The 60,948-nt window shown below is 48.7% G+C and overlaps 4 protein-coding genes and 1 long non-coding RNA gene across 15 annotated transcripts; 1 reads left to right on the top strand and 4 right to left on the bottom strand.

Moving 5' to 3' along the window:
* Positions 1 to 209: 209 nt before the first annotated feature.
* MDC1 (mediator of DNA damage checkpoint 1) lies at positions 210 to 13,887 on the bottom strand. Of its 10 annotated transcripts, XM_061399192.1 has the most exons (16): positions 13,191 to 13,887; positions 12,884 to 13,028; positions 11,218 to 11,359; positions 9,943 to 10,323; positions 9,788 to 9,857; positions 8,060 to 9,492; positions 7,213 to 7,278; positions 6,955 to 7,047; positions 5,676 to 6,473; positions 5,525 to 5,568; positions 2,984 to 5,029; positions 2,780 to 2,899; positions 2,477 to 2,659; positions 2,133 to 2,258; positions 1,929 to 2,039; positions 210 to 995 (listed from the first exon to the last, which is right to left on the bottom strand). In XM_061399192.1, the coding sequence occupies exons 3-16, from the start codon at positions 11,354 to 11,356 to the stop codon at positions 828 to 830; spliced, it is 5,778 nt and encodes a 1,925-aa protein (XP_061255176.1). In that variant the 5' UTR covers positions 11,357 to 11,359; positions 12,884 to 13,028; positions 13,191 to 13,887; the 3' UTR covers positions 210 to 827. The 10 variants fall into 10 exon arrangements, with proteins under 10 accessions (XP_061255176.1, XP_061255178.1, XP_061255177.1 ...); XM_061399194.1 differs by lacking the exon at positions 12,884 to 13,028 and having other exon boundaries at positions 6,955 to 7,044; XM_061399193.1 differs by lacking the exon at positions 12,884 to 13,028 and having other exon boundaries at positions 13,195 to 13,887.
* Positions 13,888 to 15,849: 1,962 nt separating this feature from the next.
* Positions 15,850 to 20,314, top strand: TUBB (tubulin beta class I). Its single transcript, XM_061399222.1, has 4 exons — positions 15,850 to 16,093; positions 17,473 to 17,581; positions 17,839 to 17,949; positions 18,231 to 20,314. Exons 1-4 carry the CDS (start codon positions 16,037 to 16,039, stop codon positions 19,286 to 19,288), a joined length of 1,335 nt encoding a protein of 444 aa, XP_061255206.1. The 5' UTR covers positions 15,850 to 16,036; the 3' UTR covers positions 19,289 to 20,314.
* Positions 20,315 to 21,074: 760 nt separating this feature from the next.
* On the bottom strand, positions 21,075 to 30,912 carry FLOT1 (flotillin 1). 2 transcript variants are annotated; one of them, XM_061399225.1, is made up of 13 exons: positions 30,825 to 30,912; positions 30,463 to 30,519; positions 30,088 to 30,163; positions 29,910 to 30,000; positions 29,546 to 29,689; positions 29,289 to 29,408; positions 29,101 to 29,196; positions 28,737 to 28,889; positions 23,458 to 23,639; positions 23,256 to 23,301; positions 23,022 to 23,159; positions 22,601 to 22,765; positions 21,075 to 21,425 (listed from the first exon to the last, which is right to left on the bottom strand). In XM_061399225.1, the coding sequence occupies exons 2-13, from the start codon at positions 30,503 to 30,505 to the stop codon at positions 21,396 to 21,398; spliced, it is 1,284 nt and encodes a 427-aa protein (XP_061255209.1). In that variant the 5' UTR covers positions 30,506 to 30,519; positions 30,825 to 30,912; the 3' UTR covers positions 21,075 to 21,395. The 2 variants fall into 2 exon arrangements, with proteins under 2 accessions (XP_061255209.1, XP_061255208.1); XM_061399224.1 differs by lacking the exon at positions 30,825 to 30,912 and having other exon boundaries at positions 30,463 to 30,554.
* Positions 30,913 to 31,454: 542 nt separating this feature from the next.
* Positions 31,455 to 32,750, bottom strand: IER3 (immediate early response 3). The gene is made up of 2 exons (XM_061399256.1): positions 32,483 to 32,750; positions 31,455 to 32,382 (listed from the first exon to the last, which is right to left on the bottom strand). Exons 1-2 carry the CDS (start codon positions 32,690 to 32,692, stop codon positions 32,122 to 32,124), a joined length of 471 nt encoding a protein of 156 aa, XP_061255240.1. The 5' UTR covers positions 32,693 to 32,750; the 3' UTR covers positions 31,455 to 32,121.
* Positions 32,751 to 46,259: 13,509 nt separating this feature from the next.
* On the bottom strand, positions 46,260 to 49,048 carry LOC133236953 (uncharacterized). Its single transcript, XR_009733081.1, has 2 exons — positions 48,339 to 49,048; positions 46,260 to 46,612 (listed from the first exon to the last, which is right to left on the bottom strand). It is a non-coding gene; the product is annotated as an uncharacterized LOC133236953 (long non-coding RNA).
* Between the last annotated feature and the right edge of the window lie 11,900 nt (positions 49,049 to 60,948).

Here is a 60,948-nt window from a genome sequence, read left to right as displayed (position 1 = left end):
TCTGTTTTAATTCTTTTGGCTGTGTATCTATGAGAATTGCTGGATCATATGGTAATTCTATATTTAACTTTTGAGAAACTGTCAAACTGCTTACCACAGTGGATGAATCACTTTACATTCCCATGAGCAATGCATATGGGTTCTAATTTCCTCAAATCCTTATAATCAACCAACTTTTAAGATTTACAAAATAAAACTGCACTACACCATAAGGCACAGAGTGAATATTTATTTATCACAGACATTAAGCCTAGGCTTTAAATTTATAAATACTAGAAAAGCAAGCCAAAAAAAAAAGAGATAAATTGCAGAGATTAGCTCAATGTCAAAGCTAAAGGATGCTTCTAACAAGATGGGGTAAGGAGAAAGGAAAATATTTTAGGGACGTTCCATAACTCCACCCTCAAACTTACTCACTCCAAGCATCTTTTCAAGTTCCTGACACTAAAATTGTTTTCACTATCTTGTACAGGATGAGTAAGAATCCCAGAAAGAAAAGATGAGGAGAAGTAAATGGCTTCCAAACAGGAGGCAGGACACTGTGTGTGCCACAAAGCAATCGGTACATCCGGCCAGCTAAATATGAGCAGTGACTTAAGATATCTGAGCCTGGGACTGGCCAATTTTAAATGGCCATTTAAGAAAACCCATGGCTCCCAATCTCCCTATCTTTGTTTACCAAAAGGCCTGTTTTGGCCCCACGGATGTTCCAAGACAAATCAGATCAGACACCCCAATCTTTTCTAAAGCCCTAAGTTCTTTCTTCTGAATATTTCTAACATTTTCTGTATTGGTCCGGGAGGGAAAAGGGTACCAGGGTGGGGTTTTCAGGTGGATGACATTTCCACAGTGGAGAAGGCAAAGGCCTCTGGCTTGACTTCCTGCTTCAGTACTCCCGTCAGCAGGAACTCGGGTGAGAGGACAGGCAGCCCAACCCGATATGGAACGGCACATCGAGGGAAGTCCTGGGAACATGTGATCACGACCCTCTGAGGCTGGAGAAAGACAAAGAGCGAAAAGAGAAAGTCAGGGGTGAAAAAGAATCCAAGAAATAGGTTCAGGACTCATTGATCACTCTGAGCATCACTAAGATAATACCTCCTGATGGGAAGTCACATGGCACACACTGTCTACGCAGAACTCTTGCCAGAAAGTTGAACCTGAATTTGTTCAAGCTTTTTAAATGAACTATGATTTATAGGAAATACAGAAGATAGAAAAACAAGGTAAATGATATAACAAGAGAGCAAACAGAAAAATCCAGACCATGAGACATCCTAAAGGAAAACTGACCTAGTTTCTGCCAGAAGTCAGTTGCAGAAAAAAGGCTGGGTGGGTTGGGGTGGATGCTCTAGACTAAAAGTGAATTAAGAGATACAGCAATTGTGGCAATACATGGACTTTGCTTGAATCCTTACTTGAACTGTAAAAAGACACTTTCAGATGACTGGAGAAATTTGATGAATGGACTATGAAAGTGACAGAAAACAACTTAATTTTGTTATTGACTAAAAGCGACATGTGATTGATTATACAGAAATGTGCCTATTTCTTACAAATGTATATTTTAAGTATGTAGGAAAAAATAATAATGATGTTTACAGATTCCCTTAACAACCTCAGCAAACAAAATGAAAAAAAAAGAAAAAAAGGGAATGACAGAGCAAATGCAGCAACATCTAAATTAGTCTGTTGAATCTGAGTGATTGGTATACGGAGGTTCGCTGCATTGTTCCCTTTGTGTACATTTGAAAAGACTGTAACTATAAAAAAAACCAGCAGACCTCTTCCCTCTTCTCCACCCGTTTCTTGTACCACAGGACTTCCCCAGCCTCTCACTGCTCCGTGCTGCCAGCTGCACCTCCATTTCTCCTCTCACCTGTACCCATTCTAGCCACCTCTCTAGACCCTCAGCACACCACCCCTACCTTGTAGGACCGAGGCATGCTGGGCAGGATGGCGCCTCCACAGCAGTTGATGATTTCTCCCATCTGAGGTGGCGGTGGCTGGACTCCGGGGGTCACGTGAATCTCATAGCCCTAGGAGGGAGGAAACAGTGGAGACAGTAGATTCTCTGAGAGGCTGTGGACGGCTGGGAAATGGCTGAACCGGGGGTCAGAAGACAGCCTCACCTCCAGCAGCCTTCGCTCCCGAGCTCGGCTCAGGGCCTCCCGAAGGCTGAAGCCGAAGTTCTTCTCCTGCTCAGGATCAGTCACCAAATATTCGTCCGGGGGCAAGAAGCAGCCTGCCTTGCGGGACTAAGGACGGTAAAGGTCAGCACCAAAGCTCAGCCCAGCCCTTCACCCAGCTCTTCTGTATAGAGTTTACAATAGGGAGCTCAGGGAATGAAGCCTTCTGCTTCACTAACCTCATCTTCCTGTAGCCACGCTCCTCCCACCACTTCTTAAAGCCTCACCTGAGCAGCCTTCTCCTGTCACTGTCTCTGCGAGTCTGTCACCATCTCCTGGCTTCTCACCTCATGCAGCCAGGCCAGGGAGAGGATGGGGATGCCCCGGCCCAGGGCACACAGAAACTTGACCGTACGGCGGATCCGATCAGTCACCAGGTGAGAAGCCTCAGCCACTGAGCTGGCCAGACTGCCCCCCAGGGCCAGCACCGTCCTCTCTCCGCGAGCATCCACCACGCCCGTGAAGAGCACCTGTGAAGGGGGTTAGCCTGAGCTGGTACAGCAACCAGCCCCTCCCTCAAATCCCCTGGGTCTCCTTCCGTCCTCCCACATCTCCACCTCCCATGAGGCCCCATGGCCCGTCTCCTCTACTTTGGGGGCCGTGGACTCCTGGACAGGTTTGGTCCGTCGCAGGCTACGGCTCGGTCTTCCCTGGGACTCTTCCTCTGTCTGCTCTCTCCTTCTCTTGCCTGGACCTGGAATCACTACACCCTGGGGGATTGAGAGAGAACTTGGTGGAAGTTTCCAAGCCCCCAGGCCCTTTCCTAACTTCGTGGCCCCAAGCCCTCTCCTTACCTCTTCCTTCCTCGGCCTTACTGCTGGATTTTCTTCTTCCTTAAGGGATGCTGCCTTCTGAGGGACTCTCCCTCTCTGGAGCCGTTTTTGAAGTGGAGGTGAATGTGCAGTAGCTGAAGGCCTCTTGCGGTTTTGAGAGGCCCTAGGCTGGGGCTCTGGGGTGAAGCCTGACCCATCAGCTGCCTCCTCCTTTGGCATCTGGGGAGTGTGAGGCGGTGCCTCAGGGAGCTGGGCAAAGGCAGGCTCAGAAATGGTGCTAAGGGGCTTGGCTGCCTTCATTGCCCCATGTGTTTGGTTCCTTGAGGAGCGAGAGTTAGGTTCAGGGGGTGTGGTGCAGGGCTCATGAACATGAGCTGTGGGAGACCCATGTTTCCTAGTGGCCCTCGGCCTCAGGCTGCAGTTGACTTCAGGGATGGGGTCAGGGGAAAGAGGCTGTTCTGAGCGGACTGGAGACTGGAATTCAGGGGTAGTAGGAACCAGCACAGCACTTGCTGTAGAAGCCCTTCGTGTCCTGCTTGGACCACCCTGAGCTATGACCTTGGGAGTGACAGGCTGGTCTGTGGGGGAGGAAGGTTTGAGGTCAGGGGCTGTGGGTTCAGTTGGCTGGGATGTCTTGACAGAAGACCTATGTGTTTGGCTCTGAGTGGCCTGAGATGTGGGTTCAGGAGCGACAGACTGGTCTTTAGAAGTAGAAGGCTGAGGTTCAGGGACTGTGGGGACAACTGGTTCCGGGGTCTTGACAGAAGACCTATGTCTTCTACACTGAGTGGCCCAAGGACCAACAGGCTGGTCTTCAGGGGCAGAAGGCTGGAGCTCAGAGGCTGTGGGAACAACTGGTTCAGGAGTCTTGGCAGACGACCTACGTGTCCTGCCTCGAGGGGCCCGAGATGGGCGTTTGGGGGTGACAAGCTGGTCTGTGGAGGTGGAAGGCTGGAGCTCAGGTGTTGTGGTGGTAACTGGATCAGGGGTTTTGACAGAGGATCTCTGTGCCCTGCCCCAAGTAGCCCTAGATGTGAGCTCAGGAGTGATAGGCTGGTCTGTGAGGGCAGAAGGCTGGAGCTCAGAGGCTGTGGAGACAACTGGTTCAGGAGTCTTGGTGGAAGACCTAGGTGTCCTGCCTCGAGAGGCCCGAGACGTGGGTTTGGGGGTGACAGGCTGGTCTGTGGAAGTGGAAGGCTGGGGCTTCGGGGCTGTGGACGTATCTGGTTTGGAAGTCTTGATAGAAGACCTCTGTGTCCTGCCCCGAGTGGCTCTAGATGTGAGCTCAGGAGCAACAGGCTGGTCTTTAGGGGCAGCAGGCTGGAGCTCAGAGGCTGTGGGGACAGCTGGTTCAGGAGTCTTGGCAGAAGACTTAGGTGTCCTGCCCCGAGGGGCCTGAGATGTGGGCTTGGGGGTGACAGGCTGGTCTGTGGAAGTGGAAGGCTGGGGCTTGGGTGTTGTGGAGTTATCTGGTTTGGGAGTCTTGACAGAAGACCTCTGTGCCCTGCCCCGAGTGGCCTTAGCTGTGAGCTCAGGGGCAATAGGCTGGTCTATGCGGACACTGGGTTCAGGGGTTTTGACAGAAGACCTCTGTGCCCTGCCCCGAGGGGCCCCAAGTGTGGGCTTAGGGGTGACAGGCTGGTCTGTGGAGGTGGATGGCTGCAGTGCAAGGACTGTGGGGACAACTGATGAGGCAGTTACATCAAAGGAACTATGTGTCCCGCTCCCAGAGACCCCAGATGTGGGTTCAAGGGCAATAGGCTGGCCTGTGGGGGTGGCAGGGTGGGGCTCAAGGGGTAGAGAAGAAACTGGAGAGGACCCCTGGGGCCTGACTTTGGGTTCTGGGTGGACAGAGTTCAGCTCTGAGGAGAAGGGAGTCTCTGGAGCTTCCTGACTCTCATTTCGTCTGGTCCTGGGAATAGGCAGTTCTAAAGGAGCTGGAGAGGGAAAAAGGAGGGACTGAGGTGCGGGATGTTTTTGCATCTGAGAGATGAGGGAGTTTGGGAGTGCGGCTGAGGCTTCAGGCGCTGCAGGAGGCAGACAAGCATCTGGGGATTCCTGATCACCCTGGGGAGAAAGAGAAGCCCGTGAGGAAGAGGCAGAGAGAAGGGAGAGAGGACTTGGATAGTGTTCTCAATACTTGTTCAGACAGTGTGCTCATGGCACTTCTCTTTCTGTCTGTTCCATTAGACTGGAATTAGAATTCGAATTTTATTAGTTCCATTAGAACTGGAATTTCCTCTTTCCCAAAGACCTAGCCCCAAAAGGCCATATATGGACAATAGTAATAAAGAGGATGGTTGGGAGAAAAAAGGGAGGGAAGGGACATGAAAAAAGGAACGTTCTGAGACGGGTAGAGGGAGACAGAACTTGGGAAATAGATATGGAAAATAACAGGTGTCAAGTTAGACAGACAGAAGCTAACTAAGGAGCAGTGAAAATGGAAGAAAAGTAAGAAGAAAAGGAAAGGAGTAGATGAAAGCAAGGTCAGGGGAAGGGGCCGTGCAGGCAATGTAGAGATGACCTGTGGAGTGGGGTGGGGGTAGAGACAGCAGTTCTCACCCTGGAAGCCTTCTCAGCAGGTGGCATCTCGAAATTCAAGTCACCTGGACAGAGGGAAAGACAAACAGCTGAGGTCTAAGCAGTGAGTCACCTAGGAGGCAATTATCATAGGGATGTGGACCACTTTGGGCTCCCCTCTACCTTCACTTACCTCTCTGCTGCCTCCTGGGGCTCCCTGGGGCTCCCCTTCCTCCACCTGCCTGGCTCCCAGAAGCTACTGGATCTGAAGTAAATCCCTGAAGGTCTCCTGCCCCTGCTCCAGGCTCTGATGGCGGACCAGAGGCTTGGCCTTTCTGGTCCTGGCCCCCCGCCTCTGTCTCCCTCATCTGTGGGCCTCTGTCCAGTAGCTCTTGGGGTCCCTTGACTTCTAACCCACCTACCTCACTCTCTCTCTCTGCTACCAGTTTCCCTGCTTCCCTCTCAAATATTTCCCCTGCGAGAGTCTGCTTTTCTCTCTCTTTCTCCTGTGTTTCCTTGGGTGTCTCAGTTTCTAACTTTACAATCTCCATTCCCCTTCCAGTACTTGCACTTTTCACTGTTTTGTCAGATTCTTGGCTCTGAGTATCTCTAGCTAACACCTGATTTTGTTCTCTACCCTGTATCCCCCCGATTAATTCTTCCTCTCCCGTCACATCTTCCCTCTCTCCTTCCGAGGGCAGTTTCTTGGTTTCATTCTGCGGTGGCCCTCCCTCAGGGATCACCCTCTCTGCTGTTTCTCTTTGGGTACCCATGTCTTTCTCCACAGTCTGCATCCCTCTGCCTTCCATCCCCAGTGCTTCTGCATGGACTGGGCTCTCTGGATGTTGCTCTTGCTGTGCTGTCCTAGATGGAGGGGGGCAAGATGCACGGGTGTCAAGGAGGGTGACAGCGGTTTGGGTCTCGGAGGCCTCATACTCTCTCGGACAGAATGGCTGTGTCGCCAAGACCTCCCATGCCTCATTCAGGGAACCTGGAAGCAGAGTCAGAGAGAGAGGGATGCAGGTTGAAGAGGTAACAGCTTGAGAAAAGATTAAGACAAATTCATGCATAATAAATTTAAGTGAGTTATTAAAGGAAAGCTGGGAATAAGGAAGAGAGCCATAACATTTCACTGGTGGTCCAGTGGCTAAGACTCTGAGCTCCCAATGTAGAAGGACCAGGTTTGATCCCTGGTCGGGGAACTAGATCCCACATGCCACAAGTAAAGAGTCCTCGTGCTGCAACTAAAGATCCTGTGTGCCGCCGCTAAGACCCAGTGCAACCAAATACATAAATTAAGATAAACTAGTTGCTAGAGTAGTTGCTCTCTGGGTCTGACTTAATGTAGCGTTCTTTTCTGACGAGATGGAGGAACATCAGCAAAAAAAAGTCAAAGGCTATAAAGACAGGTACAGAGAGGGGAAATACGGATGCCAAGTTGAGGGCACGGAAGAGGCGTGAGTTTCTCATACCTGTGGCCTGGGAGCTGCAACAGGAAGGGCCAGGCTCTTGGGGCAGAGTAAACAGGAAGGCCTGGGTGGGCTCATCCTCCATGCTGGGGGCTGCTGCACAAAAAAGCATGGCCTGAGCACTGCCTCTCCACAGAACTCTGAGGGCCCATTCCCAGTCTTCTACGCTGCCCATGCCAGCCTTGACATCCTTCAAGGACCACCAGTCTAATCTCCCAGCTCCTGCTTGTACCAGTATCCACACAACACAGATGGCCTCACCTTCCAGGCTCTGATTCTCTCTGTCTGCAAAGCACTGGGTAGCTGGTAGGTCCAGATCTTCAGAATCTGGTGGGGAGGAATGCAGGATAATTAAAAAACCGAGGTGATCCTAACTCCTTTTTTATAGTTCTCTCCACAGCCCCAATCCTATGCAATAGCTTGAATCTGTGTCTCCCCAAAAATTATGTTGAAACCTAATTTCCAATGTGAGGGCATTAGGAGGTGATTGGGAGGTGACTAGGTCATGAGGGCGCAGCCTGCAATGAATGGTATTAGTGCAGGCTCAGCCGGGGCTCAGTGATAAAGAATCTGCCTGCCAATGCAGAAGACACAGGTTCAAGCCCTGATCCAGGAAGATCCCACATACCCTGGAGCAACTAAGCCTGTGTGCCACAACTACTGAGCCTGAGCTCTAGAGCCCGTACTCAACAAGAGAAACCGCTGCAATGAGAAGTCAGTGTACTACAACTAGAGAGCAGCCTTGGCTCCACATAACTAGAGAAAAGCCAGCGCAGCAAAGAAGACCCAGAACAGCCAAAAATAAAGTCATTTAGAAAAAATGAGAGAAAGACTCCAGAAAGCTCCCTTGGGCCCTTTTGCCATGTGAAGACATAACGAGAAGACGGCTATCTGTAAGAAGGAAGCAGGGCCTCGTCAGACACTGAATCTGCTGGTGTCTTGATCTTAGACTTCCCAGCCTTTAGAACTGTGAAAAATAAACTTGTTGTTTATAAGCTACCCAGTCTATGGTCTTTTGTTATAGCAGCTCACATGAACTAAGATATGCTAGAAGCTAGAAGCATTCTTTATCGCAGGCCTCCAAGGAGGAAGAAAGGCCAGCACTTACCATGGAGGCTCTCTCCAGAGTCTGTGGCCCTATTCCCATGTGGTTCTTTCTCCCTTCCTGTGGTGGTCTGGGCCCCCTCTCTCTGTGGCTGGGGCTCCCGTGGAGTGCCTGTATCCACCACCAGATTTGCTAGGTTTTCCCTTGAGACCGGGAGAAGGTCCTGCTCCCCTGGTGCCATGGATGACCCACCCTGGGTCCTGGTGGCAAGTGTTCTGTCCTGTTCAGGAATGGCTGCGGCCCACGTGGTCCCAGCATCTTTTTCCGCCGGAAGCTGGCTCTTTCTGACACCAGCTGCTGCTGAGGATGTGTTCTCCACATCCAGCTCACAGTCCCCAGCTAGAGGAGGCCGGGCTTCCTCTAGACGCAGCACGGGGAGCTGTGCCGGGCCCCCTTCTGCCTCCGCATCGGTGTGATGTGTCCACACTATGCCTTGTACCTGATGTTTCTCCGGAAGTGCAACAGCTGGCCCCAGTGGGACCTCGTCCTCCACTTGTGCAGAGGCCTGGCTTCTCTCCAGGTGGACCCCCGGAGAGCTCTCATCTTTCTTCCCCTCTGTATCACTGTCCCTGGGAGGATGCTGGCTCTTTTTTGAATATTCCCTGTCCATGTGACCCTTGGGAACCATTCCCCTCCTTCCCACTGGGAGCCCCTCTTCCTCCACATCTGTGTCACTGTCTCCCCTAGCAGAGGCCTGGCTTCGCTCCAGAAGGGCCACTGGTTGGGCCCTGTCCTCTTCTGCATCTGGATCTCGGTTCCACTTACCAGCCTGGCTCTCTCTTAGACGTGCCAGTGTCAGTGCTGCCGAGACTTCTTCCTCATCGTCTGTATTGCTGTCGATCACCATGGAGGCTTGGCTTCTGTCCAGGGGGGCCTCTCCCTCCTCTATATCTGTATCACCATCAGCTGGGCTCTCCTGCCGACATGCCACACCAGGTGCCTGGGGGCTCTGTGTACCAGCTTCGTGGAAGATCTGCCTCTCCTTCATGGGAACCACTGCTGGGGCAGCAGGGATCCCCTTGTCCTCCCCATCAGTATCACTGTCTATGAAGTTACAAGACCAGGCCCTTTTCGGACGGACCCCAGCAAGCCTTCTTGGAGGCCCACTCTCATCACTCACATCTGTGTCACTGTCCTCCCCAGAAGGCTGGCTCCTCTCCAGAATCACTCCAGTCGGAACCACCCCATTCTTCACATCCCTCTCGATTTCTGTGTCCCTGTTCCTCTCCTTCACGGAACACTGATCCTTCTCAATCTGGATTTCGGCTGTGACAGGTTTAGGCTGTTCTGTCTCTGCAGCGGTACCTCTTCTGGGAGCTGAAGAGGCCTCCCCTGCTCCTGATTCCTGACTTTCTTCCTCATCTGTGTCGCTGTTCAAGTTGAAGGCAGAAGGTGGCCCGGGCCCATCTGGGGCAGGGGAAGGCCCTTCTTCATCACTGTGAAGGGAAGAGAAGAGAAGAAACCTATAGAATCGATTCCCCCAGAAGGGATATTCCATTCAAGTAGAAACTCCTTGAGAGCAGACTCAAGGTAGTACTTGCTGTTCTGTCTCTAGTAATTAGTTCTCTAGTTGGCACATGAGACGCTCAGTAAAAATTCAGTTAAGTGAAGGAGTATGTGTGGTTCCCCAGCCCAGACTTTGATGGTAATTAGCTCTCCCAGAGATGGCTCCTCCAGCCCCTGCTTCCTCATCCACTTGAAGACTCAGATGCCTGGCCCTTTGACACTCACCTCTCTGGAACGACTGTTGCCAAAGAGGAGGTCCTTGGTCCTTTCACCACACACTTGTCCAAAAGGGAATCTGTCATGAGTAGAAAGGAGTAAGTGGAGAGCTTTACACTCACCGTCCCTGTCTCCTCACCCACCTTCCTGATACACAAACTTACCTACTTCTTCCTCTGAGTCCTCAGCCAACAGAAGCCTGGGGGGTTGAGTTCCTCCCTGTACCCTGGGTGTCTCCTCTACAGTTAGAGGGCCCCGAGAGACAAAAGGCCGGGGGACATCCAAGCGATGGTACTGGCAGGGCAAGTCAGCAAAGAGAATCAACTCCCGGTCCCGCAAACGATGACTCATCCCAGGGCCCAGGACCTTAGGAGGCCGCAGGATTTGAGTGCCATTGAGGCTCCCGCAATCCCGGAGGACAGGCGCCTTGTCCCAGGCAGAGATTTCAATCACTGCATGTTGTTTGGAGATTGATGAAAAGGGCAGGGCCACAGAGCAATCAGGCATTCGGCCTATCATGTTCTTCCCCAGGTAGAGTGGGAAGTCTAAGAATTAGAAAGGTAGGTGAGTCCCAAAGCCATAATCCTAACTTGCTATTAAGAAAAAAGTTTCTGTAAAGTTCCCCACGACTCACTCAAGGTCTCCCCCATGCATTAGAGAAATAAAAGGCCCTAGAGTAACTAGCTAATAAAGAATATATGCAATGCATTATTCATAGTGAGCATTCCATCCATCTACAATGGATTGTTTCTATTGTGGTAAAATATACAGAAAATTTGGGCTTCCCAGGTAGCTCAACTGGTAAAGAATCTCCCTGCAATGCAAGAGATGCCGGTTTGATCCCTGGGTCAGGAAGCTCCCCTTGAGAAGGGATAGACAACCCACTCCAGTATTCTTGGGCTTCCCTGGTGGCTCAGACTAGAAACAATCTGCCTGCAATGTGGGAGACCTGGGTTCGATGCCTGGGTTGGGACGATCCCCTGGAAGAGGGCATGGCAACCCACTCCAGTATTCTTGCCTGGAGAATCCCATGGACAAGAGTCTGGTGGGCTACAGTCTATGACAAAGAGTCAGACACGACTGAGCGACTAAGCACAGCACAGCATACATAAATTTACCGTTCAGCCAATTTTTAAATGTATAGCACAGTGACATCAAGTACATTCACACTGTTGTGCAAAACATCACCACCTTCCATTTCCAGACCTCACTGGATTTTTATCTGAATTCCTTCATCTTCTCCTAACAAAGTAAAATCATCCCCATGGAGTCCAGGTCTCTTGCCTAGAGCAATCAGATAATCATCCCCGCTTTTCCATCCCCAGTAAGACATTTTTTTCAGACCTCACAGATGCATATCTAAGCTTGCAACCATCCCATTACCTCCCCACAGAAATAAGAGGCCTATACCAGCACTTTAGCACGAAATTACTCCTGACCTTTTTCTGGTCCGTAGGAACTACTGAAGATACGCAGCTGCCCTAGGGGCTCCAAGCTACACCTCAGAGATTCACTGGGTCTCTCTTCAACCTCCTCCTCTTCTTCAACTTCCCAGTTTAAAATCTGGGTGTCTTCCATGATCTGGGAAAAAAACACATTATCCCTTCCTTCAGTGGCTCACATACACAGCCTCAGGGAGGAGACTGGTTACTGCAGTCTCCTGGATAGCTATGGAGGCTGGTGCTTCTCTTTCTGCCAATCATTCTGTTGTTATTTTTCTGACGCATTTAAGAAATATCTTTGACCATGACACAGAATAAGAAAGACATTTTACAGAGTTCCAAGTACAGAAATATAAGGGTCTTCCCTGGTTGTCCAGTGGTTAAGACTCTGCACTTCCACTGCTGGGGGGGTGCAGGTTCCATCCCTGGTCAGGGAACTAAGATCCTGCATGGCCAAAAAACAAACAAAAAAAAACAACAACAACAAAATGAACAAACAAAAACTGAGTTGAGAGACTTCTCTGGTGGTCCAATGGCTAAGACTCTGTGCTCCCAATGCAGGGGGCCAGGGTGCAACGCCTGGTCAGGGAACTATATCCCACATGCCCCAACTAAGGCCACACAGCATGTGGGATCTTAGATCCCCAACCAGGGATTGATCCCCTGCCCTCTGTAGTGGAAGCACGGAGTCCTAACCACTGGACTGCCAGAAAATTCCTTATTTTACTTTCCATTTCTCAGATAAAGAAACTGCAACAGGGATGGATTAACAGATTTGTCTAATATCACTCAGATAATGGGCTTCCGTTGTGGCTCAGCTGGTAAAGAATCCGCCTGTAATACGGGAGACCTGGGTTCGACCCCTGGGTTGGGAAGATCCCCTGGAGAAGAGAAAGGCTACACACTCCAGTAATGTGGCCTGGAGAATTCCAGGGACTGTAGAGTCAGACAAGACTGAGTGACTTTCACTCAGATAATGTCTCTTCCTGTTTAATATTCTTTGATGGTTTTCCACATCCATAGGATAAAATAAATCTAAACTCCTTAGCAAGACCCTCAAAGATCAGAACCTCATCTCCTGAAATGTGTGTCCCACCGCCACCCCATCCAAGCCTGTGGTTCTTCAACATGGACCTTCTCCTTAATCTCTTAACACACTGTCCCTGTTGTCTCTCACATCTGCAGGCCTTAGCTAGCTCCTTAGGACGTTGCCCCTAGTGATCCAACTCCTATCCATCCTTTTAGCTCAAATGTCACTTTCGCAGCAAAGCCTTGCCTTTAGTCTTCTCTGTGTTCTGGTACTTTTCCCTATTACCCATGTATCCTAAGTGTTTCACGGTAGTGGGTGGACTTGTATTATCCCAATAGGTGTCACCATAGTGTAACTATTACATTCCATTTCTGCCTCACACATCCCCCTTGAGAACTGGACCAATTAGAACTGTCTTTTCCCCCAAGGGTCCATCATGTTAATTCAACGGTAGTTACTGTGTACCAGATACCACAAGAGGTATTCCGAATACATTCATGAGCCAAACGTAAAATTAACTCTGCTCTCCTGATGAAATAATAAAATGAAAAGTCAAACTAGTATGGGTGGGAACTAAATTTGAAAGATGCTACCCTAAAGGGAAAATGTTGACAAGTAAGGAAAGTGGGACACCTCCACGGAGAAAGTGTTAACATCGTTTCATGATGGCGAAGTCAGCTGGCGCCCATGACCTTCGGCTCCAATCCAATGGGCCTTCATCTTTGATCTCGATCCCAAGGGTTCCCTCAGAGCCCAACCTCTCCCAGTGTCTTCATACCTAAACTCAGGGAGGGCCGTCAAGTGAAGATGAGGGTTATAATCCGAGAAGCAAATTTCCAAGAATCCTCCGCCCAGTCGTACCCAAGGCACGCCCCTCCCGCCCTCCGGGAGAACCAAGATGGCATCCGGGGAGTCGTGGGCCAGGCCCCCCAGAACTCACCTACTTTGAGTCCCCGCGCGCGCCACCAGTAACGGCTGCGACAGGGGCGGTGCCAGTGCCTGAGCGGGGAAGGGGCCGATTAGCTGATTGGCTGAAGCCTTTGTCTTTCTCGGCCCTGCGGCAAGCAGACGGAGCAATCCAACGCGGAGGCAAAGCCGGAGCCCCACCCGACCCGACCCGCCCCCTTACGGCTCAAAGGGGCGGCTTCTCCGGGGAGACTGAGATCCGTTGGGCGAGGCGGTACTCGGAAGCCGCGGAGGCGCACTGAATGGCGCACTTCGATTGGGCAGCTCCAAAGGGACAACCCACTGCGGTTTCACCACCCACTTCCCGCGTATATTTCCAAGTTGCGACCACAGAGTCTGGATGCCAGCAGCGGATAGAGGGGCTTATCACAGTCGTCGACCTAAGCATGTAGTGCGGCCAGAGCGCCTTCTCGGTCCTCCCAGAAATGGTGTCCGCTGACTCATGAGAAATATAAGGGTTGCGGGCTGCAGTCGTGGCTGAAGACTTCAGTTTGGAGAATAGCCCGTAGGCGTGGCGCTTGAGGACTCACTACAATGGAAGTTCATTTCCTTTTGATTTAACTCATCTAGAAGTCATGTCATTTCCTCCCTGAGAATCCATTCCTGATGGACACTTTGAGGTCATTTTCCTAGAGTAAAGATATCTAGGCAAACGGAGAGAACTCTTTTGTTAACCATATTAAAGGCTGACCGAGGTCTTTGAAGGGCTACAGAATGATAATTTTTATTTTGCTAAATTTCATACTAAGACAAGACAATTTCACAGGAATAATTTAGGAGGACCTTTTGCATTCGTATTCTCACTTCATTCTGACCAGAAATAAGAGTTCTGCGGAGTTAGCTTGCCTAGGCTCCTACGGCTATTGTTAGAGACAAATTGAAACAGTTTAATCGTGAATTCTGAACTCTCTTCACTACCACAAAATACATAACTACTTTCACTGTGATTGTGCCTTCAAACATGAACGTTTTAACTGGGTGAAAGTGAAGTCGCACAGTCTTGTCCGACTCTTTGCAACCCGATGGACTGTAGACTATCAGGCTCCTTTGTCCATGGGATTTTCCAGGCAATAGTACTGGAGTGTATTGCCATTTCCTTCTCCAGGGGATCTTCCAAACCCAGGGATTGAACCCGGGTCTCCCGCATTGTAGACAGATGCTTTACCGGTCTGAGCCACCAGGCAAGTCCTTTACTGGGTAGACGAGTCTTAGAGAAATTTATGTTCTTTTATTTAGAAGACGAGAAATGTGTGTTGAAGCCAGTGTGAATTGACACCTTGCTATCATCTAACCAAGTGCCTCTTAAGTAAACAGCCCTCTTGCCAATTCAGGAGATGCAGGAGACACGGGTTCAATCTCTGGGCCGGAAAGATTCCGTGTAGAAGGAAATGGCAACCAGCTCCAGTATTCTTGACTGGAAACTCCCATGGACAGAGAAGCCAGGCAGGCTGCAGTCCATGGGGTCGCAAAGAGTCCTACATGACTGAGCACACACTCAGGGAGCCTGATATCCCATGTCCTTTATCATGGTGCTTACCACACTCTAGTGTTTGTTTATACACTTCTCACCAAATTGCAAGATCCTGGAGAACAGTGAGCTAATCCTTAATCATTTTTGTATTCCTAGCTCCTGGTTTGGTAGACATTTAATATCTCTCAAGTTGAATTAATCCCTGCGAAGAAACATGCCACTCAGATTTGAGCTCATCCAATTTTTTTCCCATCCCCCTCCCTACCCCTTTTATTTTAATCCCGAGGTTCTTGAAAGGTTGCAATAGTCAACCACCTCTCAGTGAAATCAGCGAATTGAAAAAACACTGACTTCATCAAAGTGCCTATCAGGTATCTCACCCCACAGTTCGCCTCTTAACAGTGTGTTAAATGCGGCTGTAAGGCGCAGATCCCCACATGGACGGAGACTTCCGGCATATCTGCTTCTCTATTCTTGAACATACCTTCCAGACAATTAGTTTTTATACTGAAAAGTCCTTGATGCAATTTTGTTTCTTTCTAAATATTATCATTAGAAAGCTCCCAAGGAAATAGCAGGAAGGCAATGCCCTCCTCCTTCCCGAAGTATCTGGGGGAGCCGCAGCTTACTGGAGTTCATGCCAGTTGGGTCACCAGGGACCAGCTGTTAGAGAGCAGATCAGGGTGCCGCATTTCTCCCCGTTTTCGCTGAGCTAAGCAGTCCTGTCTTCCCAAGAGCTACCGCAGCGGGGAGCTTTCAGGGCGTGCCCCCACTCCACCTTCCAAAGCCTGGCACACCAGGGTTCCCAATTCCTGTACCCTCGAAAACTACTCTCTTTTGATACCAGAAGAGTCTGGCATAGAGGAAGGAACCTTAGCGCCAGGCCGTTTTTCAGTCAAAACACCCAAACCAAAACCCCCAGACCCAGTACCCACCCATTCGTCCTTTCATTTTGCAGCGTGGACAACAATAGAGAACTACAACTCCCAGGCAGGACTGCGCTCGTCCAGCAGGGACCAATGGACGTGTGATACAGGACCGGCACGGACTAATCAGGGCCAGCCTAGTGAGGCTTTGTCTCTCCACCGCGGCGCGCGGCGAGTTCTCCCGCCTCCCGGCCCCCGCGCACGCGCGCCCCGCCCTGCCCGCCTTTCCTCCCGCGCCCTCCCCTCTCCTTTCTCCCTCTCAGAACCTTCCTGCCGCCGCGTTCGGACCTCGCTGCTTCAGCCTCCGGGTCCCGTTCCATCTTTCCACCCTGCGACTAGCAGCAGAGAAAAACTAATTTCATAATATTTTTTTGCCCCGTATACACTTTGAGGCGAGCAAAAAGATTAGAATAAATTTTAACAATGAGGGAAATCGTGCACATCCAGGCCGGTCAGTGTGGCAATCAGATCGGTGCCAAGGTAAGGATTTTTAACCTCTTTTGACTGTATTTATTTTTAAGGGAAAAAAAAAAAAAAACAGGTATATTATGACGGATGGTTGTAGAACGTTTGCATCTTCCATTCTTAGTCAAGATTTGCCCCTCAAAACTTTTCTATATAAATGCACCTTTGAACCTTAGGATTTGCTTTTGAAAAATGAGGAATTCTTTTTCTTGGCAGGTTCATTTTGGGGAAGCTGTAAAAAGCACCCTTCAGGGTTAGGGGGCGGGAAAACCGAGTTTCTGTAAAATTTTACTTAGAAAGGGGATCTCCTAACGGTCCGAGGACCGGGAAGCGAGGGAGATGCGGAAACGGCCCGAGACAAAAGCTAGATGAGGTTTTCCCCATGTGCATCCCCCTTGGCGGGGCTTCGTGGGGCTAAGCCAGAGGGGGAAGGGGCGAGGATGGCGGGCAGCTGCCGAGAGGTCAGATCCAAATGTGGGGGCGCGATGAGCCAGGTGGGCTGGGCGATATCCTTTACAAATGATCAGGAATCCCCGGGCGCCCGCGATCCCCAAGGGGCGGTCCCGCAGTTATTCGTGCATGGAAGGCTAATAATGTGCTGGACTAATTTGTTCCTTTTATTTCCCCTTAACAGACTCTTGAGGGCGTGGACAGATAGGGAGAAAGGGCGAGGGGGAAAGAGTCCATTCTTTGAAAGGGTTCCTCAGAACTAGAGAATAGGACAAAGGGAAAAAAAACCTCATTTAAAGCAAGGGGGTTAAAAGCTAGCAAAGAAATGAAATGTCGAGGCCAAGGGGGAGGGGTGTTTTTTTTTTTTCTTTTTGCGCGCGGTTACAGTGTAGCGGGGGAGGGGCAGGGAGGAAGTGCGGCTGCTACGTTGTAGCAGAAGGGCGGGACCCGGGCGCCCCTGGCGCGCTGGGACAATGCGGCCAGGCCGGCCGGCGGGGGGCGCGCGAGCCCGCGCCAAGCCCCGCCCCTGGCGCGCGGAATTCGCCCTTCGGCCCCGCCCTTGCGCGGCACCTCCCTTTGTCGGCCGCCTGGCGCGTGCGTGCGCCGCGGTCACGTGCAGGGCGGGGTGGGCTCCTGCTGCAGTGGCTCCTTTTCTCTGCCCCCCGTCTCTTTGTGACCAGGGTGACTGCCTCCATCTACCCAGCTCTGTGCCTGCGATCGCCGGGCCCTTTAAGCCACACAGCATCTCACGTCCCAGGCAGTGAAAGCTGCCGTTTTTCCGAAGGTGCATGTGGCTAGTGGAAGGGTGTGGCAGGCAGGCAGGCAGAAGAAATGCTAGATCCTTGGGGAGGGCCCGCCACAGGCGAATCTGGAGCTAAAATGGCAGTAGGGGAGCATAATTGGCTGGACCCTGAGATGTTGAAGACTTTGCTCTTCCCTGGCAGTTCTGGGAGGTGATCAGTGATGAACATGGCATCGACCCCACCGGCACCTATCATGGGGACAGCGACCTACAACTGGACCGCATCTCCGTGTACTACAATGAAGCCACAGGTGAGGGCAAGAGCTCGGGAAGCAGGGGTCCCATCACTCCCACTTCTCTGGGGTCTCTGCCTCCCCCGGACACCCTTTACCCCCTTAGAATGAATCCATCTACACTCATTGGAGACCTTTCTCGCTTTCCCAGTGGCTCTGCTGCCACCTGGTGGCAGTGTCTGAAATCACACATTTGGGTCCCCGGCTCTCTCTTGGCCCCAATTTATTTACCTTTATGTCTTCCAGTTTTCATTCTTTTACTTTATTTCTTCTAGGTGGCAAATATGTCCCTCGTGCTATCTTGGTTGATCTAGAACCCGGAACCATGGACTCTGTTCGCTCAGGTCCTTTTGGTCAGATCTTCAGACCAGACAACTTTGTTTTTGGTGAGTTAGGGAGATATCAATAGATACTGCTATTCGAGTTATTTGGGTGCAGCAAGAGTTAGAAATGATTGTACTGGAGTTTATACAGCCTTGTGTTTTTAAATCTAATGAAGAGTGGAGGTAGTAATTTAGATAGTAAATTATACAGGGGCAGATATATCATCGGGGAGTTAAGAAGGAAGATAAATCCACTGGCTGTAATCCAAAAGTTGAAAGGTAGAAATGGGGCTGTGTATCTTTCATACTTGACTGAACAAGCTTGCCTTATAACCTCATCGCAGGTCAGTCCGGGGCAGGCAACAACTGGGCCAAGGGCCACTATACAGAGGGAGCCGAGCTGGTTGACTCGGTCCTGGATGTGGTTCGGAAGGAGGCCGAGAGCTGTGACTGCCTGCAGGGCTTCCAGCTGACCCACTCGCTGGGTGGGGGCACTGGCTCCGGAATGGGCACCTTGCTCATCAGCAAGATCCGTGAAGAGTATCCCGACCGCATCATGAACACCTTCAGCGTGGTGCCCTCACCCAAAGTTTCCGACACTGTGGTTGAGCCCTACAACGCCACCCTCTCTGTCCATCAGCTGGTGGAGAACACTGATGAAACCTACTGCATTGACAACGAGGCCCTTTACGACATATGTTTCCGCACCCTCAAGCTGACCACACCAACCTATGGAGACCTGAACCACCTCGTCTCGGCCACCATGAGTGGAGTCACCACTTGCCTCCGCTTTCCTGGCCAGCTCAATGCTGACCTCCGCAAGCTGGCCGTCAACATGGTGCCCTTCCCACGCCTCCACTTCTTCATGCCTGGCTTTGCCCCTCTTACCAGCCGTGGCAGCCAGCAGTATCGGGCCCTCACTGTCCCTGAGCTCACCCAGCAGGTCTTCGATGCCAAGAACATGATGGCTGCCTGTGACCCCCGCCATGGCCGGTACCTCACCGTGGCTGCTGTGTTCCGTGGGCGGATGTCCATGAAGGAGGTAGATGAGCAGATGCTCAACGTGCAGAATAAGAACAGCAGCTACTTCGTGGAATGGATCCCCAACAACGTCAAGACAGCTGTTTGCGACATCCCACCCCGTGGTCTGAAGATGGCAGTCACCTTCATTGGCAACAGCACAGCCATCCAGGAGCTGTTCAAGCGCATCTCGGAGCAGTTCACGGCCATGTTCCGCCGGAAGGCCTTCCTCCACTGGTACACAGGTGAGGGCATGGACGAGATGGAGTTCACCGAGGCTGAGAGCAACATGAACGACCTCGTCTCCGAGTACCAGCAGTACCAGGATGCCACCGCAGAAGAGGAAGAGGATTTCGGTGAGGAGGCCGAAGAGGAGGCCTAAGGCCAAGTCCCTATCACCTTAGGCTTCTTAATCCCCTCAGCCTTCTTCCTCAACGACCCCTTTCCTCTCCCTCAGAATTTGCATTTTCTGCATCTATCTTGTTTTTCTTTTTTGGGGGGGATTCTAGAACAGTGCCTGGCACATAATAGGCGCTCAATAAATATTTGTTGTTTGTTGAATGTCTCTTCTCTCTTTCCACTTTTGGGGAGCCTAGATTTTCTGCATTCTGGGTAACCCTGTCAATTTTCTTTCTGGTGCCCACTCCTCCCATCTGTCCAGTTAACATTTCCCTCTCTGTTTTCGAGATAGCTCTCCAAGAGGCTGGGGTTCCTCAAATCTCATTTAGAACCGTGTGCTGAAAACCTGGATTGGTGACTGCCATCCTAGGCCGATGTGCTGGCCCAGGGGAAGGAAACTGAGCGAGTAGAAGTCCCTACCAGAAAGGGTTGGGTTTGGAGAGGGGCATCCAGGGTACTGAAGTCCTAGGTGCCAGGTATCTCCCCGCTCCTCTCAGCTTGTGCAGAGGTGTTGACAGTATTATCTTCATTTTCAGTCTCCTTCCAAGTTCTGTCCTAAGCTATTACCTTTGCAAGTTTCTGGCCCCCACCCTATCAAGTGGGAATCCCTTCCTCTTCCACTTTATCTCCTTCATAATAACGTTGAATTCCCTCCTTTCTCCTGTTTGAGAAAGGGGGTCAAGAGAAGCAAGAGATAGCCTTGGTCTCTTAAGTCTCCAGAAAGCCCCTCCCCACCCCATCTTATCAAAAAAAAATGATACGTATCAACCCCTTCTGTACTTATATGGAAAGGTATGTGCTGCCACCTAAACGTCATTCCCCAGACAGGGGACAGAACACCTTCCATCTTTTGGCAAACATCTCATCTCTCCTGCTACTGCTTCCCCACTTCTTGATTTTTGTCCTATTCTACACTTCAGATTTCTATTGTGTTGAACTTGCTGCTTTTTTTCATATTGAAAAGATGACATTGCCCCAAGAGCCAAAAATAAATGGGAACTGAAAAGAATCTCGCAGCACGTGTGCTCATTCAGGGAAAGATCGCTGGTGAAGGAGGCATGGGGCTCCAGGTCAGTTGTACAATATACTCTGCTCTCTATAAACAGGTGAGAATATCCTTACACCTTAATCCCTGGTACCCTGTCTTAGTAACTGGGATAGATGCTCAGATGTGAGGAGATCTAGGGATAGAAAGGAGAAATGAGGTGAATGTCATATAAGTGGTTGCCAGATAAGCATCCCCTTGAACTTGGAGAAATAGAGATTCTCCCACCTGCCCAGATGTACTGAACCAAAAGTGGGTTGGACCCCAGCAGTCTGTTTTTAACAGTGCTCCAGAAGAATCTTGGGAGATGCACAGACACTGTTTACCACTTGGAACACACAGTACCTCCTGGGTTCCTTTCAGTTATGGATATATGGGTTTTCTCAGCCTAAGGCAAAAATCACCTGGGGAGGGGTGGTGTCATATCATAGTCCCATTCTAAACTGACACTAGTGTTCCACCTAATAACTCCTGCTACAAAGAGCACAGTGTTAAGTCTCAAATATCCCTTTATTATCAGTAATTCTAGGGACTAACATAATTACTGATACTGCTGCTACTTAAGGATGCTCTTCTGACTATAATGAATTTCAGGGTAGAGTGGGGGTATTCTACAACTCTTAACAGTACAAGTAATTACTGCTTCGCTCCCACTGTAAAAAGCACATTGAATGCAAGAGAGAAAGCTACACTCTAGCGTTCATTTTGAATTAGTTACACCGAATTAAGTATCAGTACTTACTGATTTATTTGACAAAGTTGAGACCTGCAGACCATCCCTTAAGATTTGGTCAGGGAAGAATTCTGGACAACAGGCTTAGTTTAAATAAGTTGGGGGTAGGTCATCAGAAGGCATGGGAGCCCTAGGGGATTGGCAGTCTTGGCAGTATGGGATTGGGAAAGGGAACAATTCCCTTCCAAGGCAAGGCACAGGCTATTTGGCAAGGAGAGGTGATGTGCTCACGGAGCCAGCTGAAGTGCGTGCAATAACGGGACCATTCAGGCAACTTGAGTTATGAGATGGGGCATCATGAAGGTCCAGGGTTCAGGCTGTTCGCAGAGGCTTGTGGTTCACCTGGCAAAAAAACAACAGTGGTGACTGTGTGAACCAGGTACCTGTTCTCCCAGGCTCCCATCTGGACGAATGGGCTGCAGGGAAGACATTCTTACAGAAGTATTCTAGTTTTTCCTAGTACCCTATCTCACTGCCTTTGCCAGGCAGTCATTCAGATTCTTGCATGAGTGAAGAAAGGGGTGAAGGGGGCCAGATCTCTGTACAGGCCCTCAGGGAGACTCCAAGGAACCCAGCTCAAAGGTCACTGATTCAGCTCAGTGCTTTTATTTACATAGGCATTTATTTAACACACTCTTCATATAGTACTATGTGCTAGGCACTAAACACTCCAGGTATTTACCCATTTAATCCCCTTAACAATTCAACAGGGTGGTTACTTTTTGACCTGGCTTTAAGGTGAGGAAACAAGTGCAGAGAAGATGAACTTGTCTAAGGTCAGCTGGCATGCACTTCAGCCAGGATTCACACAACAGTCTGGCTCCAGATCCCACTCCCTGATCTCTACCATAACCAACAGGTGACTAAACGGGCACCAAGGAAAGCAGTGATACACCTTGGAATTCAACGTCAACAGGCTGTCACCAGTTCCTTCTGCTAGTGGGTTAGTTCCCTAGTGACTCAGAAGATAGTCTGCCTGCAATGCAGGAGATCCAGGTTCGATCCCTGGGTCAAGAAGATACCCTGGAGAAGGGCATGGCAACTCCAGTATTCTTGCCTGAAGAATTCCATGGACAGAGAAGCCTGGTGGGCTACATACAGTTCATAGGGTTGGATCGAGTTGGACACAACTGAGCTACACACACACACAGCCACACATACACAGCCACAGCCACACACAGATACACACACACACACGTGTGTGTGTGACCAAGAAGAGCAGAGGCTCTAGAGACAGCAGGCCTGGGTTTGAAGCCCAGCTTCACCATGTATGAACGACATGGGCTAAACTGAAAGTTCAGTCACTTTGTAAAACCCTACACACCCCAAAGGAAGTTTTAAAAAGTTTTTTAAACCATTTGTGCAGGAGCTTAGCACTCTGTCTGGCACATGGAAAGCAATGACTAAATGTCAGCAGCCCCAGGCCTCCTGGGTGCTAGCCCCACGCTGGGCCCGCTGTGTCATGTGCCACAGGAACCTGGCAATTCGGCTCCCAGCCCCACCCTAGAAACCCTCACCTGGGAGATGCTGACGCCTGTGAGTCTCTCAACACTCTCTGGCAGGCGGCTCAGGATGTCCAGCACTTCCCCGGTCACTTTGGCTGCTCCCATGGCCCCACTTCCACTGGACACCAGTGTGATCTTATTGGCTGAGGTCAAGGGACCACTGATCTCCTCTGCCACCTGGTAGGTAAGATGTCCACTCAGCACCAGGGTCTTACCACACCCATCCTAAGACTCCTTACTCTGGGTTTTTAAGACCTGTGTTCTTCGCTTTTGTGAGCATCACCCTTCCTTGTTCTGGTCACTGGCTGGTAATTCCCGCCCCTAATTCATGGCCCCTAGCCTGGTTCTCCCCTGGCCCCTCGTTCCCTCCTGTCCCTCCACTGCTCTTGTCCATATGCCCTCCACCGCCCCCACCCCCATCCCTACCCCAGACCTGGGGCAGCTTCTCCAGCAGCATGTCCAGCTGAGCAGCCTCCTGGTACAGCTGGAATGCTTCTGCCTTCTTGGCCATCTGCTCAGCCTCGGCCCTGGCTCGGGCCCCTATAGCAAAGGCCTCGGCTTCTCCACGCATCTGAGGAGGGTACAAGACACGTGAGATACGGTAGGTAAGGATGAGAGACCCCAGCACCAGCAGCACCCCACTCCCTCCATCAGTTGGCTAACTCACCCGCACAGCCTCGGCTTCTGCCTCCGCCTGCATGATCAGCTGGGACCTGGGCAAAGGGGAGTGGAGGGGGTAGTTGAAGAATAGCCCTTGCTCTGGGAGAAAGATTCGGCAGGAGGAGGACAGGTAGAAAAGGCCTCAGCTTTTTGTCTGGGGGCGCCCAGGTGGTGAAAGAACCCTGAGGGGGGCAGGGAGGGGTGTTTACTTCTCTGCCTCCGCCAGGCGCTCCAGCTTGTAGCGCTCGGCTTCCGCCGGCTTGCGCACGCGGGCCTCCAGCTCCTTCTCCCGGCGGGCGATCTCCTGCTCCTGCACTGCCACCTGCTGGGCCCGCTCCACCACCTGCACCTGCACCCGCTGCTCCTCGATCTGCTGTTTCGTCTTGGCCACCTGCGTAGGAGGGATGCTCAGAGTCAGAGTTGCGGAGCAAGCGCCTGGGAAGCAGGGAGGGCCAAGGCTCCAGGGCAGGATATTAACATAGAGCACACCACGTGCAGCTGGTCTCCGTGGGCTCAGCCTGCCCAGTGCGGTCCATTTCTGGGACAGATCTGAGGTATGGCCTGGGGAGGGGTCTGGTCCTCCCCCAACAGGGCCAATATCCATGGTTAGGGCTGTTCCCCAGGCAGTCTTAGCTAGCTTCAGGGCTGGATAGGGCTGCAACCCAGCCCGTTTGCCCTCAGGCCAGGTGAAGCATCTCTCCGCTGAGCTCCCCATCACCCTATTTCTCCACCAAGTCTTCCTGTAGAGTATGAGCGCCTGGAGGGCACTGCACGCATGGTGACCATCCCTCACCTCCAAGTCCAGCCATTTCTCTCCATCAGTGTAGCGGTTATCTTAGTGGCAACTGGCAACTGGCTTCTGAATAGCCTCTCGCCAGCTTTTGGGGAGTAGGGGGACGGTGTGTGTGTGTTTATCTTTTGTAGGTCGTCCAAATTCAAAAGAAAAAAAGTAAAGCAAGATCTCTTCCCACCTATTTCTCAAGCCACCTGGTTGGTTGCCTTCCTCTCAAACCACCACTGTGACCAGCTTGTTGTGTATCCTTCCAGGGCTACTGTAAGCAACTACAAGGGTATGTATACATCATAGACTACTTCCTCTTACTTAGGCAGATTTCATTTTCTTGTTCCTTGGAGAGTACAGGGTCAGAAGGCTCTTGCCAACATGTCGGTGAGCAGAGGTCTGGAGGAAGAATATACTTCTTGCCTCATTGCTCTGGCTTAGCCATGCACCATCTTGCCTGTGATATATCCACATGAGAGATGGAGCCCCTGCCTTTAAAGGGCCCATGTGTTCATTCCAGAGGAAAGGGGCTTCTAGACGTGGTACCTTGTCCTCTTTGACCCTAAAATTTCAAACCTGTTCCAAACTGGACTAGTTAACGCTTGACCTCAGGGTGCAGCATCATGGTGCTCCTGTGTTAGAGCCCCCACTTCCACCCCCTTCTTTCTCTTCTTTAGACCCAGCCTCCAGCCATTCCCTCAGAAAGAGTACATGGGATATGTTTTTTGAGATCTTGCTTCTGTGGGTTTTTGATTTCGTTCTTTTATTTGAATGATGATTAAGTTGAGTACAGGTTGTGAAAGTGAAAGTGTTAGTCGCTAAGTCGCGCCTGACTCTTTGCAACCCCACGGACTGGTAGTCCACCAGGCTCCTCTGTCCATGAGATTCTCCGAGCAAGAATACTGGAGTGGGCTGCCATTCCCTTCTCCAGGGGATCTTCACAACACAAGAATCAAACCAGGGTCTCCTGCATTGCAGGTAGAGTCTTTACCGCCTGAGCCACCAGGGAAGCCCCCTGAGTTCAGTTTACTATGCTGTTATTAATTTTCCACCAGAATTTTGAAGGCATTGCTCCATGGTCCTCTAGCTTCTTGAGAAATCTGAAGTCATTCTGCTGCTTGACATCTCTTCATTCTCTCTGGAAGCTTTTAGTTCTTTCATCCTTGGTGTTCTGAAATTTCACAGTGATGTGCTTCAAGGCAGATGTTTTTCATCCACTATGTTAGGTACTTGGTGGATCATTCAATCTAGAAAGTCAGATAAACATGTCTGATTTTTTTCACTGATGATTTCCTTCCATTTTGTTCTGTTGCATCTCCTGGTCTGGCCTCTAATATTCTTTCCTAATTTTTCCATCTGTTTTGTTCTATTTTCCGACAAATTTATTAGAATTTCTCTTCCATTGTTTTTTTTTTTTTCCATTTCTGCCACCTTATTAATTTCTAAAAGCTCTTTGTTTTCTGTGTCCTGATTTGCTGGATATGAATTATTCTTTTATCTTACTGAGGATATTACTTTTTAAGCTTTCTTCTCTCTGCATAGCACATATCCTTCAAACTGCTTTGCTCTGCTTGTGCTTTTGGCCTGTCCTTGTTGCAGGATCCTTCATATGTCAGGGAGTCTGTGCTTGTCTGCTCACAGGGAGGAAGGTCAGAAACACTGAAGGGAAGCTCTGGGTATGTGGGTGAGGCTCGGAGGCTTTGAGCTTCACTCTAGGGTGACCCGGGTAGTTCATCTGCTGAGGAACCTCTGATTCAGGACCTTCAAGTCTTTCATATTGGGTTGGTCATGTTCCCCAGAGCAATCTTTTGATCTCTTCTTTGGAATATGCGGGTTCTGGGAGCCATGTGGAATAAGGGGCTGGGGAAGCGGTCGGTATTCAGCATTCAATAGGCAGTCTCTTCATGCCTGTTACTGGGAGAGGGAGCATCACTCAGAGGCAGACAGCTCTGAGAAGTCACTTTTCACCTGTTTCTCCTTATTTCAACCAACTTATCCCAGCTCCAGAGGCCCCTGGCGCTGACAACTTCTGTGCCTCAGGTCATTTCATTGTTTTCTCCCCTGCAGCTTTGTGCTCAGCTGTCTCGGACACTTCTTGAGTCGTCAGTTGCCCCGACTTTCCAGCTTCCACAGTGATGCCATGGTTTCTGTTCCTTCTGTTCCTATTCGCTCCACCTTTTTTTTTTCTCTCCCAATTACTCTATGTGAATTTAATGAGATTTTAAGAGGGAGTGCAATTAGCTGCATTTATGCCATTCACAGCTTTGACAAACCTAATTCATCTTCTTGCTTCCTCTGTTTTCTTTTGACAATCCATTCTCAATGCAGCAGCTGGACTAATCTTTGTAAAAATGTAAACTAGACCAGAGTACTTCCCTTCCTGAAGTTCTCCAATAGTTTCCCATCGTGCTTTGAATCTTCTTCTAAGTTTCCATCTGTTGTTGTGTGCTTAGTTGCTCAGTCATGTCCTACTCTTTGCAACCCCACGGACTGTAACCCACCAGGCTCCTTTGTCCACGGTGACTCTCCAGGCAAGAATACTGGCTCCCCAAACCCTAGGAGATCTGCTTCCCTCTGCCTCTCCTCACTCACAGCACACTAGTCATGCTGGATCAGAAACCTCCTTTGTGTTCCTGGGACACAACCCCTCTTTTTTACATCAAGATCTTTGCATGTGCTAGTCCCCTGCCTAGTCACTTGCCATATATATAAATTCTATTTGAACAGCACTGGACTAGAACGTTCTTAGCTCACAACTCTTTACATTGCTGGCTCTTTATCATCTTCAGGGTTATCTTATATATCATTTTCTCACAGAAGGTTTCTCTGATCATCCCCAACCTAACAGAGTACCCCCTCCAATAGAATACCACCAATTTATTTCCTTCATAGCAGTTGAACAACTTAATTAGAGCCAATGAAGATTATTTATTTGCTTATTAGTTGTCTCATATATTATAATGTAAAGCTCCATGAGGGCAGGAATTTTATTCTATCTCATTCATACTTATATACTCACCTCCAAAACAATGCCTGGCATATAGTAGGCATTTAATAGATCTCTGTTGAATAAATCCTTATTTTTCCAGCACCTAGCACAAAATCTGACACAAAACGAGGGACTAATAAAAGTTGAACAGAACCCAAACCAGGCTATCCTTTGATTAGCAGACAAGGAAAGCCATGTTGAGAAGATAAAGTCCCACCCAAGCTGGTGGTTTTCACTAAATCAATACTTCTCAAACTTCAATGTGTACATGAATCACCTAGAGATTTTGTTAAAATATAGATTCTGATTTGGTCTGTTGGGCTGGAGCCTTGGATTTTGTATTTATAACAAGCTCCCCAGGGATGTGCTGTTGCTGGGAGGCAGACCACACTTTGAGCAGCGAGTACTATGCCACACTCAGGCACCTATCAAGCCACCCAGGGATTTAATATCATAACTAAAGATGTGTTACACTTAATGCTTTCAGCCTACACCAACTCTTGGCAAAAATGAATTTCATAATATTGGGTAAAGGTCTCAAAGTACAGTTGATTCTCATTATTCATGGTAGTTCCGGTTTTCATAAAGTAGCCATGAACACTGAATTAACAAATACTTATTGTGGGATCTTAGTTCCCCAACCAGGGATCGACCCCTGCACTGCAAGCACAGAGTTTTAACCACTGGATTGTCAGGAAAGTCCTATGTATCTTTGTTTTATGCATTTCTGCGTAAAGACACCATATGTAATGTATTTGTTAATTCATTAGCAATGAACTCACATCCAACAGCACTATAACTCATGCCCGAAAGCAGCTTATCTAACACACGTATATTCTCCATCAAGCACATCAAGTCTTCTTGGACTTAGGAACGCTAGACGGCACTCAGCACCACACTTGGGGGCATTTTGAACTGTGAAATCACCAACACAGAGCACAAAAGTGCAAAATATGTAGCAGTGAACATACTGCGAAAATGACATTGTTTACAGTAGGAGCTAAAACAAGGAAAAAACATCTTGTTCAACTGAGAGGCACGTTATCAGGCAACTCAAATTTTTCTCCACTCTGTGCATGTCTGCAAATGGTCATCAAGACAAAGAGCACTAGGGAAACCATTGCTCTTTTAGCATTTAAACCAGTGCTCATTTAGCATTAGCTCTTTAAAATATTTTAGCATTGAGGCAAATTCTCAAATACAAGATCTGCAAATGATGAGTATCAACTACACTTTGCTGCCTTATCAAGGCCCCCACAGGTCACTTTGTGGGATTCAGAGCCCAAGTCCATGTTTCTCTTCCTCACACCCTCTGTGATCACCAGGGCTGCTGGGAGCCTTGGAGGACTGTCGTGCAAATGAGAAAAAGGCACCCGTTCCTCTGGGGAGATGCAGACCCATTCACGCACAGCTTGGGGAGTGGAGCACAGGCCGATCTGAGCTCTGGTTCACCCTTCATCCAGGTGCCCTTGCCCAGGACACAACCCGCCCCAAGCCCCTGATCAGCCCTATCTACACCCCCTTTCTAGGCCTTTTCTTTGCTTTTCAGCTGAAACATTTAGGTCTTTTAAATCTTCCTCATATGGAGGAGTTGGGTCAGAAACCGAGAGTCAAAATAAGGGGATCAAAGTCAGGATATGAGAGAGAGTGGTGGCCTGAGAAGAACAGGGAGGGAGTGAAATCCAGCCTGGCCACAGGGCCAGCATGGGGACTCTGACCTGAAGTTGGTAGGCCAGGTCAGCCTGTGCTCGGCGCGTGTTGACTTCGATGTCGTATGCAGCCTTCTTCAGCTCGTAGTCCCTCTGTGCCTTGGCCATCTCAATCTCACTCAGGTACTGAGCAGACACCTTTTCCTGCTTGGCTTTGGCCTCCTGTTCATGCAGAGATTGGGTAGGACATCAGAGTAGGCAGAAGAAGGCCCAAGGGAGAGAGCCTGCTCTCCGCCGAGCTCCTCCATCTTCGCCCTGGGCCCGGCCTCATCTACATCCTCTGCCAACCCTGCTCCACTGGCCTCACGCCACCCCCTCTCCCATCAGGTACACAAAAAGCCCTTGGAGACCAAGCAACCCCCAGCTCTCTCACCCGGATCCCGGCATCTCTTTTGGCCTCTGCTTCCCCAATCCGAGCATCTTTTTGGACCTGAGCTGTTCGAGCCTTCCCCAAGGAGTGCAAATAGTCCTGTGGGAGAGATGCAGATGTCACAATCCTCAGAAGGGAAGGTTTACCAGATGGGAGCAGGGAAGTAGGGAGGACCAACTGCTGAGGTTTACCTGATCGTCGTGAATGTCCTTCAGGGTATAGCTGACCACGCTGATGCCCATGTTGACCAGGTCTGAGGAGGCCACTTTGAAAACCTGCTCTGAGAATTTCTGCCTGTCCTTATAGATTTCCTGGGATAACAGGATGGAAAGAAGAAGGAAGGGACATGCTCAGATCCTCTGGCCACCATCTTCCTCAGACTAGTTGGGTTCTTAGGCCCCTTGCACTCTGGCATCCCTTCCTGATCTCTCCCTGCCCTCAGGCCCACCTCCACGGTCATGTGGGCCATGATAGCCCTCTGGTGGCCCTCCAGTGTCTCCAGCGCGATGTGGGCGATCTCTGCCTCCGTCTTCCCCAGGAACATCTGGCAGGCGGCGGCCAGCATCTCCTTGTTCTGGCCCTGGATCTTTACCTGTAGCCAGAACAGAGTTGGGGAGGGTGTGGGGAAGACCTCCTGAAACCAGAGTAGAGGCAGGTGCCTTGGGGATCCCTGGAGAAGTGGAGACTCACAGAGAAATTTCTCCACAGGCAGAGATAGGGAAAGCCAATGTGAGAAGATTCTTAATGTCTGGGGACACAGAAGATGCTGGGTGGGGGAGTGGGCTTTGGGGGAAAGGCTCTGAAAGCCTCACCTGGGCAATGCCAGTGACTGAGATGGGGACCCCATGGCGAGTGTAAACCTTTTCACTCTTGACATTGAGGGTCAGTGTGTTGAGTGAGATCCTAAGGGAAAGAGAAGGGATGGACAGCGTGAAAAGGAAGAAAGGGAGAAAACGGGGGTTCCCTTTCCCCAGTTTTCTTGCTACCTACCTCTGGATTTGCTGGATGCAAGGCAGGACAAAGACACGGCCTCCAGCCACCATGACTGGGGGGCTCCGGCAGAAACCTGCAAGGGGAGGGGGCAGTGAGCTGTGGTGGCCCGTGGCCGCGGTAGAGCTGTAACGTGGGGAGACAGAACTTGGGAAGGGAGCGCGAAGCAACCTCCACGAGGAAAGCTGGAAGCTGACAGGGGCCAGGGGCAGTCCAGGCCTTGGAAGGCTACGCAAGGAATAATCACAAGTGGGTGGCATGCAGCCATCGTGGGCGGGGTGGACAGAAGGCCTGGCTCTGGGGAACTGGTAGGGAGACAGGAAAGAGACCTCTGCAGGGGGGGGGCTCACTGGCTGAGCAGAAAACAATACTTACCGGAGACCACCATGGCCTCATTTGGGCCACAGGTGAAAAACATGGCTCAGGCTGGAGCTGGAGGAGGGGGAGAGAAAGCCTTTGCGGATGCGAAGGGGCGCCGCGCAGTCCACAGGAGCGAACTCTTTCCCTTTCCAGTCAGTCACGCCCAGCCTGCAGACGCCGAGGCCCAGGATCTTCCGCAACCCCGGATCCGCTAAGGCTTTTTCTGTGAAATTTCGCAGACAGCCAGCGATTCTCAGCCGCTCACCGCGCCCCACCTTCAGTGATATGAAGCTCTCTGGACCCGGAGAGGTCCCCAGACCCTTGCGTTACCCTCCCTGTTCCTCTGCAACCCACTCCATCTCCCCTCCCCCACCTACCTTCCCGGACTCCGGCGGCGGCCCGGCTGGGGTCCCGGGGAGGGCGGGGCTACGTAGGGGACCTGGGAGTCTAGCAGGTGCCACCCGTGTAGGGTCTCCCTGGGAGCTGGGCCCGCGCCCCCAACCCAGCCGCACCCTACTGCTGCTGCAGACGCGACCCCGCCCCCCGCGGAGGACCACCCCCTCCACCCTACCTCCGGCCTCCGGCGTCCGACCCGCCCCTTTCCCGGCAGGCCCAGCTCAGATCCGCAGCCCTCGAGAGCTGCAGAAGCGGCCCCGGAAAGGGGGAGGAGGCCCCACTTAGCCGCCCTTCCGGGGCCGGAAGTCCCGCCCAGGCCGCCCCACGCCCCGCCCCGCGCGACGTGACTTCCCTGAGTCCCGCACCCGGGGAGAGGGAGATTGACTCATGTCGGGTTTGCCCCTTGTCAACTAACTGAGAAAAACCGCAGATTGGGCAAAGACTGACAGCATCACACGGTCACAAGATGCTGAGTTCCGTGGCTCCGGGAGGAGGGACTCAGGGGCCCGGGGAGGAGCACCGGCTGGGGACTTGACCGCGGCTCCTCCTCCTCCTGGCGCTTTGAGGAGAATGGGGGACCGCCACTTGTAAAGAGACACTCACATGACTGCTGACAGTAAATCAAGTTTATTTGTGTTCATAGAACATACGGGGCGACCCCAGAGCAGCCTCCTGACAGCCCACCGACCCCGCAGCCACCCCCTTGGAGGCAACTTCAAGGAGAGTGTAGGCCAGGGACCTTATTCTCAACGGTTCCCCGAATCTTCACAGACTCGCGAGTTGAGATGTTGGAGGACTGAGAGTGTCACTGCGACCCACCACCATCCTTGACTCCCAGCCTGGGCGCCTTCTCGACCCGGGTTTCCTCCATCCCTTTTCCCGGCCTCGCTTAGTTCTGGGTGCTTGCCTCCACCAACCCCAAAGAGCCCAATAAATACCCAGAGACCTGCATTTGCAGCAAGGTGCACATCTCGCACTCCTGCATAAGTTAAAATAAATATTACATACACCCCTCCATCACCTAGGGGGACACACATAAATACACATAAATATTATTAGGAGCAATGAGAAATAAGTTAACGACGCACTCATTCCCCACCCGGCCTAGCCCCGGCGTGCCGGTGCCTGTCTCTCCCAGGCTCGGACTGGCGTCTCAGCCGTAGTGTTCTGTGTGCGAGTTGCCTCGCGAGTCCCAGTTTGGGATACGCTCTCGCGCACCAGGTACACCCAGTGTTTCTTGGTTTTTCAGGTTCTTTTAGGGGATGTGGGGAGTCCCGGTTAGAAGGCGGCCGGGTGTTGCTGGAGAAAAGTGCTGAGATCCAAAGCGTAGTCCGAGGGCTCCGAGGTCAGATTAAGGGGCTCGAAGACCGGGGTTGCAGCGGTGGGCGCGGGGGACGGCGCGCTGGAGATGTCCTCCGGGGCCAGGGGTGCAGACGCACTGTCTTCAGCCATTAGGATCTGGCAGAAGATGATGGTCAGCAGGACAAAGAGCAGCCTTTTGGCAGGGTTCGGTTCCTCGACTGGCAGCTGACGCCGGACCTGAGGGGAGGTGATAAAAAGAACAGGTCAGATCGGGGCCCCGGCGTCCAGTAGTTCACCCTCCTCTTCCCCCGGGATTGTCCACTTCGGCGACACTCACCACTCGTGGGTAGAGGACCCTACGGCTGCGCTTTCGATGCCCGCGGGTGGCGCTAGGGCGCGCAGCGGGGGCCACCGCGGGCTCCGGGAGAGGGTCGAAGGTGAAGATCTCGGGACCGGAGCCCCGTCGGGGTCCCGGGCTGGCGGAGGAAACCGGGGTCGGAGCCCGCAGGACGGTCATGGTGGGGAGGGAGCTGCGAGAGTGACACATTGTGCGCTGCGCTGAGCCGAAGGACGAGTGGCCCCGCAGTCCCGCAGAGCTAGTTATGTACCCCGAGAACTGGGCGGGCCCTTCTCAACTCCACCCTGGGGTGGGAGCGGTTGGACGGTCGGCTGGAAATTCCGAAGATTAAGCATAGAGAGGGGGCGGGGACTTGGCTAGTGCCAACCGTAGGCACTCCTCAAGTGTGTGTTGTGAGTTGTGAGTGGAGGCGGGTGAAATCCCAGACTGCGGGCACATGTCAGGACATGTGGCAGCTGGAGAGGGGCCCACAGACAGTTTGAGACGGTTCAGCCACAAATCCCCATCTCTGGGGACGTGCAGAAAGGCTTACATAAGGAAGTCTGGCCCTCTTGCTACAATCCTGATCCAGCAGAGTCTAGGAACCACAGTTACAGTGCATATTTACACGTTTGTAGGGACTGAGAAAACAGCAGCCTAGGAAGGAAGTCATTAAGAAACACTCAAGAAGCCCAAGAGAAATGAACACAGTAGCACACACAGACACAAGTCTGTCTGCTTTAGCTCGCACACGCACACACACACCACGTTGTAGAGGTGGAAAAATTTCTCCTTTTCTTCCAGTTTCTTTGGCTGGTTCAATAATTAAATTGACCTAGGACAGATTAACAGGAGAAAACAAATTTAATTGCATACTTAACAGGAGCCCAAGAAAACTTGAGACTCAAAGGCAGTCAGGCAATTGAAGTTTATATGCCATCTTTAGCTAAGGAATGGGAAAGAGGCCTGGGGCTTGAAGGGGAGGTGGGTAATTCACAGGAAGATGGGAAGAGCAGGTGATTGTTAATGAGATGTTTGTCCTGCCAAGCAGGTAAGTTTTTCCGGTCAATGTCATCGCTGGACCAGGCCCCCTACCTCAGTTATTTAGGCCATGAAATGAGAGGTGCAAGGCTTCTCTTGATTCTGCTGGATCTTGATTGCTCCAAATAATTCACATGCCAGAGGAGCACATTTTGGGGTGGCATATTCTATCCCCCTTCAACATGCATATTACATACACACATGCACAGAACGAAAGTGCAGCAACTGCACAGGGGCAACCCCACGATGTGCAGAAATGTGCATGCATGACTGGAGCAGAGGACCACAAAACACAAAGGCAAGAAATGAGCAGCCACCTGGGTTTCAGTTTATATGAAGAACATTTAAACTGTGAGACATTATGCAAATGTTGTAGTGATGATAATAACACAAGAGAGAATGGACACATTTTCATAACTGCCTTAGAGACAGCTGCTCTGGACACAGAATTTAACATCTTTTGAGCATTCAACAGGGCCAGTGTGTGTGTGTGTGCGCTAAGTTGCTTCAGTCATGTCCAACTCTGCAACCCTATGGACTGCAGCCTGCCAGGCTCCTCTGTCCATGGGATTCTCCAGGCAAGAATACTGAAGTGGGTTGCTATTTCCTCCTGCAGGGGATCTTCCCAACCCAGGGATTGAATCTGTATCTCTTATATCTCCTGCATTGACAGGCAGGTTCTTTACCACTAGTGCCACCTGGGAAGCCCCAACAGGGCCAGACACCCTGTTAAAAGGTACTATTGAGTACTGGGGTAGGTTCCAGCATGTGGGTTGGTGAGTGAGCTAAGCCAGATAAAGCAAGCACATCAGATTCTAAGAAAATGGAAGACTAAGTCTAAGGGGAACCCAACAGAGCAACTGTTCCTGTGTGTCTAATCAATCAGACAAGGCAACAGGGAAGAATGGCATTTGAGATAACCTTGAACAGTGGGTGGGATACCACAAAGTCAGATGTGGAAGATGACTGAGAAAGAGAATGGAATCAGCAAAGGCCTTGAGCTGGAAAAGTACAGGATGTGTTTGGGGAATCATAAAAAAAACAATCTCAGGATAAGCTTCCCGTCAAGCAGTGGTGGTGAAACCCAGCAGGACCCTGTGGGGCCCTCCTGGGGACCAAAACCTTTCTGTGTCCCCTGTTTCTTGTTTCTAGGAAAAAGGCTTCAGCTTCTTAGACCGTCCCTGGGCTCCAAAGGGCAGATGCAAACAGTTACTAATTAGGGAAGGAAGGGAATGCAGAAACAGAGGAGGAGCAGTCAAGAAGCAGTGCAGGGCTTCCCTGGGGGTCCAGAGGTTTAAGACTCTGAGCTTCTACTGCAGGGGGTGTGGGTTTGATCCCTGTTCAGGGAAGATGCCACATGCCTGCACAGTGTGGCCAAACAATTAAAATATATATATATATATATACTGCAGTTAAAGCAAGGTCCTGATTCCTCCTCATTGGATACGCATGAGTGCTAAGTCGCTTCAGTCTTATCCGACTCTTTGCGACCCCAGGGACTGTAGCCCCCCAGGCTCCTCTGTCCAGGGGATTCTCCAGGCAAGAATACTGGAGTGGGTTGCCATGCCTTCCTCCAGGGGATTTTCCTGACCCAGGGATTGAGCCCGTGTCTCCTGAGGCTCCTACACTGCAGGCGGATTCTTTACCACTGAGCCACTGGGGAAGCCCCCTCAGGGAATATACATACCAATATATCTTAGTTCCTTATACAGGAACTGAGGACCCCATTCAATTGGAGGATGGCAACTTCCGGCTGAGCACAAGATTCCTGGAGCACTGTCCTGTTACCACCAACGAATCAGAAGAAAGTCACACACCCTGCAGCCCTGACCCCAAATTTTGCCTATAAAAACTTTCCCCAAAAAAACTATCAGGGATTTTTGAGTACGAGCCACCTGTTTTTGCTCAGCTCTGCAATAAACCTTTCTCTGCTCCAAACTCTGACATTTCAGTTTATTTGGCCTCACTGTGCATTGGGCTGGTGAACATGAACTTTGTTCCTTAACAGTATCTTCAAAATCTCATTTCTTCCTCTCCAAATTCATTTTAACCTTTCCTCCCCTCTTCTGCTATGCTCCAGCCACCCAGAGCCTCAGCCTTTCATCTCCCAGGACTTACAAAGCTGTTTCTCACCTTAGGTCCTCTGCTTATATTGCTCTGTCTGGGCACTTGCAGCTTTTGGCACCTTCTCATCCTCATCATAAAACAGGAGGGAAGGAGACAGGGCACAATCTTTAAAAGAATGACATAGCCCTTGAAGATCCAAATTTTGCCTTTAAAAACTCTTCCCCGAAAACTTGGGGAGTTCTGGTGGAGAGGGGTTGTTCTTGCTTGGCACTTCGCATAAGCCTTTCTCTGCCCCAAACTCTGATGTTTCTGTTTGTTTGGCCTCGCTGTGCATCAGGCACAGGAATCTGGCTGGGTTCGACAACAGTGGGAGGTGACAATGGCCGGGAAGAACTGGGCGGTGAGGAGGGCTTAGCTGTCAGGCCAAGGGATAGTGTTTGACTGTAGACCATGGAGCTTGTGGATCACGGGCTGACATCAAAGGAGGGCAAGTTCAAAGTTGGGAACTGAGTGGGATGAGGAGTATGCCCTGGATGAGGAGACACTGAGCCGGAGACACTGAACCAGAGACGGAACAATTGGAGAGGTTCGAGCAAAAGGAAACAGGGGCCTGAAATGGGCTATGACACAGGAAACCAAGAGAAGGAGTGGCTTCAAGAGATATCACCAGCATAAAATGACCAGAATTTAGTAATAAAATAGGTAACATTAGAGTCAGGAAGCATGGTGAGTTGGGATGCTAACAGCGAGACGTTGAAGAGACCAAAGCTGGTTCCATAGATGTGAAGTGCCTCTGGCACAGAGCTTTGTACCAGATTATATTATGCCTGGGGCACAAAGATTGAAGGCAGGAGGCGAAGGGGACAACAGAAGACGAGACGAGATTGATTGGATGGCATCACCGACTTGATGGACATGAGTTTGAGCAAGCTTCGGGAGATGGTGAAGGACAGAGATGCCTGGCATGCTGCAGTCCATGGGGTCGCAAAGAGTGGGACACGACTGAGCGACTGAACAACCACACAAGATGAGCACATGTCTGACTGACCTCTGCCATCAGAGGCTGTGTCACACATGTCTTTGTGTCTTCCGTAGAGCCTAGCGGAGTGCCGGGCTTGTCCTAGTTGTTCAGTAATCTTGATAAATGAAAGATGAAAGCACAGAACTAAAAATGCACATATAGTATACATACACTGGCTGGATCACCCCAAGCTTTTGAGACAGGTATAAGTGAAGTGAAGTCGCTCAGTCGTGTCCGACTCTTTGCGACCTCATGGACTGTAGCCCACCAGGCTCCTCCATCCATGGAATTTTCTAGGCAAGAGTACTGGAGTGGGTTGACCATTTCCTTCTCCTGGGGTTCTTCCCAACCCAGGGATTGAACCTGGGTCTCCTGCATTGTGGGCAGACGCTTTACTGTCTGAGCCACCAGGGAGTCCCTGAGACAAGTATCCACTCCTTCAAATCCCACATATGAATTTCTTAAGAAAAGCTTATACACTCCTTCAAATCCCACATATGAATTTCTTAAGAAAAGCCTTACACAGACAGCAAACAAGGAACACCTAAGGGCATTTTCAATCAAGAATGTGTGTGAATGTAAGTAAGAGAACAGCCCCAAACTGGGCTATAAATAGAGACATTCTTGGTGTATTGGGCTTATAGGTTGCTTTATTTTACACCCACCACTTCCGTCTAAACACATGAGAGACTTCCAGCATTGCACACCTCTTCCTGATGAGGTATAAAACATACCTTCTCTACAAAGACATATCGCTTTCCCACACTTGCCTTTCACACCTGCCATCAACCTTACATTTACTCCCAAGCACAGTGAGCCTACCCACCTACCCACGCCCTCATTTCAAGGCAACCTGGACACAAGGATCAGCATCAATACACGACGATTTACATGTGTAGACAGGCTCACATGCTCACACAGACATAAATTGGGGATGGGGGAGATAGTGATGTTAGAAGAAAACTGCCTGTGGGAGAAGGGGAGGTCAGGAATGCATAACTTGTTTATGATGGAAAATTTCTCCAGGGCATTAGGCAGGGGAGGGGAAATGAAGGGGATGTCAGGATCCTGTTTCGCACTACCTCCCACATCTGGAATCTGGGGTTCCAGCTGGACCTAGTTATCCTCAGTGTCCTCCTGGCACAGAGAGACCTTTCTTTGCAGCAAAGCCAGAATGGGACCAAGAGAAGAAGCAGAGTGCCCAGATGGCTCTCCATTCATTCCAACCAATCCTATCTCCGGTCCTGGGATCCTGGGAGAGCCAGGGCTCTGCCCCACCCACTCCCTGCCACACAGGAAGCTGGGGAAGGTTGAGAGTGAATCATTAAGTCAATGACGGTGCGGGGGTGGGGGCTGGGGGATGAGTTAAGGCCAGAAAGGGCCAGGGGCTGAGACCAGCAGCTGCATGGGTTCTCACTGCCCTAAGCCTAGGGAAAGACCTTTGCCCCTTTCCATTTCCAGTTCTCCTCATTTCCTCCCCATCTGCCCAAGATCACCAAGTTTCTTCATTCCTCTCCTCTGACCTGTGTTCTTGACTTCCCATTAACCTTTCTTAGCCCCTTGTTTGTTTCCTTCTTGACTCTGACCACAGTAGGGAATCATTGTATGTGTTTGTTTACTTTCCGCTGTTGTCTCTCTTCCCCACTGGAATCTCATCACGAGTATATAGGACCATATCCTCCCGCTTCCTCTGTGGCTTCTCTTGAAAGTACTTGGCCTTTCACCTAGTGGGGGCATAATAAATATATGTATTTTAAGGGAAGTATGTTTTATGTACAATATTCTATTAGTTTCAGGTGTGCAACATAGTAATTCAATATTTTTATAGATTATACTCCATTTAAAGAAAGTTACTATAGGGACTTCTCTGGCGGTCCAGTGGTTAAGACTCCACACTTCCACTGCAGGGGGCATGGGTTCAATCCCTGCGCAGGGAACTAAGATCCCATATGTTTCATGGCACAACCAAAAAAAAAAATTACAATAAAAAATAAAGTTCTTACAAAATAATGACTCTGCTTGCCTGTGCTATACATCTTTGTCATTTATAACTAGTAGTTTATATCTCTTAATTCCATACCCGTATCTTGCCCCTCCCTCTTTCCCTCTCCCTATTGGTAACCACTAGTTGGTTCTCCACATCTGTGAGTTGGTTTGTTTTGTTATATACATAAGTTTTATTTTTTATATCCCACATATAAATGATAACAGAGTATTTTCTTTCTCTGTCTGACTTATTTCAGCGAGCATGGTACTCTCTAGGTCTATCCACATTGTTGCAAATGGTAAAATTTCATTCTTTTTTATGGCCAAGTAATATGGCTAAGTGTGTGTATATATATATATATATATATATATATATATAGACACACACACATATATATATCTCATATCTTCCTCCATTTATCTATTGATGAACACTGAGGTGGCTTTCATATCTTGGCTATTGTAAATAAGGCTGCTATGAACATGGAAATGAATGTAGCCTTTCAAATTAGTGTTCTTGTTTCTTGTTTTCTTCAGATATGTACCCAGGGGTGGAACTGCTGGATTATACAATTCTATTTTCAGCTTTTTAAGGAAACTGCATACTGTTTTCCATAGTGGGCTGCACCAATTTACATTCCCACCAACAAGGAATATAAATTTACTAAGGGAACCCTTGATAAATATTCCTAAATCCATCTCCTTTGAGGAGACACCCCCAGAGGTGTCTGTTTATACATCTGTGTCTCTTCAGAGGCCCCTACATTTCCTCTTCAAAGAGGGAGTTGGGAGATGCTAAACTGTGGCTCAGGGTGACCTGCCATTGAATCAGAAATAATTGTGCAGTTGGTGGATGGCAAAGCTGTGCCCCTCACCCTTTATGAGTGACATAAGATTGAGTCATGCCTGCTGCCCCAACTGGAATACTGCTGCATTGTGGACCGCCAGCTAGGATAGGGGACAAAGGTAATGGGAAGGAAGCAGAATGGGCAGCAGAGAGGGAGATAGATATTTGGAAGTGGGAGCTTCTGAGAAAGAGAAACAAGGGGAGAGGGATGGATCCAGGGTCTTGGGGTCAGGAAATGAAAACTGAAAGCTCTCAGCTGCTCATGGCATTTAGTAGATGCTCAATAACTATTTGTTGACTTAAGATGGGTTTAAGATAGAAGGGAAACACGGGGTAGCAAAAACAGTATGTTATCGTCTAGTGGCACTGGAAGAAAGTGGGTTTAAATTCCAGCTCTGTTACTTATTAACTACAAGGTGCTGGGCCAGCTACTTAACTTCTCTGACAATGTTTTCTTAACTGAAATATGGGTCAGTTGACCTTAAGGTTGTTTCAAGGATTAAGAATATGAATAGGCACAATGTAGGTGCTTTTTCCAATGTGGAAGTTGTTATGATTAAGGGAAGAGTGGCTGCTTTGGAGCTGAAATGGACAGTGATAAACTAGCCCAGGAACAGAAGAGCAGGATGGGAAAATAGCCTCCAGGTACCAAGATCATCAGAGGATACAGCTTCTTTTTCCATTGACCTTTCCCTCCCTCTCTCCACTTCAAGTAGGTTTTGTACCTCTTCCTTTTCTCCAGAGAAACAGAGCCTTCTGCATTCCTAGCTTTTGTTCAGCCAATGAGCATGGCTGTAAATACCTTTCCCCTGTTTCCCACATACACACACATTCTAGCCAGAACAGTTCTTGCCAGAGGCATGGTAGTGGTAGGGAGCAGTGGTGAGTTCTAGCCAGCAACTTAATAAATGACCCCCAAGACTTTCATTTGGGCCTTAAAGAGGGCCAAGATCAGGCCGTGGCAGTTTTCCCTGATGCAAAAGGACGGCTGGGGTGCCTGGAGCCCCAAGGTCACCTTGATATCCCCTGCCCTGGATGCATTCCAGCCTGGCCTGGCCCAGCCCGGTCCCACTCAGCCAAACCTCCCCAAAAGCTGCTCAGAGTGGGGAGCTGGGAAAAGAACCCAGCATCCCTGTTCTGGTCCAACACTGGCTTCCTAGGACCCCAAGGTTATGACTCCTCTCTCTGGCCTCAATTTCCTTCCGACCAGATTATAACTCCTTGAGAGCAGGACTTCATCCATCTTATTAATCATTCTGTTTTCAGTGTCTAGATCAATACACGCTGCCTGGATGGGAGGGGAGTTTGGGGGAGAATGGATACATGTATAGGAATCCCTGAAACTATCACAACATTGTTAATCGGCTTTGTTGTTGTTCAGTCTCTAAGTTGTCTGACTCTTTGTAACCCCAAGGACTACAGCATGCCAGGCTTCCCTGTTCTTCACTATTTCCTGGAATTTGCTCAAACTCAAGTCCATTGAGTCAGTGATGCCATGCAACCATCTCATCCTCTGTCGTCCCCTTCTCCTCTTGCCCTCATTCTTTCCCAGCATCAGGGTCTTTTCCAAGGAGTCAGTTCTTCCCATCAGGTGGTCAAGGTACTGGAGCTTCAGCTTCAGCATCAGTCCTTCCAATGAATATTGATTTCCTTTAGAACTGATTGATTTGATCTTTCGCCCAAAGGACTCCCAAGAGTCTTCTTCCACACCACAGTTTGGCTTACCCCAATGCAAAATAGAAGTTTAAAAAAATACAGGCTGCCTGAAAAGGCTAGAAACACAGGGTTCTTTCACTCATTAATGCTAAAGTTGTTCATGTGGATATTGCTCTGTCCACTGCTCCAGTGTCAGCACTGGAGTATATGATTGAGATTTAACTCAAACCATGATCATGGGGGGCTTCCCTGGTGGCTCAGATGGTAAAGAGTCTGCCTCCATTGCAGGAGACCCGGGTTCAACCCCTGGGTCGGGAAGATACCCTGGAGAAGGAAATGGTAATCGACTTCAGTATTCTTGCTTGGAAAATCCCATGGATGGAGAAGCCTGGCAGGCTACAATCCATGAGGTCGCAGAGTCCGACACGACCGAAAGAGTCCGACGTGACCGAACGACTAACCCACATAATCATGGCGGGGGGCGGGCAGGAAGTGCAATAAATAAAGTATTCCCCTTTTTGTCTTGCCTTTTCAGACACCCTGTATTTACCGCATGAGTTGATTCGTAAAGTCGAATTTAAGATTAAAGGCTCTCCTAGGGGCCTCCCTCCCCTGCAGCTCTGTGATTCATTGGCGTCTCCTCTGGTTCAAAATTCAGCCGTGCCTCCCTGCTGCCTCCAAAGCAGCGGCCATAGGCCCTTTTTCTTTGAAGGTTGGGAGAGACCCACGCTCCGCCCAGAGAGGCCTCGCGGGGCGGGGCGGGTGCTCCCGGCTATCCGGCTATCCCGTTTACAGCCCCAGAGGATCGCGTGTTAGGACTGGGGCTTGACCGGCTGCCAGGGGGTGAGACTTGAGGCGGTTTTCTGGGAAGGAAAGTTGCCCTGTGTGACTCAGAACCAAGTTAGGGAAAAAACAAGCTCACTCAATCGCTGGCACCCCCCTGGTCTGGCCTGGCTTTGACCATTAGCTCATGAAAGAGGAAGCTGGGCCTCGCTGGCCGGTAGCCCTGCTTTCCCTCATGTTCTCTCTCCATCACCTCATGGATTCCCCGGAGTGTCTGGGCCTCATGCTACGGTCATCCTGGCTCAGCGGCCCTAGCCCTTTTATGACACTTTCTCTTCCCAGACCATTGGTCACTTGTTTCCCCAGGTTGGAAATACCACCCAACAGTGAAGGGGATTGCTCACAAGGGGAGGCTGAAAATATCATTGCTTCCCTTGACTCTGATGATCTCTGCTGCAGACCATGACTACTTGGGTTTGCTCCTGTGATGGCTGCAGCTCCCACACAGACCAACTGATGCTAACCCTGGGAGTCCAAATGAAGAGGTTGCTTGGGACCTAGGGTTCCCCAATTCAGGAGAAAAGCAGAGGGTCCCAAAGTACTGGGCAGCTGAGCCACCTTCAGGGCCGATGTACCCTGGTTGAGACCTACTTACCTAATACTTTTGGTATTCAGAAAGTCCACAACCAGAAAGGCACATTTCATTTCAATGGAAATGATGACAAGGACGGGCTGCAGAGAACACTTCTAACTCCTCTCCCTGCATTCCATCTTCTGTGCATTCTCCAGAGCTTTCTTATGAAAAGATGGACTGGACCAATTCAGTGTCTGGGTGGGTGACTTCAGTGTCTCCAGACTCTCTGGTGGGGCTGACACTGGCCTCCCATCCTGAATCCAGGCAGCTTCACAGGCTTCTCTCTCAACTCCCGCATTGCTTTCCCTACACCCTGAGCTAGGGCACTATATACGATTTTGTACTTTTTCTCATTCAGGCCAGACTCTTATCCACTAGACCCTTCACACGTGGTGTTTTCTCTCCATTCTCCTGAGAAAACCCCACTGGTGACTCCTTGGTGTAGACCAGTCCGTCTATTAATACTTTTATATAAATGTCTTGAAGCATCGAACACAGTATATTATAGACATTTGTCTGTAGATCTTTCTGAGTGCTTAGAAGTGCACTTGCGTTGTGATGCAGCCATTTTGATGCCAGGGACCTTTTGACAAGGCCTTCTAAAGTTATTAAATTGTCAGCATTTAAAGCAAATCAGTAAAAATGGGACTTGCCTGGTGGTCATGTAGCTAAGACTCTGGGCTCCGAATGCAGGACCTGGGTTTGATCACTTGTCAGGGAACTCGATCCCACATGCCACAACTAAGAGTTCCCATGCCATGACTAAAGACCCCATATGCTGCATCGAAGGTCAAAGATCCCGAGTGCTGCGAGTAAGACCTGGTGTAGTCAAATAAATAAAATCAGTAATTATAAACAAGATAGTCTCAGCCCATCCCTGTGGATTGTGCTCATCCTGTCTCTATGACTCCTACCCTTTCACAGAGAATTTGGTAGTGCTTGATGATAGTACTTTTTGGGGGGAAGCACTGCGTGTCATGGGGGATCTTAGTTCTCAACCAGGGATTAACCCTGAACCCCCTGCAATAGAACCACCAAATCCTGACCACTGGACCTACAGGGAATTCCCTACATTTTCTTTTTTCTTTTTTAATGCCCGGTATATTGAAATATGGTTTCCCAGGTGGCTCAGAGGTAAAGAATCCACCTGCCAATGCAGGAGACCTGTGTTCCATCCCTGGGTCAGGAAGATCCCCTGGAGAAGGAAATGGCAATCCACTCCAGTATTCTTGCCTGGAAAATCCCATGGATGGAGAAGCCTGGCAGGCTACAGTCCATGGAGTTGCAAAAGAGTCAGATACAACTTGCCAAGTAAACAAAAACATATTGAAATATAGCTTCTTTTACAGTAAAATCTATCCTTTTTAGGAATGCAATTTTATGAGTTTTGACATACTCATATAGTTGTATAAATGCCACTACCATCATGATATAGAATATTTCCATTGCCCCAGAAAGTTCCTCACACCCTTCTTCACTCCTAGCCTCTAGTGACCACTGATCTGAGTTCTGCAGTGTAGTTTTGCCTGTTCTAGAATGTCATATAAATAAAACTACAGTAGGCACTCTTTTGTGTCTAGATTCTTTTGCTCAGTATTTCAGTGATTCATCCATTTTCTTGGTTGAATCAGTAGTTCTTTCCTTTTGATTTCTGAATAGTATTTCATAGTATGATATAGTTGGCTTATTCATTCACCATTGATGGACATTTTTGTGTGTTTTTTTCCCCTTGGTTTTGGCTATTCTAAATAAAACTTCCATGAGCAGTCAGTCATATACAACTCTTTTTGTGGATGTGTGTTTTTATTTCTGTTAAATAAATATCTAGGAGTAGTATAACTCAGGATATATTTAAGTTTATAAGAAATGGCTGAGCTTCCTTGGTGGTCCAGCAGTTAAAATTCCATGCTGCCGCTCCAGGGGGCATGGGTTTCATCCCTGGTCCCCCTGATTACAGAAGTCCCACATGCTGTGGGGTGCAGCAAAAAAAATAAATAAATAAAAAGAAAGAAAGAAATAGCCATCATTAGCCATTTTACAGTCTGACAGGGCTGTTCTAAGAAACTACATCAAAACATCCCTGGTTTAAGTTCTTGCATCAGATCTGCCAAGTCAAAATGTTTTCCTTGTCAGGGAAGAGGTTCACACACAGGTTCCGTCAGGGGACAGGGATGGGCCGGAACCCGCTGCGCCCTGAGATGCCTGTCATGTCCTCAGGAGGCCACAGTGGATTTGAGGGCCACCCTGCTGTTGAAGCAGCTCCAGGAGCACCTCCTGCCTCCCGGCCTCCCAGACCCCGCTGTGGTTCAGTAGCTCTCCCCAGCCTCTGTGTCTGCCACATGGCTTTGCACTCCCTGGGACGGAGTGTAAAGGAACGTGGGCCCACACTGTTTGGGCCCCCCGGTGCTTCCCAGGCACTGTCCTGAACACTACCGAGGAATCAATCCATTAAACCTTCACAAACCCCCACTGTCATCCTTGTCTGTCTCCTCATTTTACCGTAGAAGAAACTGAGAGGTTCCATAAGGCAGTTCACTTTCTCAAGATTACCTAGTGGGAGTTAGATTCAGACTCTACTTTAGCTCATCCCACAATCCAGCATTGTACCACATCGATCAGAGAGTAGAAGCTGGAGAATCAGTTCTATGTTCACGTTCAATTTCATGTTCTAGTTCATCTAATTTTCGTGATAAGTCTCAGAAGAAGGCCTTTACAATATCCATTTCATAGACGAGGAGACAGCACAAAAACTGCACAGCTGTGAGGGCTAGAGCTGGCATTGAGTTCCAGGAAGTTGGCTCCAGAGACAAAGCAGCCAAACTCTACACTTCCCTGCCTCTCAACAGTCCTCATTATTAACACGATCGCCTGGCTCACTGCCCTGGCTCTTGTGTCTTTGGGGTTTCACGCTGCTCTCATGTCTGCCTACTTTCTTGGGTCTCACTTTCAAACTCTGAATGGGCTATGCACACATGCCCCAAGGTAGAACAACCTTGTTGGGCAGCCGTGTTGGGTAGTCTCACCTCTGGTTATATCGTTGGCCTCTTGCCAGCCCTTGGGAGATGTGTCTAGCTGGGTCAAAGATCCTAACCCAGCAGGGGAAGTAGGGGAGGTAAGGACATCCGCAGGGTGACCCAAGCCTAAGATATCTCCAGCTACTTTTCTTAGGAGGACGTGGTGTAGCCACAAGACACGTGAAAGTCTCAAGTTCATCTCAAAAGATCGTTTCCTCCAACAAATGTTGAGCTCTTCCAGATAAGAGACTGAAGCCCCTGTAGGGGCTGAGTACTATGCCTAACTTATTCTCAGAACTCAGAAGATTTTGGTTGAATGATGAATGAATAAATGAACAAAAAGAACCAGGTTCTCTTAATTTAGCCCTGTGCTGTCCCATATGGTAGCATGTGGCTATTTAAATTTCAACTGATTAAAATTAAGTACAATTTAAAATTCAGTTCCTCATTCACATCAGCCACACTTCAAGCATACAATAGGCTCAGGTGGCCATTGGTTACCGTATCGGGAAGCACAGATACAGTGCATTTCCATCATCACGGAGTTCTATTGGACAGCACCGGGCTAGATGGCGAGTGGAGGGAGAGAAGGAAAACTGCCGCCCCGTGAAAACATTCACTGATAGCGAATGGCTTTCATTTGCTTTCAGTACTTTTAAAGCCGTCATCATTCGCCTGTTCTCCTTAGATGATGTCTCATACCACCCATTCAGAGGTCTAGAAACCACTTCTTCAGAAACCTATTATTGAAAAAGGGAAATGTGTTTCTGATCACATACATGACCCAAACTTCTGCGAAAGGGAAGACAAGAGGTTGAAGGGGGAACTAAGCCGTTGAGTTCTTTCTCTCACAGGCCACATGGAACCAACCAATCCAGGGTGTTCTGCACCCATTATCTCATCCAGTCCTCCCACAAGTGGCCCAGGACACAGGAGGGCGGTGGAGATATGTGGCCAAGGGTCACAGAAATGATGAAGGCTATTCTCTGCACTCAGGTCGTCAGTAGATTGTCAAATGTGATCCAGTTGTGAGCAGCAGAAGGCAGACAGGTAGAAAAACAGGCCTCCAGAAGTTTATAGTCTAGTTAAGGGAAAACAAGAGCCAAACATGTAATATCTATAAAACTGTAGCTATACATACATATACACACATATAGGTACAGTGTACACTTATATGTATATATTTTATATATGTACAAACTAATATGGGCATCCCTGGTGCCTCAGTGGTAAAGAATTTCCCTGCAATGTAGGAGACGCAAGAGATGCACTTTCAATCCCTGCATCCGGAAGATTCCCTGGAGGAGGAAATGGCAACCCACTCCAGTATTCTTGCCTGAAAAATCCCAGAGACAAAGGAGCCCAGCCGGCTACAGTTCAAAGGGTCTCAAAGAGTCAGACGTGAGTGAGCACACAACACACACACACTAATATATGCACAGACACAATAACATAATAACTAACATTTATTTATTTGGTATATTAGAGCTTAACAAGTACTTTTCCTCATATGAAGACCCAGCAAATTAGTGTTGAATGTCCAGTGAATGGAATGTTGAGACAGAAAGCAAGCATTTTAGGAATTCAGAGCAGGATGAGATCATTGCAAGAAAGGGTGATGGGGAAAATTTTGGTTGGGGCGTAGAACTAGCAAAAATGCCGGTAGTCACACAAACCCAAATACAACTCCTGGCTTCCCTACCAGAAACTGCCAGGCTCTTCACTGCTAATAGTTTTAAATGAGATATTTTTAAGCTCGTCTTACCTTCTAGAAGATAAAACGCTGACTAAGAGTGCTTTCTGGTCTGCGTTTTGTCACTGGTCCTCCACCCAAATAATCAACATATTAAAAAAAAATACTCCCATGTGTTTCACAGTGATTCTAAAAACACAGAGTAACTTGGATACTCTAGATGTGAAATAGTTTGAGTTGCCTTTACTTAATGACCCAGTGACGAGCATCTGATGATACAGCTCAAATGCCTTATTAACGCTCAGAGTTATACAAGGTCAGCTCTGCCCAGAATTTCTGCAGTGTACAATGCATAGAAATCCAGCCTGCAAGTTGACTGGGCTTGCCTACATTCTCCTTACATAATCGTAACTGTTTCTCTGCCAGTAGTGATTTAGGAATGTCTTTCTGAAGCCCTGTGCTCTCAGGTTCCTTCAATTTTTCTAAAGCCTCTGCCCTCTTCCTTAGCATTTGGTTTGCTTTGGTTTCAAGCCACAGAAACTCATTATGGCTAACTTAGAAAAGCTGAATGTTGTGAGGATATTGAGTAGCTCGCAGACTCAAAGGAAGGCTAATGAGCCAGGCTCAGGGAACACAGGAACCAGGGCAGCTCCTGGGACTCCATTGCAGGAATCAAGTCTCACCCTCACTACCTGATGAAATGAATGACAACTAGTTTTTTCTTTTTCTTTTTTTCCATTCCTCACATTCATGTTCATCATTCAAAGCTCTGGTGGAGAGAGTCTGATTAGTCTGGTTTAGGTAGGGGCCCAGGGAATAAAGGACATCTTAACTGACAGCTCAATGGGACTTCCCACAGGTAATTCCCCTCAAAGAATCCAAAGACTATCGTCAGAAGAGGAGGAGAAAGTCATTGCTGCGTTGTCAAAACCCAGAAAACATCCACTTTACCCCACTTTTCCTTCCTAAACTTTGTTTCCTACTTTTTCTAATTATCCACAATAGGAATGACCAATGTATCTTTCAGAGTTGTAGAAAACATATATAAATATAAATATACCTCTACTGGAATTTTTCTCCCAAGAGAGTGATGGTTGGGGAAGTTTGGCCTTACCTCTTAGGGTTGAGTAAAAGGATACTTGTTGTTTAGTAGGTGAGTCATGTCCGACTCTTTTGCGACCCCATAGACTGTAGCCCACCAGGCTCCTCTGTCCATGGGATTTTCCAGGCAGGAATCCTGGAGTGGGTTGCCATTTCTTCCTCCAAAAGACTTCCTGAATCAGGGATCGAACCTGTCTCCCACATTCACAGGCAGATTCTTTACCACTGAGCCACCAGGGAACCCCTTTAAAAAGTAAAAAGATTAAGGAAGATAATACATGTAAAATGCCTCTCACAGTGCCTGGCACCTAGTGAGGTTAATTACATGAATTGCCATTTTAACTCCCCTGCCCCTCGCCCATGTGCTGGAGCCAGCGCATACCAGCTCAGACCAGCTCACAAGAGCAGATCGTGATGTTTTCATGAATTTTGTGAGCCAACTGCCATAACATTGGTAGCTTTTAGGTGACCTTGATGAGAATATTTACACCATGGAAACTGGAAATGCAGCCAATTTGACTCCCCCCAACCTCCAGGCAGTTGTTAAATGTTTCTCAGCACAGCACTGCATCCGCTGTTTTCTTTCCTTCACCAGATGTGAGCAGAACCACAGTACAGTTCAACCACCTTATAAACACTCACCTATACAAGGTCAGCTCTGCTCAGAATTTCTGCAGTGCCTAGAAATCCAGCCTGCATACTGAATGGGCTTGCCTAGGTTCTCCTTACATAATCGTCGCCACTTCCCTGCCAGTAGTGGTTTAGAAATATCTTTCTAAAGCCCTGTGCACTTTGCCTCAGCTTCCTTTAACTTTTCCAAAGCGTTTACCTTCCTTGCTTGGTGTTTGGTTTCCTTTGCTCTCGAACCATAGAAACTCATTATGGCTAACTTTAACAGAAAAGTTGAGTATGTGTGTCAGTTAGGATTAGGTTCAGCTGTGAGTGACAAAAAATTAGAATAGTGGTTTACTAGCTATAAATTCTGGAGAAGGAAATGGCACCCCACTCCAGTACTCTTGCCTGGAAAATCCCATGGATGGAGGAGCTTGAAAGGCTGCAGTCCATGGGGTCGCTAAGAGTCGGACACGACTGAGTGACTTCGCTTTCACTTTTCACTTTCATGCATTGGAGAAGGAAATGGCAACCCACTCCAGTGTTCTTGCCTGGAGAATCCTGGGGACGGGGAGCCTGGTGGGCTGCTGTCTATGGGGTCGCACAGAGTCGGACATGACTGAAGCGACTTAGCAGCAGCAGCTATAAATTCATTTTCTCTGACAGAAGCAAAGTCTAGATTGACATAGGCAGTTCAGGCTTGGCTAGAAGCTCTATTTTGTTCTCTTGTGTCTTGAATACATGGTTTTTTACTTCATGATCTAAGATGGCTGCCCAAACTCCACATTCCAGTTGGTAGGACAGAGAAGGGCAAAGAGACACATCCCTTTCTGTAAATTCATTGACAGAAGTAAAGCATAGAATTTCTGCTTATATGAAATAGGCTGAAGCAAAGTTATTTAACCATATCCAGCAGCAAGGGAGGTTGTGTGTTAGTCACTCAGTTGTGTCCGACACTTTGTGACCCCATGGACTGTAGCCTGCCAGGCTTCTCTGTCCATGGAATTCTCCAGGCAAGAATACTGGAGTGGGTTGGCATTTCCTTCTCCAAAGGGAGGCTGGGATATATCTTATTTACTCAAGGCAGCCCTGTGCCCAGCTGGAAACCGAGAGGAAGGGAAGGGTGGATACTGGGGGACTGCTGGCTGGCCCTCCCACTGCTGGGCAGGGTTTAGGAAAGCATAGGAGAAAGGGGAGAGCGGCGCTGATGTGATGGGAATAAGTGTGCTTTGTGGAGTTTTGAAGGCGCCAGCGGGAATAGAAGATTAGAAATACTGGAAAATGAAGTTAAATAAGCAAGGTGAAAGTGAGATCTCAGTGAGGGTCCAGGAAAGCAGACAAAAGAATCTTTATCTAGCGCCATTAGAAACAGGACACAGTGAACTTTGGGATAGGCGAGCTGCACGATCAAAGGCATTTGAGAGATTTTAATCTGGCATTTACGTGTGAGTCCGGTTGGTGGGGGGCGGGGCGGGGGAGGAAAAACAGGAAAGGGCAGGGAGGTTGGAGAGGAGACCAATTTCACAACCCAGGTATGAGGTGATTATGTGGGGGCAGTGGGAATGAGGAGGAAGAAATACATCTGAGAGGCACTTGCCAGAACATATGTTAGGATTGATGGCTAATCTGGTAGAGTTTCAGGGTGGGGTGGCCAAGAAACAGGTAAACAAGTGAACCTGGATTCATAGATGTATTAGGCTGGGTCACCTAGAGGCAGAGCCTGGCATGGAAATTTTCTCCAAAGGACTGATAGGGGAAAGAGAAGAAGGGTGAGGGGAACTAAGTGACAAAGGGAAGAGTCCAGGCAAGGATGTGGGTTAAGCCGTAACCTGAGTCTACAGGGAGATTCTCTGGCACAAATTGCATCAGAGCCACCACCACCTTGAGGGGAGGGGGCTGGTGGTCTGCAGCCACACATCAGGTAGTCAATGGTGGAGGTTGGTCCAGAGTGTGTAGTGGGGGCAGTGGCTTGTCTACCATTGGGTCCAGGTCAACTCTCCAGAAAAGGAGACAGTTGTGTGGCATTATCAGACAACAAGCCTGGTTCCTGGGGATGAGTAGACCAGCTGGTAAAGTGGATCTGGGTGAGGCTCAGATAGCAATCCATTACAGAGGGTCCACTTTGGATGTGTTGGATTCAAGGGGGCAAAGAAATAAGGCATTGACACATGACTAGAGGGAAACTAGAAATACAAGATAGGAGTTCATGTTGATGAATAGAGCTTCGCAGGTGACTCTGGTGGTAAAGAATCTGCCTGCCAAAGCAGGAGACAATCCCTGGGTCAGGAAGATTCCCCTGGAGTAGGAAATGGCAACCCACTCCAGTATTCCTGCCTGGAGAGTTCCATGGGTAGAGGGGAGCCTGGTGGGCTACAGTCCATGGGGCCACAAAGAATCGGACGTGACTGAGCACAGCAAAGTTGATGAATAGGACTAGTTATGGAGATACTGGCATGGTAGACTCTATACACAGGTGGTGGTTCATCAAGGAGTGAGCTCTTTGAGAGCCAAGGTTAGAGAGAGAGGAGCAAGCCTTTGGGAAGCAAATTGGTTACAGCCTAGTAGGAAGGTGGGAGAGAGAAGAGGAATCAATGACTAAAGCAAAGCGGAGAGGGGTAGAGAAGCACGTCCATGTGGTAATTGACTGTATATTTTGACGGGAAGTCAAGGAAAGAAGTCAAAGGAGAATGAGTATGGAGAAAAGGCTGAGGTGTTTGGTCATTTGGGAGTTTGTTGGTGGCCTTTGAGGGAGCAATTTCACAGCAGGACAGAATTAGAAACCACGTGGTCAAGGCTAGTAATGCTTTCCACATTTAACGCCATTCCATCTGACTAACTCAGTTCCTCTAGGGCACTTTCTCCTTCAATTTCTATGCTGCTCAGAGGGCCGAGATTTGATCACTGATCCCACATACCACAAACTAAAGATCCTGTATCCTGCAAGGAAGATCAAAGATCTCTCATGCCACAACTAAGACCTAGCACAGCCAAATAAATAAATACTAAAAAAAAATTTTTTTCTACATTGCCCATTCAGGCTCTAAAATCACTGCAGATGGTGACTGCAGCCATGAAATTAAAAGATGCTTCCTTCTTGGAAGAAAATCTATGACCAACCTAAACAGCATATTTAAAAGCAGAGACATTACTTTGCCAACAATAGTCTGTCTAGTCAAAGTTATGGTTTTTCCAGTAGTCATGTATGGATGTGACAGTTGGACTAGAAAGAAAGCTGAGCACCAAAGAATTGATGCTTTTGAACTGTGGTGTTGGAGAAGACTCTTGAATCCCTTTGAAGGAGATCAAACTAGTCAATCCTAAAGGAAATCAATCTTGACTATTCTTCAGAAGGACTGATGCTGAAGCTCCCATATTTGGCCACCTGATGCAAAGAGCTGACTCATTAGAAAAGACTCTGATGCTGGGAAAAATTGAAGGCAGGAGGAGAAGGAGCCGACAGAGGATGAGGTGGTTGGATGGCATCACCGACTCAATGGACATGAATTTGAGCAAGCTTTGGGAGTTGGTGATGGACAGGGAAGCCTGGCATGCTGCAGTCCATGGGGCTGCAAAGGGTTGGACACGACTGAGAAACTGAATTGAACTGAACATTCCTGCTAGTCCTAAATGATCTGATTATCTAACATGGCCTAGAAGATTACCCCAAGATTTAGCGGGCCTGACACTCTTTGTTACTGTCAACTACTAACTGGCACTTGCCAAGAGCATTTGCCAGCGACTGAACATCAACAAGGGCATTTGCCATCTGCCTGTGCTACTGTGACTTCCCTGGTGGCTCAGACGGTAAAGCGTCTATCTACAATGCGGGAGACCCAGGTTCGATCCCTAGGTTGGGAAGATTCCCTGGAGAAGGAAATGGCAATCCACTCCAGTACTATTACCTGGAAAATCCCGTGGACAGAGGAGCCTGGTAGGCTACATTCCATGGGGTCACAAAGAGTTGGACACGACTGAGGCTGAGCGACTTCACTTTCTTTGTGCTGCTGTGGCTGCTGACCCTCCCTGAAGAGAGTTCAAGGTAGAAAGTGAGGCACTCTGTGCTCCAGGGAAACTTGTGGAACAGGTCTTTAGATAGTTGTATTTTTCAGGAACGTATTTCATGATCCCAATCCTTGCAGCTCCTTCTGTCTAGAAAAGCACTAAATCCCTTCCTGGTGACATCAGCTCCTGGTGACTAGCAGAATACCTTTTGTAAAATTAGTGCTTCATTGTACTGAACTCCCCCTTCACCAAAATCTTATATTGATTTCTCCCCACCGCCTCTTTGGAGCAGTCTCTAAAAGCTATCTGAGGTGCTGTCTCCCAGGCTGTCATCCTCATTTTGACCCAAATAAAACTTAACTCACAACTCTCACATTGTGCTTTCCTAATGGCTCAGTGGTAAAGACTCTGCCTGCCAATGCAGGAGACATGGGTTCAATACCTGGGTCGGGAAGATCCCCTAAAGGAGGGCATGGCAACCCACTTCAGTATTCTTGCCTGGAGAATCTCATGGACAGAGGACCCTGGCAGGCTACAGTCCATGGGGTTGCAAAGAGTTAGACACGATATAGTGACTAATCAAAAACACACGTTGTGTATCTTTTTAGTCAACATTACCTTTATGGGTTGTGTGGATCAGAAGTTTGGATGGAGTGCAGGGGGGATGTGCATGGCTTGTCTGTGCTCCAGGATGTCTGGGGTCGAAGCTGGGAGACTGGATGCCTGGAGACTGGGGTCATTCATCTGCAAGATCCTTCTGTCAGCGTTTAGCCAAGGATGCTGGCTGTCACCTGGGGGCCTCAGTTCCTTTCCAGTGGTCTGAATCGGGCTTCTCTTGCATGGTGTCTGGGTTACAGAGAAGAACCAGGCATGGACTGGGTTCTTTTTAATAAAGTGTGACCTCACTTTATTATGATCCATATTGCTCTCCTCATACTCCATTGGTTACGGCAGTCACAGCCCCACCCAGATTCATGGGGAAGGAACATGAACTCACCCTGGAATGTCAGTCCTGGGACAGGATGAGCAAGGGGGAGGGGCACACATCTTTGGAAAATGCAACCTTTCATTCTCTGTCAGAGTTCTCCGTTTGCTTCTTATGGGTGGCCCCATAAGAAGTGCCTCCTCCTCACTCGGTCAATAGTCATCAGTAATAATAGAAAGTCGGAGAAGGCAATGGCAACCCACTCCAGTACTCTTGCCTGGAAACTCCCATGGACAGAGGAGCCTGGTAGGCTGCAGTCCATGGGGTCACTAAGAGTCGGACGCAACTGATCGACTTCGCTTTCACTTTTCACTTTCATGCATTGGAGAAGGAAATGGCAACCCACTCCAGTGTTCTTGCCTGGAGAATCCTGGGGATGGGGTAGCCTGGTGGGCTGCTGTCTATGGGGTCGCACAGAGTTGGACACAACTGAAGCGACTTAGCAGCAGCAGCAGCAGTAATAATAGAAAGTGGAGGAACTTCCTGAGGGCAGGGTTCTGGTCTGTTACTATTGTTTTTTTATCTTTTATCCTGAACATTTTGAGGAATAGTAGGCCTGCAGTTGATCTTGTGGAAGGAAGAACTCTTTTTAAGTCTATTTTTCTCAAATGCTACATCACTTGATCCTAAACTAGCTATCATGACCGTTTCACAGTAGAAGAAACTAATGGACTTAAAAGGGTAAGTGGTCTACCCCTCAGATGACTCAGCCAGCAAGAGCTCAGCTGGTGATGTGAACCCAGGTCTTCTGGGTTGAAGCTATTTTGTTAAGAACTTGATGCCTCCAGCAGAAGTGTCCCTTTAGTGCCCCTGCCTGCTCCGTCCTTACAGTAGCCCAGGGCCAATTATGGGGCTATGGACAGAGATCCCTCAGCTGCTGACTGGCCAATCCTGCATTTGATACACTGATTTAGCATGGTGATTTCATACCATCATTTAATGTGATAGTGAATCTCTTTTCTCATGAGAGCAGGCGAGGGCTAGGTCACAGACCTTCGTGCTGCACTCAGCTTCCGAGCTGGGTAGAAGGCCAGTTGGTCCTCATCTCTCTAAGTGGGCAGCACCCATGTCAGGAGTATGGGGTGAGTGGAGATGCCAAAAGCTGGGACAGTCAGATGGTGATCTGAGGCAACTTCATGGGAAGAGGCGGGGTGTGGGGGTGTGGGTGGGTGGTGATAGCCTGAACGGAAGTGCCTGAGGCAGTTCTGGTAGGTCCAGTTTGGAGGGGAGAAGGGAGCCAATTTCCATCCCCTCCCCAACTCACATCCCAGCCCTCAACTGTATCACAGGCTCGGGAGGAAATTCTGCCCAAATATCCAGTGTGGGTGGCAGGAATGCTTATCTAGATCAGGAGTGGGTGGAACAGATCTTAGAACTTGTATCAGGCCCCAAGTTTCCAAATCCTGACTGTGCCCTGCCACCCCCACCCTCTCACACCAATCTTCGACTTTATCTCTTTAAAAATGTCTCCAGGCTAACAGTTTATTTCTGAGAGATTGCAGATCAGGAAGGATCTTTGGAAACCGCAGTTTCCCCTTCCGCTGTTGGGCAGAAAGCATGGGACAGCCTAAGCCGTTGGTGCCTGGGAAGTGACAGAGACCAAATCTACTCCATGTTGTAGGACTACTGGCCTTACCAGCTCTCCGCTGCCACCCACCAGCCCCGAAGGGACCACTTAGGGTCCTTCTGTCTCAGGTTTCTTCCCATCCTGCTCCCCTCGGCTACAGTGCCTGCTCTCCCTGCTCATGCCCTTTGAAGGGAGCTCACTGTGACTTTTCATATCACCTCCAACTCTGTGGCCTCACCTTCGTGGACCTTGGTGGACCGGCTTCAACTGTATCATTTGTGAGTCACCCCTGCTTCTTTGTTCCAGCCCCATCAACATGCTTGTTGCTCTCCCCCAGGCAGATTACTCACCGCTTAAGTCACTAGTTTCTCTGGAATGTGCCCCTTCTTCCATGACACCCATTCTCCCCACATCCTTTATTATTTTGTTTAAACTTACAATGTTCCCTTCCCAACCCCACCCCCCTCCGATGATTAAAATAATGCGTGTTTGTTGTGGAAAATCTGTGAAATACAAAATACAAAAGAAAATAGTAAGTACCCCAAATTCCACAATCCCAATGTAGCTAATGTTCCCATTCCAGTGGATTTCCTTCCAGTATTCTCACCAGCACTCCTTCCCCCTTCAGGCTTTCATGTACCTGTATTGCTCCTTTTTATTACTCTTAAAGTCTCTCCCTCTCTCCCCCTCTCCTCTTCTTTCTTTCTTTACCTCCTAGTTCTGTGAGTCAATCAACTCACCCTTACTATCATAAAGGTCATTCTCTCAGTTAAGTCTCCCTATTACGCATTCACAGTACTCAGTACTTTTCCTTGTAGCACTTACCACAGCTAGAAATAAACCATAATTTTTGTCCTCTTGTGTTTAACGTCTGTCTTGTGACTTAAGGTCCATGACTGGCTTTCTTGTTTATTCATATGACCCTAGCATCTACCACAGTGCCCTGGATACAAAGAAAACCACACCACCTGGCTCCAAGATGCCTTCTTGAATTACTGTGTATCATCCTCTCAGCACTGTAAAATAGTCAATTTCACAAATACAGTGAATTAGTTACCATAGGCCTGATCTGACTCCAGGTACAAGATACCCAGTTCTTGCCCTCAAGGAACCCTTAGCCTTTTGAAGGAATGCTAAGTGACTGACTCTTTGTGACCCTGTTGACAGTAGCCCTCCAGGCTTCAGGCCCCTCTGTCCATGGGATTCTCCAGGCAAGAATACTGGAGTGGGGTGCCATGCCCTCCTTCAGGGGATCCACAGAGCAGTAGGTGGAACATTCTAGTACATCTTTAAGTACATGATGATTGATGGTATTGAGTAACACATAGAGGAAGGGTCCCTAAACCTTGGGGGAGGTGACACCATTGTTTTATTTTGTCCTTGGTAATGCATTTACCTTGTAGAATCTCTGCCTTCCTGCTTCTGTAAGTTGAGTTTCTCTTGGTTCCTCAAATATGTCCAGATCTCTTGCATATCTAAGCCTTCTATCACCTTCCTTCCTTCCTTTGCCTGCTCCACTGGGTCTTTGTAAAGAAAAATCAATCTAGCTTTGCGATAAGCAGATATGGTTTTGCCCCGTTTTGGCCCAAGTCCATCAAGGCATCATGGGATCTGATTTGGACCTCTTTGAGAATCACATACTCTTTTGAGAACTAAGAACTGAAGATGGTGGCGTGTACAACCTCCTTTGTGAGTCACAGACCAGAACTCAATTCCTGCTTTATTGGTGAGCTTCCTCCTTCTGGGTCTGTATTTTGGCCTTTCAGTTTCTTCTTAGGGAGACCCAGTGGACTTACTTCTTGAGGAACATGTCTCTCCCTTGTAGATAAGCAATAAACTCACCTTCCCCTCCCCCAGCTCTGATGTCTCTCTATTTTGGATTGTCATTTGCAAGTCTCAGTTAAACGTCAGTCCCTAACGAAGGTCTTCCCTGATACCCCATCCTGGGTTTTGTCCTCTGGCTCTGTATTCCTATGGCGACTTATTTTCACCTTTTAGAAGAGTCACTGCCTCATTTCTGTTTGTCTCATGTCTGTCCTTCGGAGCTCCATTGTGTGGGAAGCATCTCCATCAGGATGGTTGCAGTATCCAGGGAACAAGTACAGGGCCTGGCACCTCGTGGGGTGGGCAACAGCAAATACCAGCTTTTCTGAGTAGATGCTCCGTAAGTATCCATTGGCCTGCGTTGTCCTCAAAGGGTTTCTCAGATAGTATATGTGTTTGGTTTTCTAAAGTGGACTAAAATTTCTCAGAAGAATCCTGTCTTTTCTTTAAATCTCCTGCACTATGACCATTGTAGGTTTCTTCATCCAAGAAACATTTCATAAATGATTATTAGTTGATCTCCCCCACAATAACTATCCCAACAGACATCATATTTGAAGAAATGAGAAAATTTAAGTAAATATGTTATATAGCAAAACCACTTATTATGTATTTATTATAACAATAATCTATTGAGAATTAACAAAGAATAAAGGAATTCTTCTCTTCCTCTTCTGCATTGTTAGGACTTTGTGTCCTTAAAGTTGTGGGTTTTCTGACCCTTAAGGGGTTTGAATGTGTGTGTGTGTTTCAGAAGGAAAGAGAAGAATCAGGCTGGGTGGGTAGGAAGCCCACACCAACACAGGCCTTGGTTTTGGAAGGTGCTGGATGTCTGGTCTGAGAAGGGAGGCTGAAGAGGCTGTAACCTATTTCTTGGATGATTCTTGGACCTGTGGGGACTCAGTTTCTCCTGAGCATGTGGAGAGCTGGGCCTTTTCAAGGGCAGCCTCTCTGATGGGACTGGCTGTCAGCTTCTGCAAGAACTGCACTGGGTATTTTCAGAATTACAACAACCGCTTCCCACGCCCCAGGCAAGGCCAGATCGAGACGGTGGACAAACACAGAAACTGTTGTGGTGCCCCTCGTCCCAGTGTAATTAAAAATGAAAAGAACTGCATAAGACCAAAGACAAAAAATAAATAAAAATAAAACTAAAGACAGCTTTAAGGATGTACTGTGTGATTTTTCCTAGATGCCTGACTACTTTGATGCCTTCCTGTTCTCTATCTCCTCCTCTTCCTTTTTCTTCTTTGTCTTGAATATCAAATTATTTCCAAGTTGGTGTTTTTATTCCCCTCTCCTCGCTTTGCTGATGGTGTGCTTGGCCGATTAGGAATTACCCAGGTCAGACTTGTGGCCTGTTTCTGATGGACCCCAGAGGCCTGGGTAAGGAATAAGATGATGCTGACCACATGGTCAGAGGAGCAGAATCTCATCTGTGTCCTCAGAACTGCAGAGCCTTGGCTTCCTTGTTTGATCCAAGGCAGGGAGTCTGAAGACTGTCAGACACTAGAATACCATAAATGATGGTCAGGGTTGAAGCCAGATTTGGTATGAGTCCACAAAGAAATAGGACATTATATGAGCCCCAAGAGCTGTGGATCAATTCATTCATAACCATTACATTTGTAAGGATATACATGCTTGTGCTTATTAGTTTCTTGGTCATGTCTGACTCTTTGCAACTCCATGGACTGTAGCCCACCAGGCTCCTCTGTCCATGGAATTCTCCAGGTAAGAGTACTGGAGTGGGTTGCCATTCCCTTCTCCAGGGGATCTTCTTGACCCAGGGGTCAAACTGGGGTCTCCCATGTTACAGGCAGATTCTTTATCATCTGAGCCACCAGAGAACTCCCTCTACACACGCTTACATACATAGACGTGTTTCTATATAGGTAGAGAAAGAACTACTACTGGGACTACATTTTTTTTTTTTAGACTGAGGTTTCTTTTGAACATTGAATAAATGTTATTTTTACAGTAAAAATGTACTTCAAAAACTAAAATGGGGACTTCCCTGGCTAGTTCAGTGGTTAAGATTCCATGTTTCCACCGCAGGGGGTGTGGGTTCTGTCCCTGGTTGGGAATTAAGATTGTGCATGCTGTGTGGCATGGTTAAAAAAAAAGAAAATTAAATCAGCAGCAACAATAAACTCCTCAGATCACTAATATTTACAGATTTCAGACTATAGGACAGCTGGAGACTCTGCTTTCCAGGAGGGCTGATCCTGTGAACCAGGCCTGGGCTGTGAGGCGGGGCTGGTGATGCCTTCCAGCTGCAGCCTGTCCAGTAGGCAGCCGGAGAGCAAGCTAAATATAGAGTAGTCTGCAAAGGGTGCCAAGATGAATCAGGGCTGGAGCCAGAACATTCCTTCACTGTGTCTGTGAGCACGTACCCCATCCCTAAGTTCCAGGCACTGAGGATGGAGGAGTGAACAAATGAGATGGGGCTCCACGGGCCCCAGATTTGCAGTCGAATCACAACTACCATCAAGACATAGAGCAGCTCCACTGCTCCCCAAACTCCCCTCTGCTGCCCCTCTGTAGCCACATATTCCCCCCGCCCCCGCTACATCTCTTGCTATTCTGATCCAGTCTCCTCACTTTAGTTTTGTCTTTTTTAAAATGTCACATAAATGGAGTCATATAGCATGTAACCTTTTTGAAAGGAGATTTTTTTCACTCAGCATAATGCCTTTGAGATCCGTCCAAGTTGTTGCATGTATGAATAATTTGTTTTTCTTCTTTAGTTTTCAGATAGTGTATAGGTTTTTATTTTTATTTTATTTTATTTCTCTCAGGTAAATCCCTAGTGGATTATTGACTTGTATGGTAAGTGTATTAACTTTACAAGAAATTGCCAAACTATGTTCCAGAGCAGGAGTTTGTGCTCCACCAGTAACGAACAAGAGTTCCTGTTGCTTTGCCTTCTTGCTGACACTTGGCAGTGCTGTCAGTATTTCCCTATTTTTGTTACTGTAACAGATCTGTAGTGGTATTTCATCCTGGTTTTAATTTCATTTCCCTAATGGCCAATAATTGAACAACTTTTTCTGTATTTATTTGCTTTCCTCTTATCCTCTTTGTTGAAGTGTTTATTCAAGTCTTTTGCCTACTTTTAAAGTTGGGTTGTCTTACTTGCTGTTCAGCTTTGAGAATTCCTTGTCCTTTGTTGAATATGTGACTGGCAAATATTTTCTCCTACTCAGTCCCTTGTCTTTTCATTCTATTAGCTGGATCTTTGGCATGGTAAATATTTTTATTTTGATGAAGAATATATTTTTAAGAATATTTCTTTTTTATTATTCATCTTTTTTGAGATGTAAATGACACATAGCAAAGTGTACAAACCTTGAGTGTGCAGCTTGATAAATTTTTACATTTGTCTTCACCCATTTAACCACCATCTAGATCAAGATAGTATCGCCCCAGAAGTTTCCCTGGAACCTCTATCTAGTCAATATGCAAAACCTCTGACTTGCCCGCCTCTAAATGAACTGCTATTCTGATTTCTGTCACCCAGACTAACTTTGTCTAGAAGGTTTCTGATGACAGTGCTCCAAGTTTTGTGACCTACTTAGTTTTTGTCTTGAAATCAGAAGTCTTCCAAACCGCACACTGGGGAGAGATTCC

This window comes from Bos javanicus, chromosome 23, assembly GCF_032452875.1.
Source record: "Bos javanicus breed banteng chromosome 23, ARS-OSU_banteng_1.0, whole genome shotgun sequence".
Lineage (NCBI taxonomy): Eukaryota > Metazoa > Chordata > Mammalia > Artiodactyla > Bovidae > Bos > Bos javanicus.
The sequence above is the reverse complement of the archived record's forward strand: the minus strand, read 5'-3'. Positions and strand labels throughout refer to the sequence as shown.

What these genes read in the sequence shown, in the direction of transcription:
- MDC1 (XM_061399192.1), bottom strand. Translation starts at nt 11,356, where the DNA reads ATGGAAGACACCCAGATTTTAAACTGGGAAGTTGAAGAAGAGGAGGAG. An exon ending in TTCCTACGGACCAGAAAAAG is followed by an intron (nt 10,324 to 11,217) that starts GTCAGGAGTAAT and finishes TCTAATTCTTAG; the next exon opens with ACTTCCCACTCTACCTGGGG. An exon ending in CTCTGGAGAGAGCCTCCATG is followed by an intron (nt 7,279 to 8,059) that starts GTAAGTGCTGGC and finishes CCTCCCCACCAG; the next exon opens with ATTCTGAAGATCTGGACCTA.
- TUBB (XM_061399222.1), top strand. Translation starts at nt 16,037, where the DNA reads ATGAGGGAAATCGTGCACATCCAGGCCGGTCAGTGTGGCAATCAGATC. An exon ending in GTACTACAATGAAGCCACAG is followed by an intron (nt 17,582 to 17,838) that starts GTGAGGGCAAGA and finishes TATTTCTTCTAG; the next exon opens with GTGGCAAATATGTCCCTCGT. An exon ending in ACCAGACAACTTTGTTTTTG is followed by an intron (nt 17,950 to 18,230) that starts GTGAGTTAGGGA and finishes ACCTCATCGCAG; the next exon opens with GTCAGTCCGGGGCAGGCAAC.
- FLOT1 (XM_061399225.1), bottom strand. Translation starts at nt 30,505, where the DNA reads ATGTTTTTCACCTGTGGCCCAAATGAGGCCATGGTGGTCTCCG. An exon ending in AAAGAGATGCCGGGATCCGG is followed by an intron (nt 28,890 to 29,100) that starts GTGAGAGAGCTG and finishes CTGCATGAACAG; the next exon opens with GAGGCCAAAGCCAAGCAGGA. An exon ending in ACCTGGCCTACCAACTTCAG is followed by an intron (nt 23,640 to 28,736) that starts GTCAGAGTCCCC and finishes CCTCCTACGCAG; the next exon opens with GTGGCCAAGACGAAACAGCA.
- IER3 (XM_061399256.1), bottom strand. Translation starts at nt 32,692, where the DNA reads ATGTGTCACTCTCGCAGCTCCCTCCCCACCATGACCGTCCTGCGGGCT. An exon ending in GGGTCCTCTACCCACGAGTG is followed by an intron (nt 32,383 to 32,482) that starts GTGAGTGTCGCC and finishes ACCTCCCCTCAG; the next exon opens with GTCCGGCGTCAGCTGCCAGT.